The following is a 72089-nucleotide window of genomic DNA, read 5'->3' as shown; positions in this document are numbered from 1 at the left end:
TTATTGATTTATCTTCTAATATTGTCTACTATGGTCATGATTATTTATATATACGTATAACTTAATGTTCATTGTTTATAGTTGTGAGGAGCATAATGATATGTCAAAGAAACTTTTTGTTAATAATAGCTTAGATGTGTAAAGAACACATGAAGGTACACATACGTTTATTTTTCCCCACAAAAATACTAATCAAGCTTGTAATTTTCTTTCCTTGTGTTGACATGTTTTCATTTTCTTGTAGGTTGGAGAGCATGGGTTGATTCAATCTTTTTGGTAACATTGACGTCTCCTTTTGAACACAAGGTTAAGGCCAAACATAGTGCAAGTAGGATGTAAAAGCTTATAATGATATATGAAATATTTTTTGGGGCATGAGGCTGCTATTATGAGGATTGGGTTGCTCAGTAGTATTTTGTACTATTCATGTAACGTATGCATATATGCTATATCATTAGGTAATAATTTTATTTTTATTTATTGCCGAAACTTTATTTATTTTATTTTATAATAGGTGTCTTATACATTTTCTGGGATCTCTCTGGTAGTAGAAGAACTTACGAGTTACAGAAGGGCATATATGGTGGAGTGTTTTTAAATAAAAGTGTAAAACAAAATAATAAAAGTATTCTAAATTCCAAAAGTTAAAAAGTAGAAAGGGCATATATGGAAGATCGAATGTTGCCCCGAGTATTATGGAAACTAAGAATTATCATGTGTTACTAGAAGAAATACGGTCAAAGCTTCTTGAAAACCTCTACAGACTTCAGCATGCACCCAGTGTCCAATTTCAGGAAGACCTCCTGGTACTGAGCTTCCAGAGGTATGTTTCTGCAACTAATCATTTTCTCGGAACTAATTCGTTTTTCCATCTCCTATATTCATCAAAACATAATTCGTTTCTGCAACTAATCATTTTCTGACTTGACATGATACAGCTAAACTGCATGAGCTTTAATTTCTTCAGGCTAATGTTTAAATTAGTAACTTGTAATAGAGAACCTGTTGTTCTCAAGATCTCTTATAACATAACGAGCTAACTGGTGCCCGCATTTACTCCAAGGCCACATTGTTCTCGAGTAGAAGACCCCAAATTTCCATCTTTTCCTTCCATATATTTGCTACCAAGCTTACATTTTGACATTCCTATGTTTTCCACTTCCTGCCTGTAATATGATAGTTCTTGTTGCGTAACTGGTAGTATATTTGATGGAAGTCTCAGAGATTTTTTTTTTAACGAGAATAGAGGTAATCCAAAAGAAAAGTTGTGTATTTAAATAGAGTCAAAACTCCATTTTTTAATCTATTATAAAGAATGTAGCTTGCTAGTTCAAATGAATCTAGTTTCAGTTGTTATGTACTCAATATTTAACGTTGTTATATTGGCTAGTATTCAATGTTTTAATATTATTCTTTGTGAAAATCTTTCAAGAGAATGAGGAATAGGATGACCCAAACGAGAGATGGGATCCAGATTCTGATATGGAGGTTGATGATGAACGGTACTTCAATTTATTCTCCTTATTTGTTCTCATTATCTAGCACTTTCGCTTTTGCAATATACTGATTTATGGTTTATATAGTAAGCCTTTACCAAGCAGAGTAAAGAAAGAGATCATTGAACTTGAGGTTAAAGATCCGGTATGTCACAAATCATCTCTGGAACTCAACTCTTTTTTTTTTGGGTGTGGAATCATTTGAACTATAATTCACTATATTTGGCTACCAATTTTGTCATGTCCCGATCCCGACGTATGTTCAGGATCGACACGTGACGTCAGCAAGTACCCGTAAATCTAATGTACCCCGCCTTCGGGCTATGAACAAAGCACCACTCAAGGTCCAATTTCGTAGTAATTTTTCCTATGCTTTATGGCTGCATCTAACCTCCTCGTTAGACTGCCTACGTACCCTAAATAGGGATCAAGCCATTTGTAGTTCATCATTTACTACACTCGACGTTTATCACAGTACGTTTAAGCAGAAAAGCATAGCATTCCTCAATCAATTATTAGAAATTGACAAGCATGAAAAGTACTAGGTTCAGGGCTACATAACAAATCCACATGACAAACAATATTTTCAATTCATCCATCACATAAATCACTAAGTCTCAACATAAAACCACAATTCATGGCATGCAACATCCCAAGGAACAATCAACAAAGCACAATAATATTCTCTAGTCACCTTGGATAACGAGTCTAATCATAATAATAACGATCATATCCAACGTCATTCCACAATCACTTTCATTAATCAATTTCATGAATCAAAGAGGCACGATACCAACATTTAATTACGTTAATCAATCAACAAGATCGCATATCACCTCACAAAATTTAATAAAAGAAGTCCACAAAATTCCCCACTTAGATTATAAATAATAACATGGTAAATCTAATTAATTTAATAAAAGAAGTCCACAAAATTCCACACTTAGATTATAAATAATAACATGGTAAATCTAATTTATACTCACAAGTAGGGCTGGGCAAACGGGTACAAGACCCATGGGTCGGGGCATGTATTGTTTATTCGAGGCGGGGCAGGGAGAGAGTATCTACAGGAGCGGGGCAGTTCCACAATTTTAGAATCTCGGGGCCTTGAACCAACCCGTTCTATGCTTTACTCGTTCAGTCCCTTTCTCTCTCTTTGAATCTCAATCTTAGACTTGCATTACAGCATCCTTTGTCCACATCTCTGTGATATCCCGTCCCCAAAATTATTATTTTATTTTATTCTTGACCTATTTCGAAGATTTGATTGGAACTAGTTCTTTATTTCTCCAAATTTAAGAAAAACGAAGTGAGGGGTTCTTTAGTCATTTCAAATTTTCTCAACCTTTTTAGTCAACTCTTGAATTGGTTAGGTAGAGTTTGATTCCATGAGCGCGTAGGCGTAAACAGATCTTATTTCCGAGTTCGAACGGAGAAGTTAGAGTCATTTGAAGTTGGTGGCATGTTGGTAATTTTACCAAAATGCTATAATTGGAGTGAAACCTCAAAAAAAGGGGAGAGGTTTCAGAAAATGGAAAGGGGAGCTGCCTAACCTGTTTTAGGGAGAATTGGACCCATAAACCCACCAAACTTGACCAGCTTGTATCTTCTTCATCCGAGCTTCGTTTTATGTGATCTTTGTGTCCATGGAAAGCTCTTGACGAGCCCTACATCTCCATGATGTTAGATTTCCCCATTTCTTTTCCATCTTTGCAGTTCGAGGTCGCAAAGCCCACGACTTTTCCGGCGGTTTTATCATTTTTCCGACGATTCCGGCTACGATTTCCTTTGATTGAGGTATGAAATTTCATCTACTCTTCATAATCTTCAAGTGGGTATGCTTAGTTTGTGCTTTTGTATTCATTTTAGAGTTGGGTGTTTAAAACCCTAGAAATCCGGCTTTCTCCGGTGAAATTGGACGGTTTCCGGTTAGAATTTATCGTCGGCCTAGTTGTGAAAAGTGTTTCCCTTGTTGAGCTCTAGCTACCACGTAAATTTGAGCTCATCTAGTTAATGTTGAAAATTCGGGGTTTTTAAACCCTCCATCTTGACTTCCACCGCGTGTGGCGGTGCGTGGGATCGTTCACAAGTGTTGTCTAGGTTTCAAATACCTTCTAGTGACCATGTGAACCTATGTCTAGCTCGGTTTCCAAAGATTCAATTGTTTGGTGTAGTGATCAATTTGGACCGCCACTTGTTTGTGTGATTGACGACAATCCGACCATTGGATCATAATGAAACTTTAGTATGTTATTCTCGAAGCATAATGTGGACTTTGGGAAGTTATGGATCATAAATCTGATTTGCGGATCGTTGTGGACCCCATCGTTGACCGAGAGTTGAATTATGGTCAACATGTCTCGAAATGTTCTAAATAATAAAATTAGTACTATGGGAGACTTAAGTGAAGTCTAGTGGGCCTACATTGGTTAGAGAGTGACTTGAACATATGTGATATGGTTATTACCTTGATTTCTTATATTGGTATCATCTGTAAATTTAACTTGGTCTTATAATGTGATTCTATTGAAATGTGATTATATATATATATATATATATATATTTAGCCATAGACCTATGTTTATTAAATATGATTTGGCTTGTGTACTGATGATGATCGTGATATGTGATTTGATGTGCATATTCGAAGGGTGGTTGATTTACATAGATGGTATGATATGATGAAATGTAAGTGACTTTAATATATGTGAATATGAAATGGTTTTCTAATCATTTTTCCTATAAATTGTTAATTTTCATATTTAGCCAATGATATAGTTATATGAAGTGGGATTTGATGTGCATATTGAAAATATGGTTTGTTTTGTATGAGTGGCTTGATTTGATGAAGGTGAGGGCTAGTGGTGGACCATTAACCCATTGTCACGGGGTTTGTTGCTTTGAAACATGTGTCAATGTTCGTTTCATTATTTCATTTCTTGTTTCGTTGAGCTTTTATAACTTGAGTAACTTGATTCATGTGTTGTTTCATTGATTGGTGGTTATGCAATGTACTCCGCGATTCTGTTGAGTGATGGTTCAGAATCGTATCCTGGTTTGGATTCCGTTGAGTGATGGTCCGGAATCCTTCCTACTCCACTCCGCGATTCCGTTGAGTGATGGTCAGGAATCGTATCTTGGTTTGGGTTCCGTTGGGTGATGGTTCGGAATCCTTCTTACTCCGCGATCCCGTTGAGTGATGGTCCTGGATTGTATCCACCTTAGTTCATTGAGTTTAGTTTGAGATGGTTGCAAAGGTGTAGGCTTTGGATGAACTGTGTTGCCCTAATTCTACTTTCATTGTGTGTATGTGAATATGGGTGTGAGATGTTATGGTTGTTTGAAATGAACTTTTGGATGTCTGGGTGACTCCCTCGGAGTTTTCAAAAGTTTGGTATTGATTTCTTATGAAAGATTTATATTCAAGGTTTATAAATTATGATTGATGGCTGGTCTTATTATTGTTTCACAAGCTTATTTTATTGTCCCTTACCCGAGCCTCTCAGCTTATCTGAGTGCCTGATTTGCCAGTGCACCAATTCCATAATATTGGCATTGACTTTACATATGACAGGTCTGGGTAGATTATGAGAAACCGCTTGATATTTTGGTTCCGTTGAATGGTCCGGAACCTAATGTTGTTGGATTCCGTTAAGTGGTCCGAAATCCTTGCTCTTGTTCATTCCGTAAGGTGATCTTAGAATCCTAAATTCGAGTAGATGGGAATTACCCACAATAGATATTGGGAAAATAAATTAGAATTACCATGTTATTATTCATAACCCAAGTTGGGAATTATGTAGAGTTCTTTAATTTCGTGAAATTATATGTTATCTCACTGATTGATTAACGTAATTAAATATTAATATTGTGCTTCGTGATTCCTTGATATGTTACAAGCTATGTATTGAGATATAATGTTGGAAGTATAGTGATTGGTATGATGAAGTGAAATGTGATTTGACTTGTGTATTGGAAATGGTTGTGACATGTGATTGAAATGCATATTGAATTGCTTGGGAGATGTGAGGTCTAGTAATTGAACGATAACCCATTGTGATGTGGATTTGTGCTTGATATTGCTTCGCTTCGTTGAGTTTTCGTGAATTGGGTAACTTGAATCATGTCTTGTTCCTTCGAGCCGTTGTTATGCTTTGAAATTACGTGAATTTAATTACGTGAATCATGTCTGTTCAATTCGGTTGGGTGGTCTGGAACTAAGTTATGTTTGGATTCCGTTGAGTGATGGTCCGGAATCCCTTTTGGTGCCTTGGTCCGTTGGGTGGTCCAAAATACCCTTTTCCAAAGATGTAGTCTTCAACCGAATTGTGTTGCTTTAGCCTTGCATTTCGACATGTTGTATGTGTTATTGATGATGTGATGGTTGGCATTATTGATTGATGTGATTATGGAATGACGTTGGATATGAGTGTGGTTATCATGAGTATTTTAGTTGATTAATATTTCTAGAGAATAATGTGTACTTTGTTAATTCTTAACTATGTTACACACTATGAAATGCGATTTTATGTGGGAAAAGTGATGAATTATGTGATGGATGAAGTGGAAATGTTAATCGTCATGTGGGATTGTTATGTTAGATATCATGGTTATTTTTATGATTAGACTTGTTGATAAATGTGGCTAGAGAATGGTATTGTGCTTCGTTGGTTCTTTGAAATGATATATGTGGTGAATTGCGGTATCATGTTGCGACATAATGATTTATATATAGATGGAGGGGAAATCATGATTTTCAGGTGGGTTTGTTATGTAACCCCGAGTCGAGTAATTTCATGCTTGTCAAGTTCTATTGATTGATTGAGAAATGTTATGCCTTTCGACTTAATCGGACTGTGTTATATGTCAATTATTGTGCATGACAAACTACGAATGGCTTGATCCTTGTCTAGGGTACGTAGGCAGTTTAACAGGGAGGTTAGATGCAGCCATAATGCATACGAAAAATAACTATGTAATTCGATTATTGAGTTGTGCTTGCCCGTATCCCGGAGGTGGGGTATGATAGATACGGATTTTTGGTGACGTCACGTGTCAATTCTGGACGTATGTCGGGATTGGGGTGTGACATCTCTCTCGCTCATCTCTCCTAATACCAACTCGATGTCTCTATCTCTTAACTCCGGCTGTCGAAGATGGAGTCGATGATGACACGAGGCTGCAAATCGAGGATGCTCTAAGGCACCTAAGGGATAACAAAGATCAAAGATGGACAATGATGGCACTATGACGATAGCGAACCTCATCGATGACGGTGGGCTTCAGATTGACCAAGATGGAGCTCTACGCCCATAGAAGTCGTCTTGATGTCCTTCTCTCTCTAAAATTGGCTTTGCACCCATTTCCTCCTTTCTGATAACATTCAAAAATATGCTTGCTTTATGCAAAGCCATGAGCCGAGCTGCCTGCTCTGCCCTTTTCTCTCTGTTGCTCTGCTCTAATTTTGGGCATTTTCTTCTTTTGGTTTTGTACAATTCAAGTTTGATCAGAGAAAGGAAGGTTGTCGTGCAATTGGTGAGCTTTCTCGTCAGATTTGGGGACAAGGCAGATCTGAGTTGGGCAGGGTTGAATTTTATTATGGGTGGCAATTTGGAACTGGGTTTGGTGGGTTTGGATCTAATGGTGAGGTGGGCATGGGCGGAGACGGCCTTAAGTGGCGGTAGTTCGAGTAGTGCTATTGAGTTGCAGAAGAATACGAAGGATCCCAAAAAAAAAAAAAAAAAAAAAAAAGACCCATGGACCCTACCCATTTCAACCGAGCCGAGTTAGTTCTGGTTCCTATATTAACATATGTTATCCCTACCCCGGCCCGACCCGACCTGTTTCTTTTAAACCCGGGTCCAGTCTGGTCCCTTCAAAATTGGGCTCGGCCCAACCCTACTCCCAAGGTCTACTGTGGGTAACATCCATTCATTCAAATCTAGGTTTCCAGACTAACTTTATGGAAATGAGCAAGAGTAAGGATTCCAGACCACTCAATGAAATCTAACTAAAATATAGTCGCCTATTGAAATGTACCAAATACAACTAATCCTCATCACCCGTAGAATGCATATGGTCCCCCATTGCGGATATACCAAGCAAAACCATAAGAATAATCTAACGTGCAGGCAGTGATCACCCATCATAGATATACCAAGCATGATCACCCTTGAAATACGTATAGTCCCCTATCGCGGATATACCAAGCAAGACCACATCCTAACTCTAGGTAGTGATCACCTATCGCGGATATACCAAGCATGATCACTCCTAGAATGCATATGGTCCCCCATTGCAGATAAACCAAGCAGAATCATAAGCATAGTCTAATAATGTAAGCAGTGATCACCCATCGCGGATATATCAAGCATGAACACTCCTAACAGTCCCCCATCGCAGATATATCAAGCAGGACTATATCCTATAGCTCTAGGTAGTGATCACCTATCACGGATATACCAAGCATGATCATTCATAGAATGCATATGGTCCCCCATTACGAATATACCAAGTAGAACCATAAGCATAGCCTAATCGTGCAGACGGTGATCACCCATCTAACATATACCAAGCATGATCACCCATGTAATACGTATGGTCCCCTATCGCGGATATACCAAGCAAGACCATCCATATACCACTGCTACGTGATGTAGTCAGTTCAACACACAACCTACCCATCCTCAACCCCTATGATTTACAACGTAGGCACCTGCACTATCAACTTCTCATGACCACTAACAATCTTGTCATACAAGCACATAAGTTCTACATAATACTTCTAAAAAGATTTCAGGCTCGCATCTCTATACTAGCAATCGTATATCTCATTCATATTATCTAGAAGTTCAATAAACAAGTATAACACAATAAGGTGCCACTTGCATGTAAATTGAAGTGCACATCACTTGGAATAACTCACTAACTCATATAGGCCCGATAGGCTCCACTAGGTCTCTAGTAATGCTACTTTTAGAACTGAAGAACGCTTAAGAACATCTTGACCAAAATCAAACTTAGTAATCCAATCTAGAAGATCCGTCTATTAGATTTTCGATCAGTAACTTCCCAAGAGTCTCATTAATCTTCTAGAATAATATCTTAAAATTTCGGAACGATCCAATGGTCGGATCTTGGCCAATTGCTAAATTAAGTGGCGGTCAACGTTCGGCTTTACAAACTTAGAAATTCAAATCATCAAGATCCGCACATTGGATTCCTGATCCGTTGGTTCTTAATGTCCTCAAATATTACGTACTATAACATATTAAAGTTTAGTGTCGATCCAATGGTCGGATCGTCGATTCATATAATGATCAAAAGGCAGCCTCTATCAAAACTATGTTCAAACAACGAGATTTCTTCAATCAGACGTCACATATGGAATTAGGGTATCGAATTTAGTCTAGAAGGTCAAGCGGTTCCTCGGGCCATGCGTCGCCACACGCGGGCGGCTGGCCGCCTCGTCTCACCGAAAAAATTCTCCTAACTCCAAAAATTACCAAATTTCACAGGCATGTAGATCTCAATGAGGTGAGAAATTTTCATACCTGGGCTGAAGTCCAATTCAGTCAGAAAATACTTGAAAAAGCCCTCGAAAGAGTCCGGTGGCTAGAAACTATCGAGCCTCGCCGCTACTCTGTCGAAGGTCTGATGATAGTGACTGTTGTTGGGTTTTACTCCTGCAAGGAAGGGCTACCAATACCAGGTGGTGCACCACCATGACCGATGCCGAAAAGAAAATTAATTACTCTAGGGTTTCTGGCATACCGAGGGTTTCTCGTGCTCTGTTTGTCAAATATAGGGACCCATAAGTACAATTGAGACAAGGGTTCAACTGGGTTCGAAGAGAGGAACAATTTGACACCTGCCTCGTCATCAACGGTGGCCGAAATAAGGAGATGTGGCCGGGTTAGGTTGGCAGGTCGAAGGGAGGGGTCCGGGTTCCCCTCCTCCTCTTTTCCCTTTTTTCCCCTCCTTTCCTTTTTTCTTGATTGGCTAACTCCCCTCATTTCCCTTCTTTCTCTCTTTTCTAATTGGTTCCTCTCTCTCCCACTGCCATCTGGCAGATTTTTTTTTTTTTTTGAAAAACCAAACTTTGTAACTAAATAATTAAAATTCTAAAATTAACAAAAATATAGTTAAATAAAATCGAATATATACGAAATACGTAAATTAAATAATGAAATTATGGGGACGGGATTTCACAAATTCATTTGTCTATTCTTAAATGCTACTACATTGAAGTTCATGTGTAGTAAAATTGTGCTCATTATCTTTGACAATGGACAAGTGGTTATATTGTTTGTTCATGGCAAAGAAACAGAAATATATTGACGAAAGGCTAAAACATGAAAGTTACAGGGCAAACAAAATCTCCCATGGAGTATACTGTTTCATTCGTTTAGATGATGCAATGAACCAACTCAATATGCACCATTCTTGACGGCTCCAACCGTAAACTTACTAAAACATGGATTTGACTAGAATCTATTCAAACCATCCAAATCATATATAAAGAGGAAGCTTGTCTCTTCATAGTGTTCCGTTGCTCCCCTCTGTTATCCTGTCTCTTGTTTATTGTTACGTGAAGCCTACATTGGTGATTAGTAATGTTCCCTTTCTATCTTATGAGAATATAATGTTTCCAGCTATGGTATCTACTGCTGTTTATGATTATATGTTTATATCCTGCACGTAGCATTACTTTCTTACGATGTGCTCATTTCCTTTGCTGTGCCCCATTTTAAAACTTACATAAACATGGATGATAACCTATTTGTTATGTTTATTCGCACACTGGAGATCCAGAAAGGGACCTCGGAGAATGCTAGAAGCTTAGGCTATGATCCAGCAGTAGATGAGATTACAACAGGCGCAAGGGTGAAATTAACACATAAGCCCATCATTAAAATCAGTATCTGCTTTCGTAAGAAAACGCCCTCCGACTAATTGTTTTTCTCTGTCGACATTGATATTTGCAGTCTTTTGGATATAGACTTTGGATCAGTGGATGAACTAACTGTGAAAGAAACTATGAATAAGCCTGCGGACCAGATATAAACATTACCACAAGCAAAGTCATTCAAACTTAACTGTCATTCGATTTGTGAAGTTGGTAATTTATTTGATGCTTTGTAAGAATTCAACGCTTGTTTAAACTATCATGGATAAGTACCCAAATTTGGCATCTTGTACATGTTTTTTTTTCACTGTTTTGAACTATTAAAAGTTAAATAGGAAGGCATGGAACTGTCATTATACTGTTGTATCCCAAAACCGAATTCTTTGGTCGGAACCCTAAAACCGTGCTTATTTCAGGAATCGTAAGTTCAATCAGTAGTCCACTGCCCCTGATTTTGGTGCTCCAAAATCCGATTTTCCTCTTTCATTTGGGAAGAAGATGGGATTAGAAATTTAGGATGTTGTATGATGTTCATAGAGGAAGCATTTATTACTAGACTCAAACCCGCGCTATCATGAATGATTGGGCGTAGGTGACCGATGTTTTTGAAAAGTTTGGATGTCAGAAATTAGGATTATAATCTGCTTAACTCATTTCTTTACTCAAAAGAATTTTCATTTTTCATTAACAAACGATAACCTATACGGTATTGCAGTAAAACCAGTAACTATATTACAATTTACAAGGCAAAATGGTAAAAGGAAAACCCCAATTTGACGGTTTCTCTTCCAATAACTTTGTTTATGTTCCTGTGTCCATCAGTTGTATTTAGATTTGTAGTTATTCAGGCAGAACCAACTCTCAGCCCTTTTCAGCTATCGAGCATCGACTGGAAGACTTGCTGAGTGTTCAGTATCAGTATCAGACCCATCTATACAGAGTGAACTTTCAATTTCACACAGGTCACTTGCATTAGATGTCCTTTCAGCTGAAGCACCACTTGAAGATATCCCATTTGCAGTAGGGGAAAGCACTTCAGGTTGTTGAATGCTACTAATGTTTCCCTGTTTGAGTTTCTTAGTCTTCCCGATAACTTTTGTCCTCGTCTGTCCAGATGTAATCCACGAAGATAACCCCACAGCTCCAAGTGGCGGCAGCACAATACGATAATCTTGTGTCAATTCAAAAAGCAACAGACTCCTGCAAGACTATCACCCATTCCAACCTGAAAATGGAATCTCTCCGATTGTCAACTCCATCCAGATTTTGGGATACCTTCAGAATTTAGCAGACAAATACCAGAAAGAGAAATAATATATTCACCGAGAAAAGTTCGGACTTTTCAAGTTTACCATGGAGAATGATATTATGTACCCTCATTGTCAATTGTCAAAAGACCATTCGACACTTTAGAACCAATACAATTGCAGGAAACACATTCTACTTCTAAAAAGAAGGTATGAAGACGGAGGGTTGATTGTCTCTGCCATCTTCATCTTCCCCTTCTTCTTGTACCCAGCACTGGCATTTTTGGTGTTGATTGTTCTGGTTTGGGTGCTTGATGTGCGAGAGAATAGGAGGAGGGTTTTTCCCGGCGGTGATGAAGACGGAGGAGGTGGAGAGGCCAGGAGACATAAATGGCGGTGGAAGTGGGCGTTCGGGAAGCGCCTTATGCAGTCCAGGCCTACCATTACCTGCTACACCGGTTGAGCCAACCATTCAGTCCGATCACGACCAGCTAATGGATAAATGCCTGACAAAATAATTAAGTAATATTCATATTAATATAAAATAATATACCCTAATTTCCTTTTCTTTTCATATAAACCAAATCAAGAGTTCTCTTTTAATAGTAACTTATTAAATATAGTCCATGATTGGAAAATGGCATTTGGTATATCAGATTGTGTTTTCACTATACTGAAAAATGCTCAACTTTATTGTTTATGTTGTAACACCAAATATCCAATTAGAATCCAAGTTATGTCTGTATTCATAACCTACAGGACATAAATTGACATGTACTTGATAAAATTTGAGAAATTCGTCTCAGTGATTGAGACATTTTTGCTACAACTGAGAACAAAAGAAGCTCCCACAAGGGAGTTGCCCACTTCAATCTAGAGTGGCCGACGACATACGCCAAACTAACATATGCACTTACAAAAAATGGAAACTAGATAAGGTTGTAGCTCCAATAAAGAATGCATTACATTATGTGTCAATGTTTACTAATTACATCAATTATTAGCCGGGTTCTTTGATTTTGACCTGAAACATAGTACTACTTCAAAGATCCCCAATGTTTTATTTAATAGACCTTTCCATGCACATCATGTAATGCAAGAAGTTTCAGGGACTAATTAAATAGCGAAAATGAGGTGATCACAAAAGGGATCGATCAAAATGCCTTAATTGTACCAACTAATGAAGTTATTTGAAGGGTTTATAACCATATTTAGAATGCTAATCATTGATCGTCTCCTTAAATAAAAAGAGGACGTGAAACTGATGAAATGTGAACACAACACCGTCATGGACATAAGTTACTTGTTGGCCATGATAAAAGTAGTTAATCTACATGGGTGTGTACAAATTATCAATTAGATTTATTCTTTAAACAGATTTACCGAACGATGTCTAAATGTATATCTATGATTTACAGTCTTACAATATAACATGTCAAATATCTGACAAATAAATGACTCTGATTTCTAAATTGTAGCTTCCTTCTCAATCTCGCATTAAGTTGACAAACCGAAAATATAAACTTGCAAACCAACTCTGATTTCTAAATTGTATTTGTTGTGGCAGTACCTAATGGGCCGGGCTCATTGGGACCAGTGGCAATTTTGAAATATAACACAAATACAACACCATTTTTGTCACAAAAAATAAAAACGAAAAATCATCGTTTTTCTACCCCAAACTATTGGTGTCGCTCAATGTCTCCGTCGTCTTCTGATTTTCCTCCGAATTGGAGAAGAAAGGCAACCAAATCCTGGTCCTCCGAATTCGTGGTTTTCTGATTCTTCCCGGCACTGCTTACGCGTACTGCAGCCTGAGCGCGCGGTGCTCTCAATTGATTCCGTGGTCTGATCTTTCGCGAATCGCAATCCGACGATGGCGATGGCATCGCCGCAGAACCAATTGGCGAATGTGGATCTCTTCCATGCATATTTGCGACGGGCCGATTTGGACTGCGATGGCCGGATTAGTGGCAATGAAGCCGTCGCTTTCTTCTAGGGCTCTGGTCACCCAAACAGGTCCTTGCGCAGGTTCTCTCTCTCTCTCTCTCTCTCTCTCTATATATATATATATATATATGTATATGCTTGTGTATATATGTATAATTGGATGTGTGTGTATGATTATATTTTTTGTAATTTTAGTGGTTGATTGGGATTTGATGGTGGTTCCGAATCAGATTGATTTTGAATTTGTAGTCTAATTGTAGTTGAAGTGATAAATGTGAGTTCAGGATGTCTTAATTCTCTTATCTAAGCTGAGGTTTTTATACCTTCTGGTGTATCCGTTCGACCTGAGGTGGTAAGCAGACTTTAGAAATGTGTTATATGACCCAAGGATTGATCGAGGATTGTTTATTACATTAGAATTGTGCAGTCGTGAAAACCTGCAGCATTAGATGACCATGGAGTAGTTAGGATTGGCGCATACAGGGGAAATGTTCTTGGGTTACGACCATATCGACAAATAGGTTCTTGAAGCTGTATACTTGTTTTGCTGAAGGAATTTCCATATAAAATGATAACCAGGGGCATATTATGTTAAATATTGATTATATGAATGCACTTTCTCATTAGCTTGAATTGCTGAACATAACAGGCTTAATCAAGCATATTTTTCTGCGAGATGCTTTGCTACTGGATGTTCATACTTTGCATGATGTGTTCGTATTTTGATGTAAAAACTTACACATGCCATAGATACTTTGTAGATATAAAATTTTATTTGTCATTGGGAGTAGTCTTTTACTGGCCAATTGACATACAAACATCCATAAATATATACTATTAAATTAAGTCATGTCTAAATGTGCAGTCTAGATTGATAGAATGACTACCCATCATGCCACATTATCTTTGATCGAGCGATTTAGGGAGGGACGCCCTCTTCCAGCAGTGCTACCAAGCAATGTTATGTTTGATTTATCCAATATTTTTCATCCTGCAAATAATTACTCCAATGCTGGCAATGTAGCCTGGAGACCTGCGTCCGGTGTTCATCCATGAACAAATCACTTTTATATTTTGAAACATGTCTTCCTTTGATGTAGAATAGTTTCTTATTTTTCACTTTAAAAGGCTTTCAACAACAGCAACTGATGCCTGGTCCTGGTGCTCGGCACATGGCACCCCCAGCTGGAGGAAGGTCACCGAAGACAGTTGCTCCTTCTCATGCTGAGGAAAAGCAGAGGAGGTTAACCCAGAGTAACAGAATTGGAGAAACATCTTGTAGATCAACTGAGTACAGAGGAGGTTAACTCACTGAACTCAAAGTTCAAAGAAGCAACTGAAGCTGATAAAAAGGTACTTAGAACTTTAATGTTTCCCCAATTTTCTCATCTTGAGCAGCAAAGTTATGTGTGCATGTTACTTCCTGTTAAGTATCAAATCATAACAAATATCCCAGAGATTTAGGGAAAGAAATCTTGGATGCTAGAGAGAAAATTGAATAGTTCCGGGTCAAAATGCAGTTCAGCCATCAAACTTGTAATGTATCTTTTGTATTTCATTTCTTTGTGTATGCATCTCGCTTTTTCTTCATTCTTTTCTTTCTTAAGCTTGTAGCGCGACGTTTAATATTTCTCAATTTTGGAATGTTCCTGGTCGTTGAAGCAAAGAGCCCTATAGTTTTATCGTTGTTACAAATTCGATGATTGTATTATTAAACTGGGGCTGTGCCTTTCTTTTTTCAGCCTTAATTTGCTGTAATATTTTACCCTCTCTAATAAAATTTGTTTAGCTGATCATTGTTTGGTGCAAACAAGAACACTGAGTTTTGCCAGTGTTAGTCCAATCGGGCCATTCATATTTTTTGCTCATTGCAGTTCAGCCATCGAGCAATCGCATATTTTTGTCGTGTTAAATGTTCAAACTATCGCGCTTGGTCGTGAGTTTTTTACTTTGCCCTGGCGTGGTGTGTTAATTAATGTCTATGTTTATGATATAAAGGTAAATCAAGTTTTGAAGATAACAAATAGGCTATCACACACTTGCCCATAACTAGCGCTTTATAATGTATAAAGCATAAACAATACCAAAATAATAAAAGCCCTGCCTTTTTTTTTGTCTTATTTCTTGGTCAGACAAGTATGCTGTCAAAGTACAAATTTGCCTTAAAAAGTTCTTCCTAATGACTTTCATTTGCTTAAGACTCATCACTTGATCCACTAACTTGAGGCTCATCTCCTGATCCACCACCCTTGGAATCATCATCTTGTCTTGTTTCTTCTTCTACTTTTGATCCGCTCGACATGAACGCATGACCAAATTTGAATTTCTCAGCATCTTCCGCATACAATGGGCATATACCACAGCTTTCCACCTTCATTTTGGAAGCAGAATTATGAAATGCAGAATTTCCAAGTTCCGGGTAGAAGACAACAGAGGCCTCTTTGGCAAGTTTGTAAACATCAGGGGAGCAGTTTTTTCCTACCTCTTCACTTCTAAAGGCCTCATTCCACACATGCACGTGATGTTGGCCGTTACGGTAGTCTTCGCCTGGGATAATGTACTTAGAACTGAACAGTTCATGGTTTTCACCCATAAATTTGACAATGAAATTAGCTCTTAAGCTCCAGACGTCACACGGCCTATCGAAAACCCGAGAAACAACAACAGAGAGAGCGAAACCAAATAAACCTGTTCGAAACCAATCTGGACAAAGCTCGATGTCTACTGAAGATCCCTCATTTTGATAGCTGAACCAATTTGGAATTTCTTTTCCTGAATATGCAATCTTAATCTGAGGCCAGGGATTATGATGCCGGCGATGGTACTCAAAAGGCGCAACAGTTGCCATTCGCATAATTGCAATCTGTGCTTCATCCATTATGTTGCTCCTTGAATTATTATCCAATTTTGGGCAATTAGTAAAGATTCTGCAACAATAATTAGGTTTATCCCAACCTTGTGTGAGTGCTGTCCTTGAACTTGACACTATCTTCAGCGACGTGCAGCCTTGAGCTTTAACATTACATAGCACTGGGAGCTCTGGTATAGATTGAAGCTGATGGCACCAGCGTATGTCGAGTATAGACAACCGAGAAGCTTGTTTGATGCTTGCTGGTATTTCCAATATACCGCTGCAGCTGAGTTCTAGTTTTTCTAAAGAGCGAAAACTGACAGAGCTGGAAGGCAATTTTTCAAGTCTCCAACAGCCATTAAAGTTGAGACGTTTAAGATTGGTTATACTGGAGATACTTGTTGGGACATCCTTAAGTTGACAGCAGCCAGCAAGGTTTAAATCTTGAAGCCTATTTAGATTTCCAATTGACGAAGGAAGCATTTCGACAGCTGTGTCTTCCAAACAAAGAGACACCAATTGTTCCATTGGCTTCAAGATTTCAGGGAATTTGGAAAATCTAGAGCACTTGGTGAGATCAAGACTCTCAAGATATTTCAAGTTACAGATCGATGAGGGTAGCTCTGTAACTGCTGTTTGAATTAAACTTAAGGACTTCAAATGTTCCACTGGCTCCAAAATCTCTGGAAAGTTTTCAAATTTAGAGCACCAATGGAGATTGAGATTTTTCAACTTACACCTGCTGCTTGGAAGTTTCTCGAGGTCTCTGCAATCAGTTATATTCAAGTAAGAAATATTTTCGTTAGACCAAACTGATTCAGGCAACTCCTTTATACCAGAGCATTGTAAATCTAAGTATTGAATATTTCCAGGCATCTCTGGAAGATACTTGAGACGGCTGCAGAATCCAAGATCAAGATGAGTAAGCTTGTCCAAATGTTGAAAACACGAAGGAATTTCAACCAAACTTTGACAGCCCCTGAGATTTATCTTCACAATTTTTAGACTCCCAGAGAGATTTGGGACTTCAGTTAGATCTGTACACCACTCCTTGACAAGTATCTGCAACAAATGAAATAGAAATATAAAGAATTAATATAATTTCTACACTTGATTTTATACAAGAATTAAAATAGGCATATAATATAATATACCTGCTCTTCTTTCCAAAGCTTCTTAACTTTGCCTTTTGGCATATGAAGCTCAACTAGATTTTCCGCAGAAAAAGTTGACGGCAAAGATTCCAATGGATATCTCCACCACTCAAGATAACGAAGAGAATTGGGAAGCTCCAGAGAAGTGTTGAATTTGACATCGGTACGCACTAGAGAAAACCCCGAGCCAACAATTAGCAATCTTAGGTCAGACATCTTTTTGAAGTCTGCACGATTTAATGGTCGCTTTTGAAGATTATACCAATTAACCTGTATGGCTTCAACATTTGGAGTTTCCTGAGAATAAGAAGAAAGTTTAAATATTCAACATAATTGTATCCTCCTCTACTTGTCTAAATAAACAAACATTTGTTCATATTCCAAAAACTTCCTAACACAATAATTATTCGATCAAATTCATCTTTTAACAATCTCACTACTTTATTATAAATTAGTTTTACTTTCTTCTGTTATCATCTCAAGTTTGTAATTTTTATTTTCTAAAAAATTGAATGCATTTGGCTCTTACCGCGTTACTTCTCAATACACGATGGACATCCTCATCATTGAACAACCTACTCCGTTTACCGGGATCTTTAATATCTTGTTCTTGAACAATTTTCCTTCCCATTTCTTGTAGCAAATCGTGCATCTCTATGGTTTCCATTCTCCCTTTTGAATCAATTGATACGAGAGACATCTCAATGAGAATTCTAATTCCAGATGTCGCAAAGAATCCACGAACATCTAACATTCGTTTTACCTCAACCACAGACTTCCCTTTATGAAAACATGCTATATCCAGAAATATATCCTTCTCATTGTCTCCCAATTTATCATAACTTATTCTCAACACTTTCTGGATATCTTCAATGGGAAATCGTTTCAATTTGTTGAATTCATCTTCCCATTCTTCTTTGCTCTTACAATTGAAGAACAAGGACCCCAAAACTGTAAGAGCTAAAGGAACGCGTCCAGCATAAGCAACCACCTTTTTTGCCAACTCCTTAAAATCTGTTCTACAAGCACCATTATTCTTGAAAGCACAAGCACCGTTATTCTTGAAAGCACGCAAACAGAAGAGCTGAAGAGCGTCATCCGATTTTAATCCCTCAACCTTGTAGATCTTAGCCTCTTCACCAGTTAGCCCAAGTTTGCCCCTATCTCTACTTGTGATAATGATTCTACTTCCACTGCCATACCGGAGATGATCGCCAGCTAAACGATCCATTTGCAATGAATCACTCATGTCATCTAGAACAATGAGGACCTTTGTACGACTGAGCCTTTCTTGAAAAGTTGATTTTACGGGCAAAGAAACTTCTTCCTTTAATATCTCCTTAAAAAGTGTTTTTTCCAAGTGATCTAGTCCACCTGCTTGTTCTGAGTTCTCCCTTACATTCTTAAGAAAACAAGAAGCTTCGAATTTAAAAGAGTGTCTGAGAAATACAGCCTCGGCAAGGGTGGTCTTGCCAATACCACCCATGCCCCAAATACCTACAGTGATGCAAGGATCCGGTAAACAAATGCCTAACAGCGATTCAATCTGCTTGATGCGGCTTTCAATTCCAACAAAACCCTTTAAATCGCAGGGTGATTCGCGACACATTTTGGCCAAAATATGATTGACAACTTTCTGAATTAGATTTGCCTCCGTCTCCGTCCTGGAGTATAGACGTATATGATTAGGTAGCAAAGCAATAGTTAGTCTCAAATACGCTTTACCAAATCTTAGCACAAATCAAACTGTCACAAGTTTAAAGAAAATTTATAACTTCAAGTTAAAGAATGAGTTAGTTACCCGGATTTGTTTGAATAATCAAACCCAGATAAATTGGCTGCAGTCGTCAAAGCATCCCTCCACTTGTGCACCTTGTCGATACTGTTGTCGAAACGTTTTTCAAGTTGAGCAAATGCAGCCGCATAACTCCCGTGCTGTTTTCGTACATCAGATGGATTGATGTGGTAGAATACGGGTATAACCATCTGGCCATATCTTTCCTTGCACTCGAGTATATGCACGAGTTCATCTAAACACCATGTGGAAGAAGCATAGTTTTGAGAGAAAATGATCACCGAAATCGTGGATTTCTCGATTGCCTGTCGAAGGGCAGGTCCGATTTCTTCTCCACTCTGAAGTTTGTAATCGATGTAGGTTTCAATTTTCTTCTGAAGTAAGGCAGCATGTAGATGGCTGGTAATACCAAGGCGGGTGTCCTCGCCTCTGAAACTGATAAACACATCATACTTTTCTCGACGTGGGGGGTTATCAGCAGCGGATGATGAAGAAGAAGCAATGTCCATAACCTCTAGTTTTCAGAAACAGCAAAAAGATGTAGTTGCAGAGAGATTAATTGTTAATTAGAGAGAAATAATACTAGGACGTTGCACCGAATTAAGAGGATGCAAGAGGGGGGAGAGAGACTAGTTCAGAATTTACTTGAATTGGCTTTTGACTACATGCACAAAATTTCAAAGGCTCGAAATCAACGAGTGAGAAATACGAAAGTGGAAAATGGGGCACATGAGAGGACCTATTATCTTTAAAAAGACTATAATTTAAAGAAAGATACTCATATATTTGCAATCTTAATATGAACAAGTGTAAACCTTTTCTCCTTGCTTTGCTCGCCTCACAATCAGTATCATCATCGTCACCTGATCGATTCCTGCAAATCAAGTTTTGGTTATGTTTCATACCGTCAAAAAACAAAAATCAGATGTGAAAAAGGATGCAAAATCAACTTGAGACCTCTTTCTCCTGTTCTCTTCCTTGTTTTCTTTTTCCATTTGCTCTCTCTTTCAATCTTTTGTACTGAAGCTTTTTCAGAACCTGTGTTAACTGTTAAGAGAACCGTTTAATCCAAACGTCAAAAGGAAGACAATTGATAAAGACGCAAACAAAACAAAGGGAAATCCGGTGACAGGTCACCAGCGAAGAAATTAACATAACACCTAAACTTATTAATTAAAAAGAAATGACAAAAAATACAGAAAGAGCCTTAAACAGTATCAATAAACGCTGACTAACCTCTGACAAGTTACCAATTTGACGAGGGCTTATTTGCTTTCTCCAGCTTCAAAATAATATCCAAAACAATTTTTTTTTTTGCATCATCAGCATCGCGGATGAAGAAGAATAAGAAGAAAAGGCCATATCCATAACCTTTAGTTTTCAGATCCAGGAAGTAGCAGTTGCAGAGAGGTTAATTGTGAATAGAGAGAAAGAGAGAGAGAGACTGGCTCAGAATTAAGGAGGATCCAGTAAAGTGAGAGAGAGAGGGAGAGAGAGAGAGAGTGGTTCATAATTAAGGCGGATCTCATGAAACTAGAGAGAGACAGGGAAACTAGTTCAGAATTTACAAAGAATTGGCTTCAGAATTTACTGAGAAATTGGCTTTTGAGCGCAAAATTTTTTTAATTATGACGAAAATACAGATGGTATATTACGTATTTTTATGTAGTAATGAAAATTTTTAATTTTTAAGTTATTAACCTTTTAATTCATATAACCAATCATTTATATAGAAATACGTGATGTACCATTTCGTGTGACAATCACATTAAAAAAGTCTCCTCTCGACTACATGCACAAAGTTCCAAAGGCTCTTTGGGAAAAGCAATGAGCAAGGGATGACCGGTTACAAAAGTATAAAAAGGGGGCACATGGGATGGGGCCCTCCCTTCACGCGTTTTGTGTCCACGATTTTGGATTTTCCCAATTAATTAGTCACCAATTCCTTTTAAGAAATTTCCAAATACATTCGTTTGAAGACTTTTTAATAATTTTCACACAAAAAAGCGCATAAATAGTCGTGATTTGCTACTATTTATTCTCATTTAAAAAAAAAAAAAGTATATAGTTGTTCATCAATAGAGATTGAATAAGATTTAGTATCTGACTTTCCAAGCACACGTGACAAATTAAGTTATTGGACTATTAATGAAAAACCATTAAGTCTCAAAGTTATTTTGTTTGATATCAGCATAATGTACTACACAATCATTATAACTATCAATCTCACCACCATGTTATGATAAGAATCAAACTAAACGGATCTTAATAGTTATTTATTAATAATCAATGGGCTAGTTTGTCACTTTTATTTCTGAAGTTATCGAGAGGTCATAAGAGAGAGTCCATCACTCCGCCTAAAATTATGTGACTTGTCCCAAGTAAGCGAGTCATGATCCACCATCTCTCTCTATTTATCTAGGCACTAAACTAAGTAAAAGACAAACAGAGGTAGAAATTGGGAATGAAAAGCAAGCAAGGGAGGATAGAGTAGTTGCCCACCGAGACTAGATCAGTTGAGTTCAGCAATTGTACTAGTTGACTTGACTTACACAAAGGTTACAAAAGTTTTATAGGCTCCGGACAATCCGACGGAGATGTCAAATAAAGAAAACGGACAAATAAAATTACCCAACTCAAGAACCTTCCTTTCCCCGTATAAAAATGCAAGGCATTCACACATATGAAGAAAGACAAAATAAGGGCACACCAACATAAGTTCATAACCTTCATTACAGCTGACAAGTCACAACTTACTAGTCATCCCTTACGCGCTTTATGTACAAAGTTTTTTTTTTTTTTTTTCCATCTTACTAGATTCAGCTTAGATCAGCAGGTCATTCAATGAAATTTAATCTTGACAAAGACATCTAACTTACACCTAGTGAGTCACCGTAGCACTCAGTAACGTACCAAAATGTACACGACTCTTCAATTAAAGATAAAAGCAAACTAAAATATGTATAGCCCTTTGATAAAAAGTATATGTATATTCTATATATATATATATATGTGTGTGTGTAGGTGTGTGATAAACAGGAAGTCAATCAACAATTGATGAGCCCGATAAAATGCTATCTTTGTTGGCGAAATGTTTTGAAGTCGAGAAGACCTCATCGGTGAAGTTCGTAAGATAGTATTAATGCAAAGGTTTGCGACCGTTATTAAAAGATCTAAGACAAATACATATGTTGTTATTGGTTGTGATAGAGATGGGTATTATTGAGCTTTTAAAACTTCACTAGATGAAAGAAAGAGAAACTCAAGATCTTGGCTCATAAATTGTCCATTCAAAGTCAGGACGTGTAAAAAGAAACGTGAATAATTTTGGAAGCTAGAGATAAAAATTGGTTACATAACCATGAACTTTCGAATGACACATATGGCCATGTGTGGACATCCTTCTATTGGAGTTTAAAGATAAGCCTGAAAAGTTGCCTCTAACTCAAAAAGAGGATACCAAAAGGCAACTTTGTGAATTTCTTACCTCAATTCTTGAACCTAATGTTAAATCTCACAAAGATCATTCGGTACACATGCGGCACTTTTCCAGTCACCCGAACATAACATTCCATCAGTTGCATTCCAAGCATTTCTTTGGGAGGGGTATAGAGTCTGTATACTTAGCTTTTTATATTTCAATATACAAATACTTCCCAATGGAACCGCAAAATTGGTAACAAACACCTTGACTGCTGCATGGCATTCGAAACCAACTATGCTCATACATATTCATGGGTTTCTTATAAAACAATAAACTAGGGATTGCTCCCTTGCTACTTGAACACATATTCGTTTTATAAAGATCATGTCCGTGAAATATCAATTTAAATGTATGTGATAGTGACTGTCTTAAACTGATATGCTCATATACATCAGTAATTTGTATTATGTGTTGTAGTGGACAGCTTGAATCCATCTTTTCTTTGTTTGACTAGCTATTTTTTCTTTATTTTTCAATTGCATATAGTGCAATTCACTCTGTTTTAAATTAAGTGGCATATTGAGGTAATTTTGAGAGGATATATATATATAAAGCACTCTCTTTGTATAAGTGTGGGTGAATGGTACGTATGGCATCGGATTAAACCTTGAATATTACAAAAAGTTGCTCTACTTCAATCCCCATCGTGTTTTATGTTGAGCTTCTGCAGATACTTTGTTGATTAAAGCACTCTTTATGCATTGCTGTCACAAGTTTCGACGAAATAATTTATGACAAGTTCTCCTTCCGTTTCAGGTTTGTTACAGACCTGATTTCGAATGCTCGGAGTAATGAACTGAGGATCTTTATTAATCTCGGCATGCTTAAATATATTGGTACGTACTATGCATGCATATCTATAGATGTAATATGATTATAAGAATATAAACTTTGTTTATATGGTGCTCTAGACAAACACAGCAGTACTGCGCCTACGCTTGGGAAACCTTTTTCATTTGATTGATTTCAGACGTTAGACTTTGTCCATATTGAAATTATCTTTTGAACAGTGAGCAACCAATCTTTTGATAACAAAGAACTTAGCTATAAAATCTAACTTCTATAACCTTTGTTTTCTATAGTATATTTTCACAATATTTTAAACACCCGCAACATCACGTGGGTCTTTTTGCTAGTAATAGCTTAGATGCGTAAAAAACACGTGAAGATCCACATTTGCCATAGTTATCTTGGCTTCCCTTGGAAACTCTTTTCCATGAAAAATCCATTCCATCACACATACCACAGGATTCATGCACAACTTTAATATCTATTATTAATAACTTACAGTTTAAGTGCACGTGAACAACTGTTCTTAGCATTTGCAAATAAGAAGTTGCAACTATTCATACCAAAAAATAGTTAAAGAGCACATAAATTGGCCCTAATAAAAAAATAGTTAATTAGCATTTCCAACTAATCCAGGTTTTTTTACGTATCATTTTCAAGAATCGACAGATAAATGATAGTGTACGAGTAGGTAAGCAGAAGTCATAGTATGAGACCTTAAAGGCTGGTTCAGAACCAAGACCAACTTCTGAAACTACAGAAGCTATCCCTGCACTAAGTATGACCATAGAAGTGGTATTCACAAGTGAAATGGATGAGGAATCAGGTGGTGATGGCCACAGGACTGACTCTTCGGCAAAGAAACAACCGGAAACAGCAGCATTAAACCTTGTCAAAACAGAACAACAACAATTACAATGAGGGCAAACATGTATTGATAATGGCAGCACAGACATACACAAAACTGAATACCAACCAGAAGCAATTCCAGCAGATGATCCGGCAGCCACAAGAGTGAACTTTTATCGAACACAGCACCATTACCCTTCGCTACAGAAGTTCCAATCTCAACGCTAGGACCTTCCCATTCATATCAATAACTCAGAAAAAGCTCAAAACTTTTATGTATAAGCAAGCAAGAAAAAAGCAGAGAAAAAGTGGGTAATGAGTGACGGAATCTGAGGTTCCGCCCCAAATTGGAAATTGGGGAGTAGCCCGACTCCTTTCAAGTTAATGCAAGGTTCCTTAACTTTCTGATGTGGTACAGTTTTTCATAACCTCATGTGCCCCTCACATGTTGCAGCACTCAAGCCAAACAGATGGACAACACACATTCCTATGTGAGCCAATTCTTTAACATCCTCACAACGAATAACAAAAACACTTAAAGATCACTAGCAGACTACAATGCTAATGCATCTCATAAATATTTACAATTTGCGTAAAATTTCGGATAAAAGCTCAAAACTTTGCAAACAAGCAAGCAAGAAAAGCAAAAATGGACAATTGAGTAATGGGTAAAAATCAAACATACAGAGTAGTTGAAGAGGACGACGCCGATTCTGGTGAGCAGACCCACCAAGCTCGACGACAGCACTATCGTCCAGTTCCCTCGGCCACGGCCTTGTGCTCTGTTTTCATCTTCCCCTTCTTCTAGTTCTTCTGCTTTGTCATCGTCATCGTCATCGTTTTGTTGTTTTTGTTGCTGGGTTTGTTGGTTTTGAGGGAGGGAGAAATGAGGTCTGAGAGAGTCAGAGCTCTGCCATTTTTTATGGGTTTAATAGTTCTTCTAGTGTTTGACGTGTACCCAGCACTGGCATTTCTGGTGTTGATTGTTCTGGTTTGGGTGTTTGATGTGGGAGATAATAGGAGGAGGGTTTTTCCCGGCGGTGATGAAGACGGAGGAGGAGGAGAGGCAAGGGGACATAATTGGCGGTGGAAGTGGGCATTGGGGAAGCGCCGTATGCAGTGCAGGCCTCCCATTAGAGCAACTCCACCCCTATCCACTTTGCGCCAGCACCCAGCGCATTTATCCACTTAATTGAACAGTAATAGACCCAATGAACAGTAATAGGCCAAAGCATTTTCACCCCAAAAAAAATGTGTTGGCACCCAGTCTAAAAAATGCGCTGGCACAAACGATCTCCACCCCTACAAAATACGCTGGCACCCAGTCCATTTAAAATATTAAATAATTTTTTTATAAAATAAAAAAAATAGTTTTAATTTCGGATAGGATTTTTAACCAATCTCGTCACACCACGTGTCATTATCCGAACGTACTATTTTTTTAATAGATTTCCGCTAAGATTTTCAACCAATCCCGACAACCCACGTGTCACTTCCTGTTTACAATAATTTAGGCAAGATGTCGATAAGATTTTTAACCAATCTCGTCACGCCACGTGTCATTATCTGAACGTACTATTTTTTGAATAGATTTCCGCTAAGATTTTCAACCAATCATGTAGTGCCACGTGGCATTGTCCAGAACCTCATCTTTTTTTTTTTTGTCCATATAAACCCTACATCCCTACATCCATCCTCACACTAAACTCAATCCTTTTTTTTAGCTCAGAATTCTTCTTTATCGTTTTCAAATCTTGAGTTCTTTTACAATGTCTTCTTCAAGGAGAGCGTATAAACAATTGCAAGAGCAGCAGAAGTCATTTTTTTCAAGTAGTGCGAACCCAACATTCACACAACGTAACATCTTCACTGAGCTTCCACGAAGTCATTTTTTTTTCTCTCAAAGTGTACAAAATATTCAAATGTAGAAAGTGTAGAAAGTGTAGAAAATATTGAAATGTGGTGTAAGATGGAAGATGAGGGTTAGGTATTTATAGAAAAAAAATTAATTTTTTAAAATTTTTCTGTATTTTTTTAAAATTTTTGACATTTTTTAATTAATTTTTAATAAATTTTAATGTTGTAATTAATCGGGACCGTTGGATTTGAAAAATAATCAAATCCAACAGCACTCATTACGCCACGTGGCCAACGGTCAAATTTCTGACCGTTGGGCCTTTTTTTTTTTAAAAAAAATTTTTGGTGAAATAAACGTGGACCGTTGATCTGTGATCGGACGGTCCAATTTAAAATTAAAATTTAAATTTTTTTTACCGTTGGAAATCCAACGGCCTAAAAAACTAGCCGTTGGAAATCCAACGGCTCTGAGGAGGCTACGTATCCTTCACCCCGGACGACTGCAAGTAGGCCTGCACGCGGGCCCCAGCGCCTGCACAGCCTGTCGGCTACGCGCCCCGGGCACCGCGTGTGTTGCACGCGCCAGAAACAGACCGGGGAATGGGTCTGTCCATTTTGGGCTGGGCTGTTGACTGGCACGGGCTGGGTGCCAGTCAATTGCACGGGCTGGAGCAGAAAAATGTGGTGCCAGTCCATTTTCTTCACTTGGTGCCAGTCCATTGGGCATGGGCTGGAGTTGCTCTTAGCTGCTACACCAGTTGAGCCAACTGTTCAGTCCAATCCCAACCAACTAATTGATAAATGTCTGACAAAGTATTTAATTCATATTAATATAAAATAATATACCCTAATTTCCTTTTCTTTTCGTATTAACCAAATCAAGTGTTATTTTAATGGTAACATATTAAATATAGTCCTTCGTGATTGGAAAACGGCACTTGATGTATCAGACTGTGTTTTCGGTATATTGAAAAATTTCTCATAACTTTAGATTTAAGTGGCAATATGTCATTTTATAACATTGATGGAGATTTTGTTCTTTGAACGAAGAACATAGGTTTTGCATAGAAAATTTTTGTTACCAAATGCAATTGGAAGGATGGTGAAATTTGAGTGATGCATACAATCTGGTGTATTTGTACACAAGATAGCCACGCCAGCACACAAGAAACCTTTAGCATTAACGTTTACCTTAGTCATTGTAAAGATGCTCTGTCCTACCATTGCCAAAGTTATCTTGTCTTCCCTGGAATCTCTGTTCCATGAAAAAATCCCTTCCATCACACATACCGCAGGAATAATGCTCAACTTTATTATCTATGTTGTAAAACCAAATTCCAATTAGAATCCAAGTTATGTCTATATTCATAATTTACAGTTTATGCACACGTGAGTAATTGTTCTTAGCATTTGCAAATAAGAAGGTGCAACTATTCAAACTAAAAAAAATAGTTAGGAGCACAAAAAATTGATACTTGATAAAATTCGAGAAATTCATCTTGGTGATTGAGAGATTTGCTACAATTGAAAACGAAAGAAGCTCCCACAACGGAGTTGCACACTCCAATGTAGAGTGCCCCGTGACATACACCAAACCAACATATGCAATTACAAAAAAAATGGAAACTAGACAAGGTTGTAGCTCCAATTAAGAATGCATTACATTATGTGTTGATATTTACTTATTACATCAATTATTAGGTCCCATTCTTAGGTTTTGATCCTACAACTTTAGAGATCCCTAATGTTTTATTTAATAGAGCTTTCCATGCATATCATGTAATACAACAAGTTTCAGGGACTAATTAAGTAGCGAGAATGAGGCGATCACAAAAGGGATTAATCAAAATGGTTGTACCAGCTAATGAAGTTATTTAAAAGGTTTAAAATCATATTTTAGAACACTAATCATTGATGGTCTCATTAAAGAAGAAGACGACATGAAACCGACGAAACATGAACACAACATCATTGTGGACATGAGCTGCTTGTTGGCCCTGATAAGAATAGATAATCTATGGGTATGTTTAGATTATGAATTAGGTTTCCTCTTTAGACGGATTTACCCAATGATGCTTAAATGTGCAGTTGCAATTTACAGTCTAACAATATAACATGTCAAATATCCGACAAACAAATCACCCTGATTTCAAATTTGTAGCTTCCTTCTCAATCTTGCATTAATTAGTACGTTTCTCCACGTGCACGTTTTTGTTTCCCCACTTTGTACAAGTTGACAAATTGAAAACATAAACTTGCTAATTAACTCTGATTTCTATATTGCCACTTAGTACTATGACCTATTGGTATTCCTTTTCATTTGCAAGTGAAAGGTTTTAGATTCGATTCTCGCCAAAGACGAATTTGAACTACATTATTGATAATCCATTGTGAGGTTAAACTATTGGCATCTCTCAATGTCTCCATCGTCTTCTGTTCCTCCGAATCGGAAAAGAAAGGCAACCAAATCCCCGTTGTACGTCGTTGTTTTCTAAAGACATCGAAATCTTGAAATCGATTAACGACGGTCGTTTTGCTACCTTAAACTATTGGCATCTCTCAGAGTCTGATTTTCCTCTGAATCGGACAACAAAGGCAACCAAAACCCTGTACGTCGTCGTTTTCTAAAGGCATCGAAATCTTGGTCCTCCGAATTCGTGGTTTTTTTTAGGAAGTTTTAACGAAAAGTCCACGGTACTGTTTATTTTAACGAAAAATCATATTTTTACACTAAAAAATCAATCCGGTACTATTCACTTTATCATTTATTTCGTTCTTATCATTAAAATTAGTTTTCAAATTAGTTTTTTTTTTTTAATTTTTTTATTCTTCTTGGCGCTCCTCAAGCATACGGCAGCCTGGGCGCGCGGCGCTCTCGATTGATTCCATGGTCTGATCTTCCCCGAATCGCAATCCGACGGTGGCGATGGCGTCAGCACAGAACCAATCAGCGAATGTGGATCACTTCGATGCGTATTTCCGAAGAGCCGATTTGGGCCGCGATGGCCGGATTAGTGGCAATGATGCCGTTGCTTTCTTCCAGGGCTCCGGTCTCCCCAAACAGGCCCTTGCGCGGTACTCTCTCTCTCTATATGTATGTATATATGTATAATTGGATGTGTATTGTAGTGTGTATGATTATATTTGTGTAATAATAGTGGTTGATTGGGATTTGATGCTGGTGGAAATTTGTTCCAAATCAGAGTGATTTTGAATTTTTAGTCTAATTGTAGTTGAAGTGGTAAATGTGAGCTCGGGATGTCTTAATTCTCTTATCTAAGCTGAAATTTTTATTTCGTGTTAGTATAAATGCGGAATTGATGTTCAAATGATAGAAAATTAGTAGACGAAGGATTTATACTACAATTAGTGAGGTTGAGAGAGTTATGTTATCAAGTCATTAATTTACCTGGTGTATCCGTTTGAAATGTGTTATATGACCCAAGGATGGTTTTTTACTGTACAATTGTGTAGCAGTGAAAACCTGCAGCATAAGATGACTATGGAGTAGTTAGGATTGTCGCGTACAGGAGAAATGTTCTTGGGTCATGATCATATTGACATATAGGTTCTTGAAGTTGTATACTTGTTTTGCTGAAGGAATTTCCGTATAAAATGATAACCGGGGGCATATTATGTTAAATATTGATTATACGAATGCACTTTCTCATTATCTTTTCGTAACAGAAGTTTGGATCTGTTCTAGTTTATATTGGTTGCTTATATTTATTGGCAGACATGGGCACATGCAGACCAGAGGCAGACTGGTTTCCTTGGTCGGGCGGAGTTTTACAATGCCCTTAGACTTGTCACTGTGTCACATTATATTTGATGGAGCAGTTTAGGGAGGGACGCCCTCTTCCAGCAATGCTACCAAGGAATGTTATGTTTAATTTATCTAATATTTCTCAACCTACAAATAATTACTCCAATGCTGGCAATGTAGCCTGGAGACCTCAGACCTGCTTCTGGTATTCATCCATAAAACAAATCGCTTTTATTTTTTGAAACCATGTCCTTCTTCGATGGAGAATAGTTTCTTATTTTTCACTTTAAAAGGCTTTCAACAACAGCAACGGATGCCTGGTCCGGGTGCTCGGCACATGGCAAACCCAGCTGGAGGAAGACCACCGAAGCCAGTTGCTCCTTCTCATGCTGAGGAAAAGCAGCAGGCAATCAGCAGAAACCCAGAGCACCAGAATTCGAGAAACATCTTGTAAATCAACCGAGTATAGAGGAGGTTAATTAACTGAACTCAAAGTCCAAAGAAGCAATCGAAGCTGATAAAAAGGTACTTAGAACATAAATGTTTCCCCAATTTTTTCATCTTGAGCAGCAAAGTTATGTGCGCATGTTACTTCCTGATAAGTGTCAAATCATAACAAATATCCCAAAGACTTGGAGAAAGAAATTTTGGATGCTAGAGAGAAAATTGAATATTTCTGCGTCAAAATGCAGTTCAGCCATCGAACTTGTAATGTTTCTTTTGTATTTCATTTCTTTGTGTATGCATCTCGCTTTTTCTTCATTCTTTTTTTCCTTTATCTTGTAGTGTGACGTAGAATTTTTCTCCTTAATTTTGGAATGTCCCTAGTTCTATTGAAGCGAAGACCCTTACAGTTTTATCGTTGTTACAAATTTGATGATTGTATTATTAAATTGGGTCTGTGCCTTTTTTTTTCAGCCTTAATTTGCTATAATATTTTACCCTTTCTAATCAAATTTGTTTCGCTGATCTTTGTTTGGTTCAAACAAGAACACTGAGTTGTGTTTCAAGAACACTGAGTTTTTCCTGTGTTAGTCCAATTGGGCCATTCATATTTTTTGCTCATTGCAGTTCAGCCATCGAACAATCGCATATTTTTGTAGTGTTGAATGTTCAAACTAGGGCGCTTGGTCGTGAGATTTTTACTTTGCCCTGGTGTGGTGTGTTAATTAATGTCTATGTTTATGATATAAAGGCAAATTTCAAGATGCCGTTGGACTTGGAAATCAAGTTTTAATGATAACAAATAGGATATTACATATTTGTCCATAACTTGCGCTTTAAAGATACCAAAATAATAAAAGCCTTGCCTATTTGTTGTCTTATTTCTTGGAGACAAGTGAGCTCTCAATGTACAATTTCTCATAAAGTTTTTCCTAATTCTATTGTATAATGATGCTAAGGATTGTTGGATTAAAAGTCCAAATCCTAATAAGTTCAACTGGCTTCAGACCATGTTCATCTTCATAACTCAAAAAAAAATTTGTGTCAGACATACCACTTGATCCACTGGCTTTAGGCTCATCAATTGATCGACCACCTTTGGAATCGTCATCTTGTCTTGTTTTTTCTTCTACTTTTGGTTCCCTTGACATGAAGACATGATCAAATTTGAATTTCTCAGCATCTTTGGCATACAACTGGCATGTACCACAGCTTTCCACCTTCATACGGGAAGCAGAAGCAAGTTGTTTTAAAACCACCAGGCAGAAGACAACAGAGGCCTCATTGGCAAGTTTGTAAACATCAGGGGAGCATTCTTCTTCTACCTCTTCAATTCTAAAGGCCTCACTCCACACATACACGTGTTGTTGGTTGTAATAGTAGTTCTGGCGGCTGCTTCCGATATGGATTTTAGAAGTGAACGGTCTTTCACCCATGAATTTGCCAATGAAATTAGCATTTGCAGTCAAGTAACAATGCCGCTTTGAAAGCCAATCTGAATGAAGCTTGATGTTCACAGAAGATCCCTCACTTTGATAGCTGAACCAATTTGGAATTTCTTTTCTCGGACATATAACCTTAATCTTAGGCCAAGGAGTGTCCTTTGATGGAACACTAGTTGCCTCTCGCATAATTATAATCTGTGCTTCTTCCATTATGTTGCTCCTTGCATTGTTATCCAATTTTGGTCAATTAATAAAATGTTTGCAAAAACAATCATGTTAGAACCCAACCTTGTGTGAGTGCTGTCCTTGTACTTGACACTGTCTTCAGCGACGTGCAGCCTTGAGCTTCAACAATAAATTGCACTGGGAGCTCTGGTAAAGATTGAAGCTGCTTGTAGCCGACTAAGAAGAGTTTAGACAACCGAGAAGTTTGTTTGATGCTTGCAGGTATGCTCCTAACCTTGGTTCCACTCAGATTTAATTCTTGCAATAAGGTTGAGCAAACGAGACCATCAGGGACATCCTTAAGGTGCTTGCAGCCACTAACGTCTAAAGTTTGAAGCCCAATTAGATTTTCAACAGACGAAGGAAGCATCTAATATAATATACCTGCTCTTCTTTCCAAAGCTTCTTAACTTTGCTACTTGGCATATGAAACTCAACTAGATTTTCCAAACAAAAATTTGACGGCAAAGATTCCAATGGATAATGAGGCCACTCAAGATAATGAAGAGAATCGGGAAGGTCTAGAGAAGCGGTCATTCCGCCAAACGGTCTTAGCATTATTAGGTTGGACATTTTTTGAAGTTTGCACATATCTATCAATGCTCGCTCCTCAATCATAGACCAATTAACGTTTATAGCTTCAACATTTGGAGTTTCCTGACAATAAGAAGAAAGTTTAAATGTGAATATATGTTTTCAACATGTTAAAATGTAACGCACATTTTTTTCAACATGTTCCAAATGTAATGCACATTTGGAACAAAGAGTATTTGCGATGGTAATGATGTATAACTCTCTTGGTCTAGTCAAATATCCAACATAAGTGTACCCTCATAACTTTTCTAAATAAACAAAATTTTGTTCATATTCCAAACACAATAAAAATTCATTCAAATTCTTCTTTTAACAGTCTAACTTCTTTATTTTAAATGAGTTTTACTTTGTTTTGTTATCATCTAAAGTTTGTAATTTTTTTTCCTAAAGAAAGAAAAAAAAGAGAATGCATTTGGCACTTACCGTGTTACTCTTCAATACACGATAGACATCCTCATAAGTGAACAATCGACTCCGTTTACCAGGATTTTTAATACTTTGTTCCTGAACGATTGTCCTTCTCATTTCGTGTGGTGAATCGTGCATCTCTATGAGAGACATATCTAAGAAAAATATATCCTCCATCTCTATGGTTTCCCATCCCCCTTTTCAACCAATGGATATGAGAGACATATAAATGAGAATTCTAACTCCGACTGTCACAAAGAATCCGCGAACATCTAACCTTCGTTTTACCTCATCCATGGGCCACCCTTTATAAAAACATACTATATCCATAAATATCTCCTCCTCATTTTTTTTTTCTTCCAATCAATCATAACTTATTCTCAACACTTTCTGGATATCTCCACTGGAAAATCGTTCCAATTTGTTGAATTCATCTTCCCATTCTTCTTTGGCTTTGCAATTGAAGAACAAGGACCCCAGAACTATAAGAGCTAAAGGAATGACTTTGAAATAATGCATGGCCTTTTCTGCCAACTCCTCGTAATCTATTCTACGAGTACTGTTATTCTTGAAAGCACGCGAACAGAAGAGCTGAAGAGTGTCGTCCAGTTTTAATACCTCAACCTTGTAGATATTATCCTCTTCAACAGTTTGCCTAAGTGTGCCCCTATCTCTACTTGTTATAATGATTCTACTTCCAGTGCCATACCGAAGACGATCGCCAGCTAAATGTTCCATTTGCATTGAACTACTCACATCATCAAGAACAATGAGGACCTTTGTGCGGCTGAGCCTTTTTCGAACAATAGTTGATCCTATGGATAGACCTTCTTCTTTTAATATCTCCTTAAGAAGTGTTTTTTCCAAGTGATCTAGTCCATCTGCTTTTTCTGAGTTCTCCCTAACATTCTTAACAAAACAAGAAGCTTCGAATTTAGAAGAGAGTTTGTGAAATACAGTTTCAACAAGGGTGGTCTCGCCAATACCACCCATGCCCCAAATACCTACAGTAATGCAAGCGTCCGGTGAATGAATGCTTAATAGCGATTCGATCTTCTTCATGCAGCCTTCAATTCCAACATAGCCCTTTAAATCGCAGGATGATTCGCGACACAATTTGGTCCAAATATGCTTTACAACTTCCTTAACTAAGTTGGCATCCGTCCTGGCATATATGATTATGAAAGAAAGCAAATGTTAGTCTTAAATATATATATACCTTAAAAATCTTAGCACAAATAAAATTGTCACAAGTTTAAAGAAAATTTATAATTTAATACAAGTTAAAGAATTAGTTAGGGCTTGTTTGGTATCGTATTTGAAAATTTTTATAATTTCTCAAAACATTTCTTAAGAATTTTTCTTGAAAACAATTATCTTTAAGACTTAAAAAAATTGTTTGGCATGTGATTTAAAAGTTTTGAATCCTACAACTTAAACTGGACAAAGAGATCCAAAAAGAGGGGGTCAAGAGAGAAAGATGAGAGAGGAGGAAAGAAAGTAAGAAATGATCGGAGGAAAGTGAAAGAAGTGAAAGGATCGGAGGAGATGGAGAGAAAGAGGAGTGAGAGAAAGAAGAGAGTGGATTGAAGGAGAGACGAAATAGGTTAAAAAAAAAAAAAAAAAAAAAAAAAAAAGGAGAAGGGGGAGAGAGAAAGAAGAAAAGAGAGATAAATTTGAAGTGAGAGGAGAGGAGGGAGAGAAAAGAAAGGAGTGAGTTTAAGTTTAAAAACTTTAAAAACTCATTTTTTGTGTTTTTAGATAATAGACTATATTTTTTAGTTAGTCTTGAGTTCAATTTTTGAAAATAGTCATACCAAACGAGTTTTTAAAACCTAAAACTTGAAAATTGATTTTAAATTTAAAAAGTTGGATTCAAGTAGAGTAACAAACAGACTTTATTTACCCATAATTTTTTGAATCCAAGCCAAATATGTTTACCGCATTCGTCAAAGCATCCCTCCACTTGTGCACCTTGTCGATACTGTTCTCGAAACATTGTTCAAGTAGATGAAGTGCATAACTTCCCCGTTGTTTTCGTACATCCGATGGAAGGGTGTCGTAAAAAACAGGTATAACCAACTGGCCATGTTTTTCCTTGCATTCTAGGATACACACAAGCTCATCCAAACACCAAGTGGAAGAAGCATAGTCTTTCGAGAAAATGATCACCGAAAGCTATGATTCCTCGATTGCTTCGAGAAGGGCAGTTTTGAAATATTACAACAAATACCACATGAATAATGCTCAACTTTAATATTTGTGTTGTAACATCAAATTTCAAATTAGGATCCAAGTTATGTCTGTATCCATAACTTACAGTTTAAGCACAACAACTGTTCTTAGCATTTGCAAATAAGAAGGTGCAACTGTTCATACTAAAAAATAGTTAGGTGCACATAAATTGACATGTACTTGATTAAATTCGAGAAATTCATCTTAGTGATTGAGACATTTGTTACAACTGAGAACAAAATAAGCTCCCACAATGGAATTGCACACATCAATGGAGAGTGGCCAGCGACATACACCAAACTAACATATACAATAAAGAATGCATTACATTATGTGTCGATGTTTACTAATTACATCAATTACTAGGGCCGGTTCTTTGATTTTGATCTGAAACTTAGTACTACTTTAAAGATCCCTAAGGTTTAATTTAATAGACCTTTCCATACACATCATGTAATACAACAAGTTTCAAGGACTAACTCAATAGCGAAAATGAGGCGATCACAAAAAAGATCAATCAAATTCTCTTAATTTTGCCAACTAATGAAGTTATTTAAAGGGTTTATAATCATATTTTAGAACATTAATCATTGATCGCTCGTTAAAAAAAAAAAAAAAGAGGACGTGAAACCAATGAAACGCAAACACAACACCATCGTGGACATGAATTGCTTGTTGGTCATGATATGAATTAGATTTCCTCTTTAGACGGATTTACAGAACGATTTGCATACACTATGATAATATAACATGTCTAATCCTAACAAATAAAGCACCTTGATTTCTAAATTGTAACTTCCTTCTCAATCTCGCATTAATTTGTACCTTTCTATATGTGCACGTTTTTGTTTCCCCACCTTGTACAAGTTGACAAATCCAAACATAAACTTTCTGATCAGCTCTGATTATTGTATTTGTTGTGGCAGTACTTAATGGGCGGGGCTCATTAGGATCAGTGGCAGTTTTGAAATATCACAACAAATACAGTACCATTTTTGTCACAGAAAACAGAACGGGAAAATCGATTGACGACGAGCCTTTTTCTACCTCAGACTATTGGCATTGTCCGTCGTCTTTTCATTTTGCTCCGAATCGGAGAAGAAGGGCAACCAAATCCCCACTGTACGTCGTCGTTTCCTAACGCATCGAAACCTTGGTTCTCTGAATTCGTGGTGTTCTGATTCTTCCCGGCATTCCTCACTCGTACTGCCCGAGAGCGAGTCGCTCTCGATTGATTCCTTGTTCTGATCTTCCGCGAATCGCAATCCGACAGTGGCGATGGCGTCGGCGCAGAACCAATCGGCGAATGTGGATCTCTTCGATGCATATTTCCGACGAGCCGATTTGGACCGCGATGGCCGGATTAGTGGCAATGAAGCCGTCGCTTTCTTCCAGGGCTCCGGTCTCCCCAAACAGGTCCTTGCGCAGGTACTCTCTCTATATATGTATGCTTGTGTATATATGTATAATTGGATGTGTATGATTATATTTGTGTAATTATAGTGATGATCCGGATTTGATGCTGGAGGAACTGTGTTCCGAATCAGATTGATTTTGATTTTTAGTCTAATTGTTGTTGAAGTGGTAAATGTGAGCTCAGGATCTCTTAATTCTCTGATCTAAGCTGATATTTTTATTTCGTGTTAGTATAAATGCGGAATTGATGTTAAAATGGTAGAAATAAGTAGATGAAGGATTTATACTACAGTCAGTGAGGTTGATAGAGTTATGTTATCAGCAGAAACCAATGCCTGGTCCTGGTGCTCAGCACGTGGCACCCCCAGCTGGGGGAAGGCCACGGAAGCCAGTTGCTCCTCCTCCTCCTGATGCTGAGGAAAAGCAGCAAGGCAATCAGCAGAAACCCAGAGTACCTGAATTGGAGAAACATCTTGTAAATCAACTGAGTACAGAGGAGGTTAACTCACTGAACGCAAAGTTAAAAGAAGCTGATAAAAAGGTACTTAGAACTTTAATGTTTCCCCAATTCTTTCATCTCGAGTAGCAAAGTTTTGTGTCCATGTTACTTCCTGATAAGTGTCAAATCATAACAAATATATCCCAAAGACTTGGAGAAAGAAATTTTGGATGCTAGAGAGAAAATTGAATATTTCGTGGTCAAAATGTAATTCAGCCATCGAACTTGTAATGTATATTTTGTATTTCATTTCTTTGTGTATGCATCTTGCTTTTTCTTCGTTCTTTTTTTTCCTTTATCTTGTAGTGCGATGTATAGTTTTTCTTCTTAATTTTGGAATGTTCCTAGTCCTATTGAAGCAAAGACTCCTATAGTTTTATCGTTGTTACAAATTTGATGATTATATTATTAAATTGGTTCTGTGCCTTTCTTTTTTCAGCCTTAATTTGTTGTAATTTTTTACCCACTCTAATAAAATGTGTCGCTGATCTTGTTTGGTTCAAACAAGAACAGTGAGTTTTGCCGGTGCTAGTCCAGTTTGGCCATTCATAATTTTTGCAAATTGCAGTTCAACCATTGAACAATCGCATATCTCTGTAGTGTCGAATGTTCAAACTATCGCACTTGGTCATGAGATTTTTACTTTGCCCTGGCATAGCGTATTAATTAATGTCTAAGTTTATGATATAAAGGTCTATTTCAAGATGCCACTGCACTTGTAAATCAAGTTGTAAAGATAACAAATAGGATATTACACACTTGCCATAACTTGCGCTTTATATGTATAAAGTATAAACAATACTAAAATAATAAAACAATATTTAAAATAGGATATTACACACTTGTCCATAACTTGTGCTTTATGATGCTTAAGATTGTTGGATTAAAAGTCCGAATCATCTTCAGTTCCATTGGCTTCAGACTCATGATCATCACTTTCATTTGCTTTGGACTCATCACTTGATTCACTAGCTTCAAACTCATGATCATCACGTTTAACCCAACCTTGTGTGGGTGCTGTCCTTGTACTTGACACTGTCTTCAGCGACGTGCATCCTTGAACTTCAACATTACATAGCACTGGGAGCTCTGGTAAAGATTGAAGCCGCTTGCAGTCGACTAAGTTGAGTATAGACAACCGATAAGCATGTTTGATGCTTGCAGGTATGCTCCTAATCTTGGTTCCACTCAGATTTAATTCTTCCAATGAGCTTGAGCAAAAGAGACAGACAGGGACATCCTTAAGTTGCTTGCAGCCACTAAGGTCTAAAGTTTGAAGCCTAAATAGATTTTCAAAAGACGAAGGAAGCATTTTGACAGCTGTCCCTTGCAAACTAAGAGATACCAAATGTTTCATTGGCTTCAAGATTTCAGGGAAATTGGAAAATCTAGAGCAATTTTCGAGATCAAGTCTCTCAAGATATTTCAACTTACAAATGCTCTGTGGGATACTTGAAAGCCTTTCGCAAGCTTCTAGATAAATACTTTTGAGAGTAGGGAGAAGCTCGATTGATGAGTGTAGCTCTTTAACCGCTGTTCCACTTAAATTTAAGAACTTCATATGTTCCATTGACTCTAGGATCTCAGGGAAGTTTTCAAGTTTAGAGCACCAAGAGAGATCGAGTTCCTCGAGACATTTCAACTTACATATGCTCTTTGGGATCCTTGAAAGCCTTTTGCAATCTACTAGATAAATTCTTTTGAGAGCAGGGAGAAACTCAATTGATGAGTGTAGCTCTTTAACCGCTGTTCCACTTAAATTTAAGGACTTCATATGTTCCATTGACTTCAGGATCTTGGGGAAGTCTTCAAGTTTAGAGCACCAAGAGAGATCGAGTTCCTCCACATATTTCAACTTACAAAGGTTGGTTGGTAGACTCACAAGTCTCTTGCAATCAACCAATGATAATGTGGTTATATCCTTGGGAAGCTCAGAAAACTCGCCAAGGGATGTGCAGCCATCTAGATTAAAACAATCAGAAACTTTCATTTTACACCTGTTGCTTGGAAGTTTCTCAAGGTCTTTGCAATGACGTATATTCAAGTAAGAAATATTTTTGTTAGACCAAACTGATTCAGGCAACTCCTTTATACCAGTGTTTTGTAAACATAAGTATGTAATATTTCCTGGCATCTTTGGAAGATAGTTGAGACTCCTGCAGGCTCTAAGATCAAGACGAGTAAGCTTGTCAAGATGTTGAAAATACGAAGGAATTTCAACCAAATTTTTACAGCCCCAGAGATTTATCTCCACAATTTTAAGAATCCCAGAGAGATTTGGAACTTCAATTAGATACTCAGAGTCACACAGATCGATAACTTGTAAGTTGACAAGTATCTGCAACAATGAAATAGAAGTATAAAGAATTAATATAATTAATTTCTACACTTGATTTTATACAAGAATTAAAATGGGCATATAATATAATATACCTGCTCTTCTTTCCAAAGCTTCTTAACTTTGCTATTGGGCATATGAAGCTCAACTAGATTTTCCGGAGAAAAATTTGACGGTAAAGATTCTAGTAGATAAAGGGGCCAGTAAAAATAACGAAGAGAATCGGGAAAGTCTAGAGAAGCGGTGAATTGGTAGCCACCAACCACAATTAGCATTATTAGGTTAGACATCTTTCTGAAGTCTGCACGTTTCAATGCTCGCTTTTCAATGTAAGACCAATCAATCCGTATGGCTTCAACATTTGGAGTTTCCTGAGAATAACTAGAAAATTTAAATGTGAATATATATATATATATATATATATACATATATATATATATATAATGTTTTCAACATGTTAAATGTAACGCACATTTGGAATAAAGAATATTTGCAATGGTAATGATGTACACGTGTCTTAATCTAGTAAAATATAAAGAAAACTAAAAGAAAAGAGATTCAAATTTTTGCATTTTAATAAAAAATCATATACTAATTTTATTTAATGATAAGAACAAAAAAAAAAAAAAAATACAAAAAATCAAATACGCGCTGGGTGCCCCCCCCTCCCCCCACACTCCCCTCTTCTCTCATTGTTAGCTGCATTAAGAGATTTTTTTTTTCTTAGAACAATAAAAAAAAACTTCATATTAAATTACATTCCCCAGTTTTTTTTTTTGGTGTTGTCTTTCAATAGTAGTCAAGGTGACAAGATATTTTTCAATGTGCCCGGAACACGGGATGGTACACCACGTGTCTCTATAAGTGGTGAGATCTTGTGTTAAAAAATTAATAACATAAAAAATAAAATTTATCACCACTTACATAATAACATGCAATATACCACTTGTGCTCCGGATGCAAGGAAATTCTTTTTCAAGATGACACCCAAGTTCAAGAAATCGGATGGAGAGCTATATTTATTATTGTAGGTACGTAAAAAATATGTGGGAATTTTAATTTGGTAATCAAAAATAGCTTTTCAAATACAATTACTGAGAATATAATCTTCTCAAGATCTTGATCTAAATGATCACTTCTGGGTTCATCTTTTCGGTGTAATGGGTGCTGTTACAGGACCAAAAAGGGTTTGAGTTTCAAACCTTATGAAACCGAACCAAGAATTCGACACTATTTATAAAACTTGATCAATAAGTAGGCATTATTTATGGAAAGGGATCCTCTCCAGATATCTTCCGTCAAATCCACCCAATCAATCAATCCGGACCCTTGAAATTTAATCTAATAGCTAAAGTTATTATACCTTTTAAGGGGACCCCTGTTTTTAGCCGTTTGATCAAATTTCAAAGGGATTTGGTGGAAGAGATCCGGAGAGGATCCCTTTCCATTATTTATAAACTAAACCAATAACTAGACACTTGTATGAAACTAGACCAATAAGTAGATACTATTTATGAAACGAAACCAATAATTAGGCACTATTTCTAAAAGTAAACCAATAGGTTGAAATTATTTATGAAAATGGACCAAGAACTAGATATTATTTATGAAATATGACAAAGGACTAGATACTATTTATGAAAGTGGACCAAGAAAGAGATACTATTTATAAAATTGGACCGAATAACTAAGCATTATTTATGAAAAATGACCAAGAACTAACACTATTTATGAAAGTTGACCAAGAACTAGGCACTATTTATGAAACTTGACCAATAAATAGTGTTGTACCGTTCAGTTTCTTAAATAGTGTTCAGTTTCATAAACAATGTCTATGATGGACATACGGGTCCCATGCATCAGGTTTTTTTTTTTTTTAATTTTCTTTACATTAAAATTGTGTCATTTTCATTAAAATTTAAGTTACTTCATCATCTTTATTAAAATTTAATTCTTTTTCATTACTATTTAATTATTTTTTCATTAAAGTTACAGCTTGGGTTTTAGTTAAAATAAACTTAGCACAAGCCCTATTCATAAAAGTTCCCTAAAATGTATCATCCTCTACTTGTCTAAAAAAACAAAATTTTGTTCATATTCCAAGCACTTCCTAACACAATATAAATTCAATCAAATTCATCTTTTAACAATCTGATTTCTTTATTATAAATTAGTTTTACTTTGTTGTGTAATCATCTAAAGTTTGTAACTTTTTTTTGCTGAAAAAAAAAAGAAAGGAAAAAAACTGAATACGTTTAGCTCTTACCGTGTTGCTCTTCAATACATGATAGACATCTTCACCAGTGAACAACCTATTTCGTTTACCAGGATCTTTAATACATTGTTCCTGAACAATTGTCCTTCCCATTTCTTGTAGCAAATTGTGCATCTCTATGGTTTCCCTTCCCCATTTTGAAACAATTGATATGAGAGACATATCAATGAGAAGTCTAATTCCACTTGTTGCAGAGAATCCACAAACATCTAACATTCGTTGTACCTTATCCACAGGCTCCCCTTTATGAAGACATGCTATATCCACGAACATCTCCTTCTCATTTTCTCCCAATCTATCATAACTTATTCTCAAAACTTTTTGGATATCTTCACTGGGAAATCGTTTTAGTTTCTTGAATTCATCTTTGCTCTTGCAATTGCAGAACGACGACCCCAAAACTGTGAGAGCTAAAGGAACGCCTTTGGCATAAGCCACCGCCTTTTTTGCCAACTCCTTATAATCTATTATACGAGTAATGTTATTCTTGAAAGCATGCGAACAGAAGAGCTGAAGAGCGTCATCTGGTTTTAATCCCTTAACCTTATAGATCTTATCATCTTCAACAGTTTGCCCAAGCATGCTCCTATCTCTACTTGTGATAATGATTCTACTTCCAGTGCCATACCAAGGACGATCGCCAGCTAAACGTTTGATTTGCACTGAACTACTCACATCATCAAGAACAACGAGGACCTTTGTGCGGCTAAGCCTTTTTCGAACACTGGTTGATCCTATGGATAGACCTTCTTCCTTTAATATCTCTTTAAGAAGTGTCTTTTGCAACTGTTCTAGCCCTTGTTTTTGTTCTCTCTCCCTAACATTTATAAGAAAATAAGAAGCTTCGAATTTAGAAGAGAGTCTTTGAAATACAGCTTCAGCAAGGGTGGTCTTGCCAATACCACCCGTGCCCCAAATACATACGGTGATGCAAGCATCCAGGGAATGAATGCTTAATAACGATTCAATCTTCTTGATGCGGCTTTCAATTCCAACATAGCCCTTCAAATCGCAGGATGATTCGTGACACAATTTGGTCCACATATCCTTTACAACTTCCTTAATTAAGTCGGCATCCATCCTGGCATATATGATTATGAAGGAAAGCAATAGTTAGTCTTAAATATAATACCTTACAAAGTTTTTCTTTTTTTTGTTTTTTGTTTTTTTTTTTTTTTTTGGAAATACATCAATATTTTTACACTAAGAGGAGGGGCATTTCAACTAAGCCACACAAGATTCGAACCTAAGACTTCTCACTTCTAAGTAAAAAGGAATACCACCAGACCGTAGTACTAAGTGGTCATAATTTATACCTTAGAGAGTCTTAGCACAAACGAAATTGTCACAAGTTTAAAGAAAATTTATAATTTAATACAAGTTAAAGAATTAGTTACCCATAATTTTTTGAATCAAAACCAGATATACTTGCTGCATTCGTCAAAGCATCCCTCCATTTGTGCACCTTGTCGATACTGTTCTTGAAACGTTGTTCAAGTAGATCAAGTGCATAACTCCCCCGTTGTTTTCGTACATCTGATGGAAGGGCATCGTAAAAAATGGGTATAACCAACTGGCCATGTTTTTCCTTGCATTCTAGGATATGCACAAGCTCATCCAAACACCACGTGGAAGAAGCGTAACCTTTCGAGAAAATGATCACCGAAAGCTCTGATTCCTTGACTGCTTGGAGAAGTGCAGGTGCGATTTCATCTCCTCTCTTAAGCTTGTCATCAATATAAGTTGTGATTTTTTTATCAAGTAAGGCAGCGTGGAGGTGGCTGGTGAAAGTACGGCGGGTGTCCTCACCTCTGAAACTAATAAACACATCGTACTTTTTGGTATCATCAGCATCAGCAGGTGCAGCAGCGGATGAAGAAGAAGAAGCAAAAAAATGTAGTTGTAGAGAGATTAATTGTTAATTAAAGAGAAATAATATTATGACGTTGCACCGAATTAAGGAGAATAAACTTAGAATTAAGGAGAATAAACAAAGTTTCAACAAGTGAGAGACGAACGAAAATAGAAAATGGGGGCAAGTAAAAGAAGACTAGTGATAAAGATGCAAACAAAACAAAGTGGCATCCGGTGACAGGTCACCAGCGAAGAAATTAACAGCAGACATAACAAAAATTAATTAGAAAATTAAATGCCAGCATAACACAACACCTAAACTTACTAATTAAAATGAAATGACAAAAAATACAGAAAGAGCTTAAACAGTATCAATGAAAAAACACCAACTAACCTCTTACAAGTTACCAATTTGACAGGGGCTTCTTTGTTTTCTCAACCTTCAAAATAAGAAAACTTCACCTTCAAAATAATATATCCAGAACAATTACTGTTTTGTATCATCGGCATCGGCAGGAGCGGTAGCGGATGACGAAGAAGAAGACGACATATCCATAACCTCTAATTTTCAGATCCAGCAAGTAGTAGTTGCAGGGAGATTAACTGTGAATAGAGAGAAAGAGAGACTGGTTCAAAATTAAAGAGCATCCAATAAAGCAAGAGAGAGAGAGACGTTCAGACTTCAGAATTAAGGTGGATCTAATGAAACAAGAGAGAGAGAGGGAGGGAGAGGGAGACTATTTCAGATTTTACTTGAATTGGCTTTTGACTACATGCACAAAGTTCCAAAGGCCCTTCTGGAAATGCCATGACTAAAAAGGGGCGGGCGCATGGGATGGGACCCTCCTTTACGCGTACACGGTCTTGAATTTTCCCAGTTACTTAGTAAGTCACCAATTTCTCGCTAAGTTTTCCGGACAATTTCCAAGTAATTTCAATTGAGGACATTTTTATAATTTCCAAAAGCAAATAAGTGAGTTCCACACTACAGAATCATGGAGGGCTAAGAATATAGTTGTTCACCAATAGCGACTGAACAAGATTTGGAACCTATATTTCCAAGCACAAGTGAGAAATCAACTCATTGAATTGTTAATGAAAAATCTTTAAGAGTTACAGACTTATTTTGTTTGATTTCACCATAAGATATTTCACAATCGTTACAACTATCAATCTCCCTACCATATTATAGTCAAATAAAACTAAACAAATCTTAATAGTTGAATAAAACTAATGAAAAAAAACTTCAAAACTTTGAATTTTAACCAAATTATCTCATAGGCAGCAACTTTGTGTATAAATTATTCAGGAGTTGTTTATATATGCACGACGTCGTTTCTTGGAGGATTATGGATTTATTCATATTGGTTTAGTCACTGGAATTTTTTATTTTTTGGACAAATAGTCATTGGATTTATTCATATGCAGCAACTATGTTAGAACTTCCGTAAAAAAAAGTCATGTGCTACCCTATGAGACTGAATCGAGGGGCAAATCAAATGAGAAATATTGTAATAATAGTCCCTCAGCTTTAATTCATCTAGAGAAATTGTCCCTCAACTTAACCCAATTGAAGCAACAATCCCTCAACTATAACCCAATTAGAGCAATGGTCATTTCAATATAATTCATTTTGAAGGAATTCTAACGAAGTTAACGAAAAAGACCATAGTTGTGCATTTTGATGAGTTAAGGAACCAATGATAATGGATATTTAGTTGAGGGACCATTTCTATAATTTTCTCTTTAAAAATAAACTTAGTCTAAGTCATTTTCGTTAAAGCTCCCTTAGTTATTCATTAATAATTCAATGGGTTAGTTTATGACTTCTATTTCCAAGGCTATCGAGAGGTCATAAGAAGGTCCAGAATTTCATCTGAATATATGTGCCTTGGCCAAAGTAAGAAAGTCATGATTATGGCTGGTTTGATATGGGATGTTGAATCCTGAACCGATCATTTTCGAGACAAGAATCTCAAGACCGACCCTGATTCGAAATTTCAGTATTCCCGAATTTCAAAATTCTCGAAATGTTTTCTGTATTTTGGGACTGGATTTTTGGGTTTTGGGTTTGTGGGTTGAAACTTGAGATTTTGGGCTTGTGGGTTGAAATTTAGACTTCGGCTTAAAATTTTGTCAGCCCAATTTCATATCAATTGAAATTTGAGCTTTTTACCTTAAGCTAATCTGAAATTTCATGCCAACTAAAATACCAATTCAGTAGAGAAAAATAAAGGATGAGAGACTACACAGTTGAGAAAAATAAAGGATGGCATGCCAACAACAATAATATATGAACAGATGTAGAGATTAATGTGGAAAAGTTCAAGATTAAGGGAAAAATCATCAATCAAACTCCATGAATAAGCAATGCGCGCGCACACACATAAAACACACAACACACACATACAAAACACAGACCATACACAATACACAGAACACAAAATTATCCGACTCTGCAAAAGCTTAACCATGTTTCTAGGCTAACAATGCAAAGCTTAACCATGTTTCTAGGCTAACAAAGGTACTAAAAAAAGTAGAATAAATTTCTTCCATCGTTGCCAGAACTTTGGGTATCTGACCTGATTCATCTAATAGGATACCCAAGCCTAGGATTAATTCCGCGCATAATTAAGAATTTCAATTATTTTTGTAGGGAATTAATTTGAGCTGGTTGAGTACATAAAGAATTGATCTACAACGGAATTCTTCTATAATTCAAGTTTCTATCACTAAATTCTTTAATTTTTAAATTGTATAATACACAAGTTTATTTATTTAAAATTTCTAATTTAAGTACTTAGATAAATTTCTACTATTTTTGTTAAATTAATAAATAATTAGTCGAATTAATTAATTTTGTCACTTGAATGTTATGAAAAAATGAAAATGAATAATATTTATAAGCATTTATGTTAAATTAACAATATTAAATATAACATAAACTTATAATATTTAGTAATATAAAAATATATTATGTTAAATTAATTTGTTTTGCACTCTAATTGTTATTTTAATTTGTTTTTACCATAATAGGTGTTGAAAATTAAAAGAAAATTAAAAGATTGCAATCGTGATAGAGTTCGAGGGTTGAAAGATAGAAATTGAAAATTCTAATAGTTATGCCTACATGATAGGGATTGAAAGATTGTAGGCATCTTAGTGTCAACATAATAGTTTGCCCTCGTAAAGTGGTAAAACATGGACAAGAGTTGGTTGACGATACCCCAAAATTTTGAAGCGTATACAGCTAGAATTAATTTGTTTTTGGATCAAGCAATTGCAAATGATGTTGGTCCTGATAAGTTTAGATGTCATTGCAAAAGATGTTGTAATCGATATACTTTTGTTAGGAACACTATTGTTGAGCATCTCATATTGTATGATATGGATAAAGATTATAAAAACGCTTGGTGGCAACATCATGGCGAGCAAAACATTAGTGAGCAAAACATGGCAATTGGAGAAGAAGAAACATGAGATGAGGTGATTGGCATGCATGATTTTCTTAATGATGTATTTGTCCAACCATTAATAGAACAAGGTGTTGGGCCATCTACTGAACCCCCTATTTGGGAAGGGCGTCCAGAAGAGGTGGAGACTTTTTTTTAGGTTGCTTGAAGAGGCAGATCAAGATTTGTGGCCAGGTTGTTCGGAGTTTAAGAAATTGGAAGCAGTTGTAAGACTGTATCATATCAAGTGTTTAGCGGGAATGCTAGATGAGATCTTCACCACTGTACTGAAGTTAATTAAAAGAATGTTGCCTGAAGGGGATTGTTTGCCCTATTCCTGTTATAAGGCAAAAAAACTTATAAATGACTTGGGTCTGACGTATATGAAAATTGATGCATGTCCCAATGATTACATGATCTATTAGAAAGACACTTCGGATTTGACCGTGTGCTCAGTTTGTGGTAAATCAAGATATAAAATTACCAACGCAGAGGATAGCTCCAGAAAAAAGATCGCAGCTAAGGTTATATGGTATTTTCCTTTAAAACCACGATTACAACGATTTTTTATGTCGAAGCATATGGTTGAACATATGAGGTGGCACACAACTAAATGTCCTAAGGATGAGTTTGTGAGACATCCTTCAGATTCTCCAGCATGGAAGCATTGGGATAATTTATATTCGGATTTTGCGTCGGAAATTCGAAATGTCCGATTAGGGTTGGCCAGTGATGGATTTAATCCTTTTGGGAAAATGAGGCATGACCATAGCACATGGCCTATGGTGTTTTCTGTTTACAATTTGCTGCCTTAAGATGTGCATGAAGCAACCAAATTTGTTATTGTCTCAGTTAATACCAGGACCGCGCAGTCCTGGTAAAGAGATTGATATATACGTGCGTCCATTGATTAACAAGTTGAATGAGTTGTGGGAGGTGGGCACTCCCACTTATGATGCGTATTCCAACCCAAGTTTTACGATGAAGGCTGCCGTCTTATGGACTATAAATGATTTTCCGGCTTATGGAATGTTGTCAGGATGAAGTACACATGGCTATAAAGCTTGTCCACATTGCATGCATGATAAAGAATCTATTTACTTGTCGGCGAGTCGTAAGATTTGTTATATGGGGTATCGACGATTTCTTGAAGATAATCATAGGTTTTGAAGGCAAACCATAACTTTTATGGTCGTCGAGAATATCATAGTGCACCAAGGCAGTGGACTGGTTTACAATGTCTCGAAGAACTTTCTGCATTGAGATTTACTTTTGGAAAACCAAACAAAGATGATTCAATTTTGGCAACGCAGAAGAAGAACTTCGAGCAGTACAAGTAGTAACAGTCAATGGAAGAAGAAATCTATTTTTTATGAACTACCTTATTGAAGGCAGCTATTTTTTTAATCAACACCCACGTAGAGAAGGAAATAGAATATTTCGACCTCCATCATTGTTCACGTTGAAAAGAGAAGAAAAAACTACGTTTTGCAAAGTGTTGTCTACTATTCGGGTCCCCGATGGATATTCATCAAATTTGTCGCAATATATGCACATGAATGAATGAAAAATAAATGGGTTGAAAAGTCACGGTTGCCATGTTTTAATGCAGCAGTTACTCCCGCTTGCAATACACTCGGTTTTGCCTAAAGATGTTACTATGGTATTATTAGAGTTGAGTGCAATTTTCAGACAGTTGTGTAGTAAGAATGAGTCTGAGGAAGGATTCAAGTAACTGAATTCAAGAATTGCCTCGACATTATGTCAACTTGAAAAAAATATTCCCTCATGCATTTTTTGATATAATGGTGCACCTCCCAATTCACCTGGCAGATGAAGCAGCTCTTGCAGAGCCTGTTCAATATAGATGGATGTATCCAATTGAGCGGTAATGAATAAATTTTTATAAATTTTTTATTGTAGTCATAACTAATTAATAATTATAATAATTTTTTTTTCGTTTTATAATTATAGGTATTTGCAAACATTGAAGCGCTATATTCGTAATAAGGGTCGTCCTGAAGGTTCTATTGCTGAGGCATATTTGGTGGATGAGTGTTTGTCCTTTTGTTCCATGTATCTTAGAGATGTTGAGTCTCGTCGTACCCGTAGAGGCCGAAATGAAGATGGTATTGGACGTGGAGTATCTGGTGGGTTATCAATTTTTAACTCAAAAAGATGTTATATGGGTTCAGGAGAAAATGTGGAGCTTAACCTAAATGTTCTTGATCAGTGCCATAAATACATTCTAAATAATTATGATGAAGTTAGCCCATTTAGAAGGTAAGAACGTTTAATCATACATCTTAATGTTTTATTGCTTTTCTTAACTTTGAAAAATTAATTATCTAAATTTGGACATAATTGTCTAGGCAACATGAGGAATTCTTGAAAACTAAACATCGTCGAGAAAGGTTAACTATGCGACAAATTAAGAAGCTGAGCAAGAAATAATTTCCAGAATGGTTCAAGCAACATGTGAGTTGATATAACAAGCACATTAAGTTTTGCATTTTAATTATAACATGTTTATAGTTATTCTGTCAATTTTTATCTTCATACTTATTACAGATGAATTCAAGATGTCATGCTAATGACACGTTGATATCTCAAGACTTCCATTGGCTAGCTAATTACCCTAGTAGGGTTGTGAGTAGATATAAAAGTCACATTGTTCATGGGTTTAGATTTCGTATAAAATTTGTGGATGATAAGCATAAGAATCAAAATTGTGGTGTCTTTGTACCTGCAAATGTTCCTGGAGCAATTGGGCAAGTGAATTGTTATGGCAGAGTTGTAGATATGTTCGAGGTTAAATATTGTTGACACACCCCGACCGAGATCAGGGCGTGCTGGCCGTCACCCGGAGGCGACGTAGCCATGTGCACGTGCGGAAGCTAATGAAAGTAATATAAAAAGTACGAATAATTAAAAACTAGCGTACAAAGTACTAAAACAAGTGCTAGCGTAAGTGAAACGCTAAGTTCAGAGCATAAAGTCTACAGCAGTCCAAAGAAAATGGTACGACAATAGTACACCCGAAGGTGACCCTACAATGGTGAGTATCTGTCAGAAATGCCGGGACGCCCTCTGGGAAAACCACCGAACCTGCTAGACCACTAGAACCTGGAGGGGCGCAAAAACAAAGGCGTGAGTGGGCAAAAACAAAGCTCTTTGAAAATCATTTAACAAAATACATTCTAACCCCTCGCCGTAAAACCTGTATACTTCCCAGAAAATAAACATATATACGTATGTATAAATATGCCAAACATGCTCAAGGGTATACCAATCATGCTCAAGAATGTGCCATGTCAAAGCCTCATAATGATATGCAAGTGCTCAGGTATAAATCACATCAATAGCGTAACATTTGGCAGCCGGAGTCGCCTAACGTGACCTGTACGGCTGCATATAGAGCTCAAATCTCAAACTCAATAACTGAACCTGCCCACGAGTCGGAACCACCTAAAGTGGTCTGTACGACAGGTCTGGGTGTAACATATATATACGCTCTAGTGCTACGATCACGTGAAGGCTGTGCGAATAATCGCGGGTCACCTACGAGTCGGAACCACCTAAAGTGGTCTGTACGACAAGACTGTGCACCTAACTTGGATCCAAGTTGAGCTTGTGGTGCGGGAGGTGAACATCACGTGAAGGACTGTGCCCTACTCAGGGCGGGAGCACGAACACCGGGGGTGCAGGTTATGAGCTCTCTAAGCACCTCTAATCATTATTTAATGCAAACGTTAAATAACGCTTACCTGGCACTTACCTGCGCCTCCATAGCACCAAATATAAATGTGTATATGTATACCACTACGAATACATGTGACAATGCATAAACAATAAGGATATGGTGCATGGCATATAACAAATAACCATTTTTAAACAATTTCTGGGAATATAAATGTATATAGGTATATACGGAAAACCAAAAGCTCACTCACTGGTAAGTGGAAGGGTCGTAGCCCCCCTGCCTCGAGTGTGCACGCTCGTCCTCGGGATACGAATCACCTATATGCGAAATAACTACAAAAACGTTAATTTAAAAGCACATAACCAACTTCTCGTAATAACTTCTCATACATTGCTCAAAATGGACAATTGAATATACCAACGTGCTCTACACAACCTCAGGATCACAACCATATTTTTAGAAAAATTTTCCTCCGCCGCACGCGCCCCCACGCGCCGGCCACGCGCAGGCACGTGCGACGCACACTGACGGCGTCAACTGACGCCGTTAGGAATATTCCGTCAGTTTTGACAGATTCCGTTAACGGCATCAGGAATATTCCGTCAGATTTGACGGAATATTCCGTCACCTTCTCCGGCAAGCCTCTGGCGCCGTCGCCGGCGCCGGAAAATTGGGAAATTTTCAAACTTCGTTTTCTCACTCGTTTCTCAACCATTTTTCATGATTCTTGGACCAAAATGAAGCTTAGGACTAGTAGAATCACGATATACCACTTTTAAAAGCTAAAAACCACGCGATCATACCTGTCTTCAAACTCAAAAACCGGCCAACTTCGAACCAAGCTATCCCGACATCCAAATTCGTCCAACGAAGCACTCCGAGGCTCCTTGGGACCTCACTAAGACATCTACAAGCTTAAAAATACCAAAAACATGCTAGATTAAGTTTGCATGAATAGTACTCAAATCGGACCACCTCGAATCGACGTGAAAACGAAGGATTTCTCACCTGAAAATGGTATGGTTGCACTCGCATGAGCTTCACGAGTTCGAAGGTGTCCTTAGTTTCCTCGATCTATGATGATTTGGTATAGTTGTGTGTGTGTCCATACGTTGAAGGAAGAAGAAGAATAATAGAGGACTCGGGGGAGAGAGAGAGAGAGAGACAGGGAAGAGACAGAGGGAGAGGGAAACACGAGAGAGAGAGATAGTGTGTGTGTGTGTGACCCTACGCTCGCCAACACCACACCAAACAACACTAAACGTGACAAAACGAATTAGGGGCAAAGTCGTAATTTCACACGTACGTTAATATGAATTTTGGGACGGGATGTCACAACCTACCCACCTTAATAAAATTTCGTCCCGAAATTCAAAATAACCAAATAACAACCCCTAGTGGTCAAAGAACAATCTAGGATACAGATCCCTCATCCGATCTTCTGTCTCCCACGTAGCCTCCTCGATTGAATGATTTCTCCACAAAACTTTCACTAAGTTCACCGTCTTGTTCCTCAGAACCTTCTCTTTCCAATCTAAGATCGTTAACGGTTCCTCGTCATACGTCAAATCTATGTATAATTGGATGTATGTGCTTGTGTATATATGTATAATTGGATGTGTGTGTGTATGATTATATTTTTGTAATTGTAGTGGTTGATCGGGATTTGATGGTGGTGGAACTGTGTTCAGAATCAGATTGATTTTGAATTTGTAGTCTAATTGTAGTTGAAGTGGTAAATGTGTAGTCTAATTGTAGCTTAATTCTCTTATCTAAGCTGAGTTTTTTATTTCATGTTAGTATAAATGCGGAATTGATGTTCAAATGGTAGAAAATAAGTAGATGAAAAATTTATACTACAGTTAGTGAGGTTGAGAGAGTTATGTTCTCAGGTCATTAATATACCTTCTGGTGTATCCGTTCGACCTGAAGTTTTTCCTAATTCTATTGGATAATGATGTTTAGGATTGTTGGATTAAAAGTCCGAATATCTTCAGCTCCACTGGCTTCAGACCCATGTTCATCACTTTCATTTGCTTCAGGCTCATCTCCACCTTTGGAATCGTCATCTTGTCTTGTTTCTTCTTCTACTTTTGTTTCCCTCGGCATGAAGACATGATCAAATTTGAGCAGTAGCATTTCATGTATCTTAGCATTTCTTGTATTTGTAAGAATTCAACGCTTGTTTAAACTATCATGGATAAGTACCCAAATTTGGCCTCTTGTACATGTTTTTTTCTTCACCGTTTTGAACCATTAAAAGTTAAATAGGAAGGCATGGAACTGTCATTATACTGTTGTATCCCAAAACCGAATTCTTTGGTCGGAACCCTAAAACCATGCTTATTTCAAGAATCGTAAGTTCAATCGGTAGTCCACTGCCCCTGATTTTGGTGCTCCAAAATCCAATTTTCCTCTTTCATTTGGGAAGATGGGATTAGAAATTTAGGATGTCGTATGATGTTCATAGAGGAAGCATTTATTACTAGACTCAAACCCGCATTATCCTGAATGATTGGGCATAGGTGACTGATGTTTTTGAAAAGTTTGGATGTCAGAAACTAGGATTATAATCTGCTTAACTCATTTCTTTACTCAAACGAATTTTCATTTTTCATTAACAAACGATAACCTATACGGTATTGCAGTAAAACCAGTAACTATATTACAAGGCAAAATGGTAAAAGGAAAACCCCAATTTGACGGTTTCTCTTCTAATAACTTTGTATATGTTCCTGTGTCCATCAGTTGTATTTAGATTTGTAGTTGTTCAGGCAGAACCAACTCTGAGCCCTTTTCAGCAATCGAGCATCGACTGGAAGACTTGCTGAGTGTTCGGTATCAGTATCAGTATCAGACCCATCTATACAGAGTGAACTTTCAATTTCACACAGGTCACTTGCATTAGATGTCCTTTCAGCTGAAGCACCACTTGAAGATATCCCATTTGCAGTAGGGGAAAGCACTTCAGGTTGTTGAATGCTACTATTGTTTCCCTGTTTGAGTTTCTTAGTCTTCCCGATAACTTTTCTCCTCGTCTGTCCAGATGTAATCCACGAAGATAACCCCACAGCTCCAAGTAGCGGCAGCACAATACGATAATCTTGTGTCAATTCAAAAAGCAACAGACTCCTGCAAGACTAGCACCCATTCCAACCTGAAAATGGAATCTCTCCGATTGTCAACTCCCTCCAGATTTTGGGATACCTTCAGAATTTAGCAGGCAAATACCAGAAAGAGAAATAATATATTCACCGAGAAAAGTTCAGACTTTTCAAGTTTACCATGGAGAATGATATTATGTACACTCCATGTCAATTGTCAAAAGACCATTCGACACTTTAGAACTAATACAATTGCAGGAAACACATTCTACTTCTAAAAAGAAAGGTATTTGCCCCTGAAGGTAATGGCTATACGTTTCTGGATAATAACATTCAAATGTGAGTTTTGTTCTCAGAAATTATCAAAAATAGGTAAAAAAACATTATATCAAGCATACTAGTTGAACATTGCCAGATATTTCAATTTTGAAGGTAAACTATCTTCTAGATATGAAAATGACATTATATCAAGCATACTAGTTGAACATTACCAGACCGTATACTTATGGTGATGGTACTTCCAATATGGAAAAGATGAAGTATAGGATTGGACTGAGAACTGCAGAACTGATGAATTTTCCGTATGCCATTCCTGTTGCTGCACCAGTAAAAAGTGATGGACCATAGCAGCCTCCAACTAATCCAGAGGCTCGACACAATGAGGTTGCACCTATCTTGATCACTATCAACTGAAGAAACTGATCAGCTTAGAGGCCTTTCTCAAGTGGTCGAGATTCCAGCAAAATGTCAACATCTCCAAACCCCGATAAAGAATTTCAGGATATGCCAATGCCATCAGCCAAATAGCCAAGCCACCCACGATAGGGAAAAAAAAAATTTGGTAGGTCAACGGTCTTGTGAAGATTGTCAACAAATACCAACATGTGTGATGTGCACTTTGATAAGGTTAATGAAACCAAGCCACATAGGACACCCAGCAATAGATACAGCGGAAGCTCAGAAAATGATACGAATACGTCTCATTATTAAAACCACACCTTTAAACAATAACTTGAACATCAACCTCTAGATATACTAAAGGTATGCCCGGAAAATTCATCCCAGTAGAGTGAATAAACTAGCATTGTAACACAATCATATATGAAATTACCCATTTGGAACATGCAATGTAAATCAACTACCCAAATAATGGGAAAATTCAGAAACCATATTCAGTAAAGGCAAATCACAGTACCAGGAGCAAGAAAATACTCCAAGATTACGTACTGATGCCATAGTCAATTGCAGAAATGATTTAAATAAAAGAGCCATTTTTTGTTCACTCGGCACATAAGTTTTTATATATATTATTTTGAAGAATCAACAGATAATTGATAGTGTACCAGCAGGTGAGCAGAAGTCATAGTATGGGACCTTAAAGGCTGGTTCAGAACAAAGACCAGCTTCTGAAACTACAGAAGCTATCACAGCACTAAGTATGACCATAGAAGTGGAATTCACAAGTGAAATGGATGAGGAATTAGGTGGTGATGGACTCTATGGGAAAGAAACAACCGGAAACAGCAGCATTAAACCCTGTCAAAACAGAACAACAATTACAATGAGGGCATACATGTATTGATAACGGCAGCATAGATATACACAAAACTGAATACCAACCAGAAGCAATTCCAGCAGCCACATAAGCGAGCTTTCTTTGTGAACTTTTATCAAACACAGCACCAATACCCTTGGCTATAGAAGTTCCAATCTCAACGCTAGGACCTCAGGACCTAACGAGTGCCCAGTCCCAAGTGTGACACAAGCAGCAATTGCCTTGACAAAAGGACACGATGCTGCCTTGAAACCATCAAAAACCGAAATAGGCACTCCCAATTTCACTAATCAATTCTCTCCTTTTTCTCCTCCTTGCTCATTGCCATTGTTATATTGTGAACCATCCTCAAAAGCATCTCGAAACAAGTTTATTATGGCAACAATCAAACTGTTAAAGGGTAATAAAGGATCACCATATCACAGTGCACTCAAGGCAACAGATTAGTGCTTACCATATTGGTTAAGTAATTAGTAGATAAGACTGTTATGTAAGATTGGTGACTAGGCAATAGACATTTATATCCTTTTGAATAGTGCATTGTGAAAGTTAATGAGAATCATTCTTCACATATTCAATCTCTCTCTCTCTCTAAATCTCTTGATTACTGCAAGATATTAGACTTCTACACAACCCTCCAGAATCACCTGCTTCTACATCTCCCATGTACTCCTTTCTCAGCCATGAAGCTCCCCGTTGCCGCATCCCACCCCAGAACACGTCAAGTATCTCATGAACCTTCCCATTCATGTCAAAATCTCAGAAAAAGCTCAAAACTTTATGTATAAGCAAGCAAGAAAAAAGCAAAGAAAAAATGGGTAATGAGTGACGGAACCTGAGGTTCCGACCCAAATTGGAAATGAGGGAGTAGCCCCGACTCCTTATACCTTATAAGTTATAAGTTAATGCAAGGTTCCTTAACTTTCCGATGTGGTACAGTTTTTCATAACCTCACGCGCCCCTCACGTGTTGCAGGACTCAAGCCAAACAGATGGACAATACACATCCTATTCCTAATGCATCTCATGAACATTTACAATTTGTGTAAAATTTCAGATAAAAGCTCAAAACTTTGCAAACAAGCAAGCAAGAAAAGCAAAAATGGACAATTGAGTTATGGATAAAAATCAAACATACAGAGTAGTTCAAGAGGACGACGCCGATTCCGGTGAGCAGACCCACCAAGCTCGACGACAGCACTATCGTCCAGTTCCCTCGGCCACGGCCTTGTGCTCTGTTTTCATCTTCCCCTTCTTCTTGTTCTTCTGCTTTGTCATCGTCATCGTCATCGTTTTGTTGTTTTTGTTGCTGGGTTTGTTGGTTTTGAGTGAGGGAGAAAGGAGGTCTGAGAGTCAGATCTTTGCCATCTTCATCTTCCCCTTCTTCTTGTACCCAGCACTGGCATTTTTGGTGTTGATTGTTCTAGTTTGGGTGTTTGATGTGGGAGAGAATAGGAGGAGGGTTTTTGCCGGCGGTGATGAAGACGGAGGAGGTGGAGAGGCCAGGGGACATAAATGGCGGTGGAAGTGGGCGTTGGGGAAGCGCCGTATGCAGTCCAGGCCTCCCATTAGCTGCTACACCAGCTAATGGATAAATGTCTGACAAAATAATTAAGTAATATTCATATTAATATAAAATAATAATACCCTAATTTCCTTTTCTTTTCATATTAACCAAATCAAGAGTTATCTTTTAATAGTATATTATTAAATATATCTCAAAAAAAAAAAAATAGTAACTTATAGTCCATGATTGAAAATGGCACTTGGTGTATCAGATCATATTTTTGGTATACTAAAAAAATACTCAACTTTATTATTTATCTTTTAACACCAAATATCCTATTAGAATCCAAGTTATGTCTGTATTCATAACCTACCGTTTACGCACACATGAGCAACTGTTCTTAATATTTGCAAATAAGAAGGTGTAATTATTTTTACTAAAAAATAGTTAGGAGCACATAAATTGACATGTACTTGATAAAATTCGAGAAATTTGTCTCAGTGATTGAGACATTTTTGCTACAAGTGAGAACAAAAGAAGCTCCCACAACGAAGTTGACCATTTCAATCTAGAGTGGCCGACAACATACGCCAAACTAACATATACACTTACAAAAAATGGAAACTAGACAAGGTTGTAGCTCCAATTAAGAATGCATTACATTATGTGTCAATGTTTACTAATTACATCAATTATTAGGCCCGTTCTTTGATTTTGATATGAAACATAGTACTACTTCAAAGATCCCCAATGTTTTATTTAATACACCTTTCCATGCACATCATGTAATGCAAGAAGTTTCAGGGACTAATTAAATGGCAAAAATGAGGTGATCACAAAAGGGATCAATCAAAATGCCTTAATTGTACCAAGTAATGAAGTTGTTTGAAGGGTTTATAATCATATTTAGAATGCTAATCATTGATCGTGCCCTTAAAGAAAAAGAAGACGGGAAACCGACGAAACGTGAACACAAAACCGTTGTGGACATGAGCTGCTTGTCGGCCATGATAAGAGTAGTTAATATGTATGGGTGTGTATAGATTATCAATTAGGTTTCTTCTTTAGACGGATTTACAGAACGATGTCTAAATGTACATCTGCAATTTACAGTCTCACAATGTAACATGACAAATATCCGACAAAACAAATGACTCTGATTTCTAAATTGTAGCTTCCTTCTCAATCTCGCATGAATTTGCACCTTTCTATATGTGCACCTTCTCAATCTCACATTAAATTGTAGCTTCCTTCTCAATCTCGCATTAAGTTGACAAATCGAAAACATAAACTTGCAAACCGACTCGATTTCTAAATGGTATATGTTATGGTAGTATCTAATGGGCCAGGCTCATTAGGACCAGTGGTAATTTTGAAATATAACACAAATACAGCACCATTTTTGTCACAAAAAATCAAAACGAAAAATCATCGTTTTTCTACCCCAAACTGCCGGCATCGCTCAGTGTCTCCGTCGTCTTTTGATTTTCCTCCGAATCGGAGAAGAAGGGCAACCAAATCATGGTCCTCCGAATTCGTGGTTTTCTGATTCTTCCGGGCGCTCCTTACGCGTACTGCAGCCTGAGCGCGCGGCGCTCTCGATTGATTCCGTGGCCTGATCTCCCGCGAATCGCAATCCGACGGTGGCAATGGCATCGCCGCAGAACCAATCGGCGAATCTAGATCTCTTCGATGCGTATTTCCAACGGGCCGATTTGGACCGCGATGGCCGGATTAGTGGCAATGAAGCCGTCGCTTTCTCCCAGGGCTCTGGTCGCCCAAACAGGTCCTTGCTCAGGTACTCTCTCTCTCTCTCTCTCTCTCTCTCTCTATATATATATATATATATATATATGTATATGCATGTGTGTATATGTATAATTGGATGTGTGTGTATGATTATATTTGTGTTCCGAATCAGATTGATTTTGAATTTGTAGTCTAATTGTAGTTGAAGTGGTAAATGTGAGGTCGGGATGTCTTAATTCTCTTATCTAAGCTGAGATTTTTATTTCGTGTTAGTATAAATGCGGAATTGATGTTCAAATGGTAGAAAATAAGTAGATGAAGAATTTATACTACAGTTAGTGAGGTTGAGAGAGTTATGTTATCAGGTCATTAATATACCTTCTGGTGTATCCATTCGACCTGAGGGGGTAAGCAGACTTTAGAAATTGTGCAGTAGTGAAAACCTGCAGTATAAGATGACTATGGAGTATTTAGGATTGTCGCATACGGGGGAAATGTTCTTGGGTCAGGATCATATCGACAAATAGGTTCTTAAAGCTATATATTTGTTTTGCTGAAGGAATTTCCGTATAAAATGATAACCAGGGGCACATTATGTTAAATATTGATTATATGAATGCACTTTCTCATTAGCTTGAATTGCTGAACATAACAGGCTCAATCAATCATATTTTTCTGCGAGATGCTTTGCTGCTGGATGTTCATTCGTTGCATGATGTGTTCGTATTTTGATGTAAAAACTTACATATGCCATAGATATTTTGTAGATATAAAATTTAATTTGTGATTGGGAGTAATCTTTTGCCGTCTAGATGTGCCGTCTAGATTGATAGAATGACTACCCATCATGCCTCATTATCTTTGATGGAGCGGTTTAGGGAGGGACGCCCTCTTCCAGCAGGGCTACCAAGCAATGTTATGTTTGATAAATCCAATATTTTTGAACCTGCAAATAATTACTCCAATGCTGGCAATGTAGCCTGGAGACCTGCTTCTGGTATTCATCCATAAAACAAATCACTTTTATATTTTGAAACATGTCTTTCTTTGATGGAGAATAGTTTCTTATTTTTCACTTTAAAAGGCTTTCAACAACAGCAACTGATGCCTGGTCTTGGTGCACAGCACATGGCACCCCTAGCTGGAGGAAGGCCACCGAAGACAGTTGCTCCTTCTCAGCCATCGAACTTGTAGTGTATCTTTTGTATTTCATTTCCTTGTGTATGCATCTCACTTTTTCTTCATTCTTTTCTTCCTTTAGCTTGTAGCGCGACGTATAATTTTTCTCCTTAATTTTGGAAAGTTCCTAGTCCTATTGAAGCAAAGAGCCCTATAGTTTATCGTTGTTACAAATTTGATGATTGTATAATTAAACTGGGGCTGTGCCTTTCTTTTTTCAGCCTTAATACTCTGTAATTTTTTACCCTCTCTAATAAAATTTGTTTCGCTGATCTTTGTTTGGTGCAAACAAGAACACTGAGCTTTGCCAGTGTTAGTCCAATCGGGCCGTTCATATTGTTGGCTCATTGCAGTTCAACCATTGAACAATCGCATATTTTTGTCATGTTGAATGTTCAAACTATCGCACTTGGTTGTGAGATTTTTACTTTGCCCTGGCATGGAGTGTTAATAAATGTCTATGGTTATGATAAAAAGGTAAATCAAGTTTTAAAGATAACAAATAGGCTATTATACACTTCCATAACTAGCGGTTTATAATGTATAAAGCATAAACAATACCAAAATAATAAAGCCCTTGCCTAGTTGTTGTGTTATTTCTTGGTCAGACAAGTGAGCTATCAAAGTACAAATTTGCCTTAAAAAGTTTTTCCTAATCACTGTCATTTGCTTCAGACTCATCACTTGATCCACCACCTTTGGAATCATCATCTTGTCTTGTTTCTTCTTCTACTTTTGGTCCCCTCGACTTGAACACATGACCAAATTTGAATTTCTCAGCATCTTCCGCATACAATGGGCATATACCACAGCTTTCCACCTTCATTTTGGAAACAGAACTATGAAATTCAAAATCTTCAGCTCCCAGGTAGAAGACAACAGAGGCCTCTTTGGCAAGTTTGTAAACATCAGGGGAGCAGTTTTTTCCTACCTTTTCACTTCTAAAGGCCTCATTCCACACATGCACGTGATGTTGGCCGTCGTAGCTATTGCCTGGGACAATGTGCTTAGAACTGAACAGTTCATGGCTTTCACCCATGAATTTGACAATGAAATTAGCTCTTACACTCCAGAATTTACACAACACATTAACCCGAGAAAAAACAACAACAGAGAGAGCGAAACCAAATAAACTTGTTCGAAACCAATCTGGACAAAGCTCGATGTCTACTGAAAATCCCTCATTTTGATAGCTGAACCAATTTGGAATTTCTTTTCCTGAATATGCAATCTTAATCTGAGGCCAGGGATTATGAGGCAAGCAATAGTCCTTTAATGGCGCAACAGTTGCCATTCGCATAATTGCAATCTGTGCTTCATCCATTATGTTGCTCCTTGAATTATTATCCAATTTTGGGCAATTAGTAAAGATTCTGCAACAATAATTAGGTTTATCCCAACCTTGTGTGAGTGCTGTCCTTGAACTTGACACTATCTTCAGCGACGTGCAGCCTTGAGCGTCAACATCACATAGCACTGGGAGCTCTGGTATAGATTGAAGCTGATCGCACCCGCGTAAGTGGAGCATGGACAACCGAGAAGCTTGTTTGATGCTTGCTGGTATTTCCAATATACCGCTGCGGCTGAGTTCTAGTTTTTCTAAAGAGCGAAAAGGGAGAGTGGAAGGCAATTTTTCAAGTCTCCGACAGCCATAAAAGTTGAGACGTTTAAGATTGGTTAAACTGGAGATACTTGTTGGGACATCCTTAAGTTGCTTGCACCAACTAAGGTCTAAATCTTGAAGCCTATTTAGATTTCCAATTGACGAAGGAAGCATTTCGACAGCTGTGAATACCAAACGAAGAGACACCAATTGTTCCATTGGCTTCAAGATTTCAGGGAATTTGGAAAATCTAGAGCAAAAGGCGAGATCAAGACTCTCAAGATATTTCAACTTACAGATTGATGAGGGTAGCTCTGTAACTTTTGTACCAATTAAACTTAAGGACTTCAAATGTTCCATTGGCTCCCAAATCTCTGCGAGAGTTTCAACGTTAGAGCACCTAAAGAGATCAAGTTTCACGAGATTTTTCAACTTACACCTGCTGCTTGGAAGTTTTTTAAGGTCTTCACAATGCTTTAAATTCAAGTAAGAAATATTTTCGTTAGACCAAACTGATTCAGGCACCTCCTTTATACCAGTGCATTCTAAATCTAAGTATTGAATACTTCCTGGCATCTTTGGAAGATACTTGAGACTCCAGCAGTACCCCAGATTAAGATAAATAAGCTTGTCAAGATGTTGAAAATACGAAGGAATTTCAACCAAACTCTTACAGCCCCAGAGATTTATCTTCACAATTTTTAGACTCCGAGAGAGATTTGGAACTTCAGTTAGATTTGAACAGCCCCGGAGATCAATCACTTGTAAGTTGACACGTATCTGCAACAAATGAAATAGAAATATAAAGAATTAATATAATTTCTACACTTGATTTTATACAAGAATTAAAATAGGCATATAATATAATATACCTGCGCTTCTTTCCAAAGCTCCTTAACTCCGCTATTTGGCATATGAAGCTCAACTAGATTTTCCGGAGAAAATTTTGACGGTAAAGATTCCAATGGATATCGCCACCACTCAAGATAACGAAGAGAATCGGGAAGGTCTAGAGAATCGGAATGGACTAGAGAATAAGCGCCTAGACAACCGCATTGTACAATTAGCATTTCTAGGTTAGACATCTTTTTGAAGTCTACATGTTTCAATGATCGCTCTTCAATGTCAGACATCGTTTTGAAGTCTACATGTTTCAATGATCGCTCTTCAATGTCAGACATCGTTTTGAAGTCTACATGTTTCAATGATCGCTTTTCAATGTAAGGCCAATAAACCTTTATGACTTCAACATTCGGAGTTTCCTGAGAATAAGAAGAAAGTTTAAATGTGAATATATATGTTTTCAACATGTTAAAATGTAACGCACATTTGGAACAAAGAGTATTTGCAATGGTAATCATGTACAAGTGTCTTAGTCTAGTCAAATATCCAACATAATTGTATCCTCCTCTACTTCTCTAAATAAACAAACATTTGTTCATATTCCAAACACTTCCTAACACAATAAATATTCAATCAAATTCATCTTTTAACAATCTCACTTCTTTATTATAAATTAGTTTTACTTTGTTGTGTTATGATCTCAAGTTTGTAATTTTTATTTTCTAAAAAAAAGAAAAAAAAAATTGAATACATTTGGCTCTTACCATGTTACTGCTCAATACACGATAGACATCCCCATCATTGAACAACCTACTCCGTTTACCGGGATCTTTATTACCTTGTTCTTGAACAATTTTCCCACCCATTTCTTGTAGCAAATCGTGCATCTCTATGGTTTCCCTTCCCATTTCTTGTGGAAAATCGTCCATCTCTAGGTCCACCGGTATGGTTTCCAGTTCTGAATCAATTGATATGAGAGACATATCTTTGAGAATTCTAATTCCATCTGTCGCAAAGAATCCACGAGCATCTAACATCTGTTTTACCTCAACCAGATACTCCCCTGTATGAAAACATGCTATATCCAGAAATATCTCCTTCTCATTTTCTCCCAATCTATCATAACTTATTCTCAACACTTCCTGAATATCTTCACTGGGAAATCGTTTCAATTTATTGAACACATCTTCCCATTCTTCTTTGCTCTTGCAATTGAAGAACAAGGACCCCAGAACTGTAAGAGCTAAAGGAAGGCCTTTGGCATAAGCCACCGCCTTTTCTGCCAACTCCTTACAATCTATTATACGCGTACTGTTATTCTTGAAAGCACACGAACAGAAGAGTTGAAGAGCCTCATCCGGTTTTAGTACCTCAACCTTGTAGATATTATCCTCTTTAACAGTTTTCCCAAGTGTGCCCCTATCTCTAGTTGTGATAATGATTATACTTCCAGTGCCATACCAAGGAGGATCTCCAGCTAAACGTTCAATTTGCATTGAACTACTCACATCATCAAGAACAATGAGGACCTTTGTGCGTCTGAGCCTTTTTTGAACAATAGTTGGTCGTATGGATAGACCTTCTTCCTTTAATATCTCCTTAAGAAGTGTTTTTTCCAAGTGATCTAGTCCATCTGCTTTTTCTGAGTTCTCCCTAACATTCTTAACAAAACAAGAAGCTTCGAATTTGGAAGAGAGTTTGTGAAATATAGTTTCAGCAAGGGTGGTCTTGCCAATACCACCCATGCCCCAAATACCGACAGTGATGCAAGCATCCGATGAATGAATGCCTAATAGCGATTCGACCTGCTCAATGCGGCTTTCAATTCCAACAAAGCCCTTTAAATCGCAGGATGATGCGCGACACAATTTGGTCGAAATATCTTCAACAACTTTCTTAACTAAATCAGCATCCGTCCTGACATATATACGTAGGAAAGTAATAGTTAGTCTTAAATATATATACCCTACAAAATCTTAGCACAAATAAAATCGTCAAAAGTTTAAAGAAAATTTATAATTTTATACAAGTTAAAGAATTAGTTAGTTACCTAAATTTTTCTGAATCAACCCCAGATATATTTGCTGCATTCGTCAAAGCATCCCTCCACTTGTGCACCTTGTCGATACTGTTCTGGAAACGTTGCTCAAGTTGAGCAAATGCAACCTCATAACTCCCCCGTTGTTTTCGTACATCCGATGGAAGGGTGTCGTAAAAAATGGGTATAACCAACTGGCCATGTTTTTCCTTGCATGCTAGGATATGCACAAGCTCATCCAAACACCACGTGGAAGAAGCGTAGTCTTTCGAGAAAATGATCACCGAAAGCTCTGATTCCTCGATTGCTTTGAGAAGGGCAGGTGCGATTTCATCTCCACTCTCAAGCTTGTCATCAATAAAGGTTGTGATTTTTTTCTCACGTAAGGCAGCGTGAAGGTGGCTGGTAAAGGTACGGCGGGTGTCCTCACCTCTGAAACTAATAAACACATCGTACTTTTTGGTATCATCAGCATCAGCAGTGGATGAAGAAGAAGAAGCGATATCCACAACATCTAGTTTTCAGATCCAGCAAAAAGATGTAGTTGCAGAGAGATTATTGTTAATTAAAGAGAAATAATATTATTACGTTGCACCGAATTAAGGAGAATTTACTTAGAATTGGCTTTTGAGTACATGCACAAAGTTTCAGTGAGTGAGAGATGAACGAAATAGGCACATATTTTCTTTAAAAAAACTATAATTTGAAGAAAGATACTCATATATTTGCAATCTTAATATGAACGACGTCATCTCAACATGCAAAACTACCAGTATTTGAAAACCATAAAATGATATAAGTGCAAACCTTGTCTCCTTGCTTTGCTCCCCTCACAATCAGTATCATCATCGTCTCCTGATCGATTCCTGCAAGTGAAGTTTTGGTTATGTTTCGTATAGTCAATAAACATAAATCAGATTATTATGCATCCCAAAAAACACCACACAAAAAGGATGCAAAAAATCAACTTGAGACCTTTGTCTTCTGTTCTCTTCCTTGTTTTCTATTTCCATTGGCGCTTTCTCTTTCAATCCTTTGTAATGAAGCTTTTCAGAACCTCTGTTAAGAGAACCGTTTAATCCAAACGTCAAAAGGAAGACAATTGATCAAGATGCAAACAAAACAAAGTGACATCCGGTGACAGGTCACTAGCAAAGAAATTAACAGCAGACATAACAAAAATTAATTAGCAATTTAAATGCCAGCACAACATAACACCAAAACTTATTAATTAAAAATAAATGACAAAAAAATACAGTAAGAGCCTCAAACAGTATCAATAAACACCGACCAACCTCTGACGAGTTACCAATTGGACAAGGGCTTGTTTATTTTCTCCACCTTCAAAATAATATCCAAAACAATTACTTTTTTGTATCAGCAGCGGATGAAGAAGAAGAAGAAGAAGAAGAAACCATATCCATAACCTCTAGTTTTCAGATCCAGAAGTAGTTGTGCAGAGAGATTAATTGTGAATAGAGTAGAAAGAGGGACTGGTTCAAAATTTAGGAGGATCCAATAAAGCAAAGCAAGAGAGAGAGAGTAGTTAAGAATTGAGGAGGATCTAATGAAACGAGAGAGAAGGGAAGACTAGTTCCGAATTTTACTTGAATTGCATTTGAGTAAATGCACGAAGTTCCAAATGCTCTTCCGGAAAAGCGATTAGTAAGAGATGAACAGTTGCAAAAGCATAAAAAAGGGCACATGGGATGGGGCCTCTCTTTACGCGGTTTGTGTACGCATGGTTTTGATTTTTCCCAGTTAATTAGTCACCAATTTCTTCGAAGAAAAATTTCCAAGCACCTTTGATTGCGACATTTTGTTAATTTTTTATTTTACAAAAAAGTGAATTTTAGGGTAAAGCCCTTTTCATCCCCCAAATCATCTCTAATGGTTGAGTTAAAAACCAAATTTTTTAGCCCGAAAAATTTAACTTTTAGTACATAAATAGTTTTTCTGTTCCAACCGTTCTAGCATAAAATTTTAGCCTGAAATTATTAAAGAATGAACTTAAGCTATTTTTTTTGTTAAATTGATTTTTTTTAAAATAAATATGTAGATCATCGTAAATTAATTTTATAAACATTTTAATCTAAAAAAAATTTAAATTCCGATAAATATGGGTAGAGTCCACTCCGATTTCTAGGCTAAATTTTGAGGGGAATTTGGCATTGGTTTAGCATAGCCCAAAATTATCCCTTGGGTTGGAGTAGATTTGGGAGGAAATTTTGGGAGGTAATTTGATTTTTAGCCCACCATTAGAGTTGGTCTCAGAAGAGATGGATAGTTGCGAGTTGCTCCAGTTGTCTTTATTTTTCAAAAAAAAAAGTATATAGGTGTTCATGGATGGAGATTGAATAAGATTTGGTATCTATCTTTCTCAGCACATGTGACAAATCAAGTCATTGAAGTCTCAAACTCATTTAGTTTGACTTACACAATCATTAAAACTATCAATCTTACCGCTATGTTATGTTAAAAATCAAATTAAACGAGTCTTAATAGTTATTTATTAATAATTTAATGAATTAATTTACCATCCCTACTTTCAAAGCTATCGACTTGGCTTTTGACTAAAGTTCCAAAGGCTCCTTCAGGAATATCGATGAGTGAGAGATGAACGGTCGTAAAAGTATAAAAGGGCCGCATGAGATGGTGCCCTCCCTTTACGCTCTTTGCGTGCACGGTTGTAAAGTTTTCCAGTTTAGTGATCAGTTTGAAGAAATTTCCAAGCAACTTTGATTGAGGGCATTTTTATAATTTTCACACTACAAAATTATGAAGGGCTAAGAATATAGTTATTCACCAATTGAGATTGAACAAGATTTGAACTCTAACTTTCCGAGCATCAGTGACAAATCAATTCATTGAATTATAAAGTCTCAGCCAATTTAGTTTCATTTCACCGTAAGAAGAAAGACAAAAAAAAGGCACATCCTCACCGGTTCATTACTTTCATTAAAGCTTACAAGTCATGTCATCTCTGCATATTTTTTTTTTAACTTTTTTTTACAATGTTAGAGAGACTAAATTTATAGACTGAACTTTATAAACTAAATAACATGGAAGGTGATGATTTGATTATTACTTAAGTGTTGATTAACGCATTTCTTTTTTATTGATGACACGTCATTTAATTTGCAAATTTAATATATAAATTTAATCTCTCTAACGTTACTCTTCTTATTTTCCATCCACTAGTTTCAGCTTTTGATCAGTAGACCATCAATAAAACTTAATCTTGACAGAGACAACTAACCTACACCTAGTGGGTCACTGTAGCACTCAGATTATGTACTCCTTCAAACATTACGTAAAGGAGTAGATTGCCTTTATGGTTGGGGGCATTTCTCTTTAACCCATTGTGTGTCAATTCAAACCCTTCGCCGTCTCTTAATATAGACTAATATAGAATATTGCTTGTAGTTTAAATAAATAAATTTAATTTAATTAAAAAATAAAAAAAGCTCACTCTTTCTCATTCAATTTTCGTATTTTGCACGTTTTACGTACAAAGTTTTGTACATTCACAATTAGTGACCAATTTATTTCAAAGAAATTTTTAAGCACTATCGATTGATTACCATTTTATAATTCCTAAAATAATAAAAACAAGTCAATTTTACACTACAAAATCATTGAGGGCTAAGAATATAATCCGTCACTATTGGAGATTGCCTAAGATTTGAAATTTATATTTCGAGGCTATCGAGAGGTCATGAGAAGGCCTAGAACTTAGTTGGAAAGTAAGCAAGAAAAACTTATGTAGAAATGACTAATCATGTTATCTATACGAGAATAACTTTTATGCCAATGTAACATTCCTATGATGAATCGTATTTATAAATGTATATATAATTATTAAAAAGAGTTTATCAGCTTGCCATCGAAACCAACCAATTAAAAAGAATCGGCCGCAGAAGACGAAGAATAAATGTTAATGGTCTGCAGTCGATGTAAAACAAAGTTCCGACGGCGATGACAATAATGTTGAAAACTTGAATACAATCAACTCCATCTCTCTACGTCAGAAAACGTGTAAATACATAGAAACATTAAATTCGTAGTCCTTATTAGGTACGGGGACAAAGTTACTTTAAAGAATATTTGATCATTGATAATGCTACTACGGGGCTTTATGGTTGTGGCAAGCACACAGGCTTTAGTGTAGTGGCAAGCACACAGTAGCCAGTAGGCCCACCTTCCCGGCCTTACGCGCTTTTTTATCCACAAATTTAACTTTGTTGCTCCATCCACTTATTTCAACTTTAAGCACCGGAGCATCCAAAGCAATTTAATCTTGACAAGGACTGACCAGCACACCACACGTTACCGTAGCATTTAGGTGACGCACTTAGTGGTCCATCATCATTGCTTGTAATTATACAAAAACAAAAAGAAAAAGCAAGCACTTTCTCATTCAATTGATATATTTTCACGTTTTACGTACAAATTTTTAACATTTTTTATTAGTGACCAATTTCTTTTACGTAGGATTTTTAACATTTTCAATTAATGATCAATTTCTTTTAAGAAATTTTTAAACACTTTACCTTTTTATAACTCTTAAAAAATAAAATCAAGTGAATTGCACACTAAAAAAAATCATAGAGGGCTAAGAATATGGTCTTTCACTATTAGAATATTATCTAAGATTTGGAATCTGTCTTTTCGAGGTTATCGGGAGGTCATAAGAGAGCCCATAACTTACCCTAAATGCTAAACCTTAAAAAAATAAAGTTTCCCTATACTTATATAATGACACATTGTGTATTACCAGTATTTCCAGCACATTGAAAATTTTCTCAAAAATTTGGAGTGACAAGGATTAGTCACTTTCACGTACCTAAAAAAATAATCGATAATTGATAATGCTACTACTTTAAAATTTTCTTCTAAAGGTAATGCTAAGAGATAAATTTGTAAATAAAATTTTGAAAACTAAATGATATGGAAGTTGATGATTGATTTATTACTTAAGAATTGATAAATGTATTCATTTCTATTGATGACACATTATTTAGTTTTCAAATTTTATTTCCAAATTCAATCTCCATAACATTACCCTTATTTTAAATAAGAAAAACTACACATAAAAACTTTGAATTTTAACTATAAGGACAAAATAAAGGGTAAAGTGAATAGTACCAGAATTGACTTTTTAATGTAAAAATATGATTTTTCGTTAAAGTGAACAGTACTAGGAATTTTTCGTTAAAGTTTCATTTTAAATATGCATTAAAAGAAAATTTTGTCCAAAAACATTTACTATAAGGCACCTTTCAATAAAAGTATATGCACGTTCCAAGAAAATCATCAAAGTTTACAACAAGAAAAACATAGAAAAATATAAAGACGAAATTGCGCAGGCACTTTCAGAAGAAAAGTTTATAATATATCCCTAGAGGAAGACATAAACAAAGAAAGGTGAAATTAAGAATGCTCCTCCGAGGAAGTTTCCTAGTGCAAGCGGAGGACACATTCAGCCAATATTAGTAAATGTGTAATAATGAAATTTAATGGTAAATGGTCAAAAAAGAGGCACATAGGATGGGGTCTCCCTTTACGCGCTTATTCTTTTTAGACATAGCCAAAGAAAAATATATATATATATACACACACACACACACAACCCATTGAAGAGTCATTAAAACAGATTTGGATCCTCTTCTGAGTTAATGGAGAGAATCCTCCTGACCAATCATCGTGAATCGTTGGATTTTTATCCGACGGTTACAATCATTATAATTTTAAAGAGACCCCTTGTTTATAGCCGTTGGATAAAAATCTAACTGTTCACGATGATTGGTCAGGAGGATCCTCTCCATTGGATCCAAATCCCACTAAAACAGTTATTGTAAGTCAATCACACATTTTTAATTATGTCATAAAATCTCTTGGTAATTATGTCGTTTTCTTTTGTCAAAATGGTAATTATGTCATTGCCTTTTGCCCAATGAACAGCTTTATAAGCCACTGACTAGAATTAAAACCTATTTTTCTCTTCTTCTTTTTTTTCTTTTTTTTTTTCTTTTTTAAATAAAGATTTGTTGTAAACCTATTTAACTGAACTATACTAAAAGGTAAAGAGAGGGGCCGGCGGTAGCAAGAGAGAGAAGAGAGATTTAATTGTGAGGTGTGTGTACCACTCCATTGTACCTTTATTTATAGTAATATAATAGGTAAAAATCTTACCCTATTAGGATTACAACTCTTAATAAGTAATCAACTCCTAAAAGGAATACTAGAGATGCTCCTATATTTACTAGGATTTACACAATCACATTCATATTCTAAATATGACTGCAACCCTCCCTATTAAGTGTGTAAATACTTAACAAACCAGCGCATCAAATTTTCAGCAGATAAGGTAGAATAGTTGATGAAGTCGGCGACACAACGGGTGAACGCGAGTCTCAAATTTAAGAAAGTATGCATTGGTACTAAAACTCACAAAACTTCGTTATGGTAAAACCCAAGATGGGAGAAAAACCCATAGACTAAGAAGAAAAGTGAGAAGTATGCATAATGTCTAAAACAAACGTCAAACATGACAAAAGTAGTGAACTCAACAGAGTATGATCATCCCAGGATGGGTGACTCATTAAAACCTCGTTAGGTAGAAAAAAACCCAGTGGGAAAAATGCTCCTAATAGTACGAAAAAGAATACATTAAAATCAAGTAAGTATGCTTCTAAATACCCTCATGAGTTAGACATAACTTATAAACAAGAGAACTACAAGTGATTCAACTCAGATAATTTATGCATACCGATTCCTTAGACGAGCTTCTGAAAAGTAGATTTGGGCAATGACTTGGTGAAGAGATAGACTAAAGTTGTCCTGGGAACGGATTTGCTTGACTTTAATGTTCTGATGTTGTTACTGCTGATGAAAAGAAAAGAATTTCGGCGCTATGTGCTTGGTGTTGTCTCCCTTGATGTTTCCGATCTTTAATTGCTCGATACGTGCTGCATTGTCTTTAAAGATCGTCGAAGGAAGGTCAACAACGGAAGTAAGACCACTAGTGCTTCGAATATGTTTCACGACTGCTCTCAACCAAAAACACTCACACGATGCTTCATGCAGGGCGCTTAGTATGGTTCAAAGAAGTCACAACTAGCGTTTGCTTAATAGACCTCCAAGATATAACGGTGTTTCCAACGGTAAAGACATAACCTATTTGAGAACATGCCCTATGTGGGTCAGACAGATGTCCAACATTTGCGTAACTAACAAGGCAAGAATCAATCCGAGAACCAATAGGGGCAACAACACTCGAAGATTCGCGGGCATAGAACAAGCCCAAATCCGTTATACCCTTGAGGTAGCGGAAAATGTCTTTAACACCATTCCAGTGCCAGTGTGTAGGCGCCTTGCTGTATCTTGCCAAAAGATTAACAGCGAAGGAGATGTCGGGTCTAGTACATTGAGCCAAGTACAATAAAGCCCCAATTGCACTTAGGTATGGAACT

At 37.0% G+C, this 72089-nt stretch overlaps 1 protein-coding gene and 4 pseudogenes across 1 annotated transcript; all 5 read right to left on the bottom strand.

The window, feature by feature from the left end:
* Nucleotides 1-15656: 15656 nt before the first annotated feature.
* Nucleotides 15657-43919, bottom strand: LOC137724834 (disease resistance protein RPP4-like; annotated as a pseudogene).
* Nucleotides 18150-20898, bottom strand: LOC137725702 (disease resistance protein Roq1-like; annotated as a pseudogene).
* LOC137725704 (disease resistance protein RUN1-like) lies at nucleotides 33292-34317 on the bottom strand (annotated as a pseudogene).
* Nucleotides 43920-53627: 9708 nt separating the features above from the next.
* LOC137725708 (chloride channel protein CLC-e-like) lies at nucleotides 53628-57274 on the bottom strand (annotated as a pseudogene).
* Nucleotides 57275-60638: 3364 nt separating this feature from the next.
* Nucleotides 60639-65896, bottom strand: LOC137725706 (TMV resistance protein N-like). The gene is made up of 5 exons (XM_068464476.1): nucleotides 65422-65896; nucleotides 64627-65128; nucleotides 63341-64493; nucleotides 62606-62995; nucleotides 60639-62513 (listed from the first exon to the last, which is right to left on the bottom strand). The coding sequence occupies exons 1-5, from the start codon at nucleotides 65522-65524 to the stop codon at nucleotides 60783-60785; spliced, it is 3879 nt and encodes a 1292-aa protein (XP_068320577.1). The 5' UTR covers nucleotides 65525-65896; the 3' UTR covers nucleotides 60639-60782.
* Between the last annotated feature and the right edge of the window lie 6193 nt (nucleotides 65897-72089).

Source organism: Pyrus communis, chromosome 2, assembly GCF_963583255.1.
Source record: "Pyrus communis chromosome 2, drPyrComm1.1, whole genome shotgun sequence".
Lineage (NCBI taxonomy): Eukaryota > Viridiplantae > Streptophyta > Magnoliopsida > Rosales > Rosaceae > Pyrus > Pyrus communis.
This window is presented reverse-complemented; position numbering and strand designations above follow the sequence as displayed.

Coding starts and splice junctions, on each gene's coding strand:
- LOC137725706 (XM_068464476.1), bottom strand. CDS start 65,524: ATGTTTATTGACTATACGAAACATAACCAAAACTTCACTTGCAGGAAT. Junction 65,129..65,421: donor GAGCAAAGCAAGGAGACAAG/GTTTGCACTTAT, acceptor TCTGAAAACTAG/ATGTTGTGGATATCGCTTCT. Junction 62,996..63,340: donor GTGTATTGAGCAGTAACATG/GTAAGAGCCAAA, acceptor TCTTATTCTCAG/GAAACTCCGAATGTTGAAGT.